Source organism: Cervus elaphus, chromosome 20 (genome assembly GCF_910594005.1).
Source record: "Cervus elaphus chromosome 20, mCerEla1.1, whole genome shotgun sequence".
Lineage (NCBI taxonomy): Eukaryota > Metazoa > Chordata > Mammalia > Artiodactyla > Cervidae > Cervus > Cervus elaphus.
Window position 1 is genome coordinate 97,786,621 of NC_057834.1, and position 68,953 is coordinate 97,855,573.

A 68,953-nucleotide genomic window follows, 5' to 3' on the forward strand; every position below is an offset into this window, starting at 1 on the left:
CAGTAAACCCTCCTACCCTGGATTGGACACTGAGGGGAGGCACATTAAGGAAAACTGACAACTTCTGTCCTAGGGGAATTCACAGTATAATAGAACAATCAGGACCAAGAAAGAAGCAAACAGAAAAAGACAACTTTTAAGTATCAGAAACTTTAAAAAGTAAATATACAAATATCATCTGTAAATTGACAAGACATAGATGCCAGAATGGTTTTAACATTCATTTCAAACCTAAATGTCTAAGAAGTGGGAATTCCCATCTTGAGACCTTTGTGTCTATGCACAGGTGTCATGATCTCAGTTGGTCCTAATTCTGGTCTAGAGGAATAGGTAATCCAATCTCCTTAAGACTCTGGGTTAATATCAAATTAGGTGCATGTTCTCAGTACTTAATGAATTATAAAATGTCTCTGCCCCCTCCTCCTCCTACTTCACCTCTTTTTCCAATGATAGTTATTCATTTATGAAAAATATTTTTGTAATTTTATAAAATATAAAATTTATTTACAATATCTACAACTGAATGCATTCTGTGTTAAGTAAAAGTATAGAGATAAAAATTTCAATTCTTTCCCTCATAGAGTTCACAATTTAATGACAGGAAACAAACAACTGCAGTACAGTGTGAAAAATGCTACCAGTCTAGGGAAAAGAGGACCAGAAAAAGACATGGGAGGCTTCCTGGAAGAGATATTACTCACAATGAAACTTGGAAGATGAATAGAAATCTGGACTATGTGTATGTAGAGGGTGGAATTCTTTGTTTAGTCCAGTTATCTAGGGTAGGAAAATACTCATTGATTTAAGGCCATCACCCTTGCTTTCAATAAATACCATATAGTTTCTAGGTCTTTACTGCTTTACAAAGCACTTCCTTCTTAGCTATAGACATCAATAGAAATAGAAAAGAGGTGACAGGATCTCAGCCTCCAAATACACAGGCATATACCTGCTGATTTCAGCCACTTTGGCAGGGTTTTACAAAATACAGATCATGCAAAGATATAGGTCCTAGAAATATAAATCATACAGATCTAGAAAATATATGGTATTTATTGAAAGCCTAAGTCAATGAGCACTTTCCTACCCTACATAACTGGACTAAGAAAAAATTCCTTTCTGAAAGACCACTGATTTTCATACTGTGTGTATTGGGCCCAGTGTTCTCAACAAGGGCCATAGAGTGGACACTGAGCAGGCAGATGCCCAAGTCCCCACTCCCTGATTGAACTACTCAATATTTCATGGGTTTATGCATCACAATTTTGCCTAAGGCTTTTCTTTAAAAGTGTTCTGCTGCTTAAAAAAATAAAATTTAAAACCATTGTCCAACTGCCCTATATATTGATTGACTCTATTTTTCAAGAATGTTATCTAGAATATCCTTAATCTCTAATAAAAGAAAATCAAAATGATGGGTTCTCTGGCCTTACGATCTTTCCTGAAAACCTCTTCTTCCTTTAGGTATACTCTCCCTATATCCAACCCCTCTGGATCCCCATTTCCATATCTTTTTGATTCATAATCAGTTCAGTTCAGTTGCTCAGTCATGTCCGACTCTTTGTGACCCCATGAATCGCAGCACGCCAGGCCTCCCTGTCCATCACCAACTCCCAGAGTCTACCCAAACCCATGTCATTTGAGTTGGTGATGCCATCCAACCATCTCATCCTCTGTCGTCCCCTTCTCCTCTTGCCCCCAATCCCTCCCAGCATCAGGGTCTTTTCCAATGAGTCAACTTTTCGCATGAGGTGGCCAAAGTATTGGAGTTTCAGCTTCAACATCAGTCCTTCCAATGAACACCCAATGAACATCTCCTTTAGGATGGACTGGGTGGATCTCCTTGCAGTCCAAGGGACTCTCAAGAGTCTTCTCCAACACCACAGTTCAGAAGCATCAATTCTTTGGCGCTCAGCTTTCTTCACCATCCAACTCTCACATTCATACATGACTACTGGAAAAACCATAGCCTTGACTAGATGGACCTTTGTTGGCAAAGTAATGCCTCTGCTTTTTAATATGCTATCTAGCTTGGTCATAACTTTCCTTCCAAGGAGTAAGCATCTTTTAATTTCAGGGCTGCAATCACTATCTTCAGTGATTTTGGAGCCCCCCAAAATAAAGTCTGACACTGTTTCTACTGTTTCCCCATCTATTTCCCAGGAAGTGATGGGACCAGATGCCATGATCTTAATTTTCTGAATGTTGAGCTTTAAGCCAAGTTTTTCACTCTCCTCTTTCACTTTCATCAAGGGGCTTTTTAGTTCCTCTTCACTTTCTGCCATAAGGGTGGTGTCGTCTGCATATCTGAGGTTATTGATATTTCTCCGTCATTACTAAATTCAGCGTGATCTATTTGCAGGGACAGAGATGCTATTCTTTCCTGTGAGCAAAGAAATCTATATTTATTACAAGAAATCTTCCAAAATAAAAAATCTGTGGCTTTGTACCATCTCCACCCTCCAGTCTCCAACTTTTAACTTTGTTTTACTTTGTATTCAATCCCAGGGTCTTCTAGGCTCATCTAGCCTTTTTTTGCCAGTACAGTTGCTGCTTCTACCACATCTTCTAGAATTCTGTCAGCCTGTAACTTTTGAGGCCAGCACATGTTCCCCATTTGCTCCTGTATTTGTTCTGGATGTAGGTTGTCCTCAAAAGACATTTCAATTGTAATCGCTACAGTCACGCAGCCAGTACATTCACGTGTGCACTTAGTGGCTCAGTCGTGTCCAGCCCTTCGTGACGCCATGAAAGCAGCCCGCCAGGCTCCTCTTTCCATGGGGATACTCCAGGCAAAAATACTGGAGTGGGTTTTCACGTCTTCCTCCAGGGGATCTTCCCAACTCAGGGATCCAACCCAGGTCTTCCGCATTGCAGGTGGATTCTAAGCTGTCTGAGCTACCAGGGAAGCTCAAGAATACTGGAGTGGGTAGCCTACCCCTTCTCCATGGGAACTTCCCAAACCAGGAATCAAACCAGGGTCTGCTGCAGTGCAGACAGATTCTTTACCAGCTGAGCTACCAGGGAAGACCTAGTACATTCATGGGCTCAGCTAAAACTGATGTGTACTCAATTACACGCTATCCTCCCAAACCCTTTTCTCTACTGTAAAATTACTCAGGGCTATGTACTTTAAACAGTAGCATGCACATACTTTTCTGCCACTCCTCTTTCTGCTGCTAGAAACAATTCCTCTATGCTCACCCCATTCCTTTCATGCATGCTCAGCTGGACTTTAAAAGTTTCAATCTGTTTCTTAATTTGCTTCTGCATTTTCTCTGAGCTTTTTTATTTTTTCAGCTAACAAAAATTGAACTCAAGCTCTCATAAGTAAAACAATCTATGCAACTGGGAAGCCCCAGGGATGCTAACCTCAGGCATAGCTGAGTTTAGGAGTTTTCAATTCATGCTGCTTCTCTCTTTACTCTTCCTTCCTTTCTCTCTCTCTCTCTTCCTCTTTCACTTTCAGCTCACCTTTCTCCTGTATTTGCCGATGCTCAGGCACAGTCTCTCCATATGTCAACAAATGTGCCTCTTAGCACCTGCGATTTTAGAAGCAAAGGAACTTTTTTTTCAGTAACGCTAGGATACCAATTGCCCTTGTCTGAGGCATATACACAAGCACAGAACAATCATGGGAAAAGAAGACTATTTATTGACCAGCCTAGACCCTCTCCAATCACCTTCAAATTCCTTTCTCACCTTTGGTCTCATCTCAGAGACAGAAAGGCCCCTGCAATTACAGCCAACCAGAATTTTATGGCCTAATATTGAGACAGTTCCCAAAAAAGAAGCAAATAAAATAAGAAACAGATATAAGAATTCACATTATTTGTTGAATTGAGTGTCTTCCTTCCTTTTTTAATCCTCTCACAGTTCCTTTTTTATTGCAAAATTTAAAACTTATTTAAGCTAAAACACTTCCACTCTGGGTTTCTGATATTTTCCCTCCAAAGCTTAAGCAGTAGCTTTAAGTCTCATACCAAATGCTGAGCCTTTTATCAGCTGATTATGCTTTCCCTCTGCCTGGAAGCAAACAGAGCTGAGACCCAAAATGTCCTGGGTGAAATTCTTTTCAAAATTTCCTGCTTCATCTTTGGGTTTGTAATAAATTTACTATTTTTTTTTCTCCACTCAGCCCACAGGAATACATCTTTGATATATCAACCTGTATATTTCTCTATTTCTTGTTTCTTCTAAATATATATATTAGGCATAGATGGATGGTTGATAAATGGAAGATGATAGATGGACAGACATATGTGCAAACAGATAAAGAGAACCAAATAGAACTGAAGCTATCTCATGAACCAGCAGGTGGCAATTCCAATCCATACCAGGAGTGAACCTAACCAGGCTCTAAAGCAGTACATTCCCACTCCTCCTGATGCTGGGAGGGATTGGGGGCAGGAGGAGAAGGGGATGACAGAGGGTGAGATGGGTGGATGGCATCACCGACTCAATGGACATGAGTTTGGGTAAACTCTGAGAGTTGGTAATGGACAGAGAGGCCTGGCGTGCTGCGATTCATGGGGTCGCAAAGAGTCGGACACAACTGAGCAACTGAACTGAACTGAACTGCAACACTCACCAAGATCCCTCCCACAGTGTTAGACACCCAGCCTCTAGCCAATGCTCTCTGAAGCTCTTTGAACAGATTTTCCCTGAATAGGAAAATGGAGAAATGATGCCTAATACCTTTCAAAGCCAGCTTGCCCCAAGTGGATTCTGATTCCCCAGGTGATCTTTTGCATATGTCTCCTGAATGAGCCCCAGAGAACAATTCCTTTTCCTATCTCCTGGCTCAGTGGTAAAGAATCTGCCTGCAGTGCAGAAGACCTGGGTTCGATCCCTGGGTGGGGAAGATCCCCTGGAGAAGGGAATGGCAACCCACTCCAGTATTCTTGCCTGGAAAATCCTATGAACAGAGGAGCCTGGTTGGTGGGCTACAGTCCATGAGATTGCAAAAGACTCAGACACGACTTAACGACTAAACAAATCAATGTCACATCCCATTAATTAGAGGACCTAATCAAGATCATCTCTCAAATTAGGAATATTTTTCTCTCCATGTAGGATATCACCCACCAGAAACTATTTTAAGTCTTAAAATTCCCAAATGAACTTGCCTCCCAAAATTCAGTTACTGATACATATCCTAATCCCATTTGATCATCTATGCAAATGATAGTCATAATTCTGAGAGATGAGACCAGCTTCATTATATTATATTCCCCTATGAACATAGAAAGACAAGAGAGGCACTCTTCTTTTCACCCATACCATCTCTTTCTTAAATCATCCCTTTATCTCTATTTTAATCTACTTCATTTTTAAAGGGCCAAGAGATTTAAAACAGTAGGTGATGCCACATGGGAATCACAGAAGAAAAATATAATAGAAATCCAAAAAGGAAGTGGTCAAAGTGAACACATCACCAAGAAAAAGGAGCCATTCAGGAAGTTTACCAAGGAACATTTTAGGAAAAATATCTTCCCCAGTTATGAAGTACTTTTCAGCAAGACCCACTGAGAAATCAAGAGGAACTTCCTTCGCCACCTTTGCTTTGCACATACAAACAAAACTACCTTACTTAAATCCCAACATATAATAGTTAAAAATATTGCATAGAGACCCTAAAGTAACAAGGTAGAAAGTTTAAACAGTTAATTCAAAGAAATGTGCTTTATGCTCTTCTCTAAAGAAAAAGTTATTTTTGTCCATAATGCAGTCATTAGCATGCCTGAAGAAGATAATTTTGAAGAGGTACAGCTCCATGTTCAAACATGATTAATGCTCAAGAAACAGTATAGAACGGAGATCAAATGGATATATTCAGTAACATCTTATTCAAGTCTCAGCTTCTAATGGGGAATCTTGGGTAAGTTACTTAAATTTCTCTGAGCTTCTGTCATCTCTCCAATAAAATGCAAACTTCTCTCCTAAGGTTCTAGGAGAACAAATTGAAATCTAACACAGAGTACCCACTAGGTAATAGATAATACATGGTAGACTTTTATTTTAAGTCTATTGTAGTTGAAGAATTGGAGAGTGGTAACCCTTCCTTTCCTGGCAGGAAAGCTATGACAAACCTAGACAGTGTGCTGAAAAGCAGAGACATTTCTCTGCTAAAAGTCTATATAGTCAAGGCTATGGTCTTCCCAGTGGTCAGGTATGGTTGTGAGCGGGACTGTAAAGAAGGCAGAGTGCCAAAGAATCAATGCCTTCAAACTGTGGTGCTGCAGAAGATTCCTTGGTGCTGCAGACAGTCCCTTGGACAGCAAGGAGATCAAACTAGCCAATCTTAAGGGAAATCAACCCTGAATACTCATTGGAAGGACTGATGCTGAAACTAAAGCTCCAATACTTTGGCCACCTGATGCGAAGAACTGACTCATTAGAAAAGACCCTGATGCTGGGAGAGGTTGAAGGCAGGAGGAGAAGGGGACGACAGAGGACAAGATGGCTGGATGGCATCACTAACTAATGGACATGACTTTGAGCAAGCTTCAGGAGATGGTGATGGACAGGGAAGCATGGCATGCTGCAGTCCATGGGGTCGCAAAGAATCGGACATGACTGAGCAACTGAACTGAACTGATCAATCAACAACTCTTTATTTTCCCTACCCCCAAACTGCAGTATTTCAACAAAAAGCACCTTTTAGTGTCAGCACTGTCTTTTCCCTAGATTACAAAATGACAACAATAAACAGATAATTGTCTCTAAGTCACTCTAGCACTGTACCTTCTTAGCATAACAATGACACCAAAAACATGCTTGGTCTTAAAACTTCTTCTCCAGGAAAATAATTAGAGCACCCAATTACTAAGAAATAATCACTGTACCTGCAAAGCAAATTCTCAGATATTTTAGCTTTTCATTTTCTACTTTTCAAGTTATGAAAACATAAAAATAAAAGGAAATAACTCCATGTTTCACGGTACTCACCAAAGATACTTAGAACATGCTCTTGATCATAAGAAAAGAAAAACTGAATCAGAGTAAAAAAAAAACCTAGGGTTGAATCCCACCCTTATATCTCATCAGCTTTTCAATCACATAAGCTCTCTAAACTTTCGTTTTCTCATCTATAAAATGAGAATAGTAAAATGGAACTTAGAGAGTAATATAAAAATTAAATTGAAAATTCCATCTCCAGTGTTTCCTGTAGTAGATTTAAAAAAAAAGTATAAAAAGCCTAAATACTCCTGAAATTATCTCTCTTTCCATAGTCATAGGAAAGAAAATTAAACCAGTTAGTCAGGGCATTCCCTAGTTGAACTCTAGTTTTCCAGTAGTTTTAGTGCCAGAACTGTTTTCTCAAGCAAAATTTTATGTAGAAGCATAAAATATTATGTTAAAATATGGTTAAAAGTATAACTGCTTTTTTTTAACCACCCACCCATCCATCCATTCACTTACTAAATATCATCAGTGTCAGGCACTGTGATAAACACTGGGAATACAAAAAATAAGTCATGGCTCCAGCTTTCAATTAAACTGACACCCAGCCAAAAATAAATAAATAGATAAATAAGAATTAGGGGCACATGAAATGGGATATTTGCTGCAGACCCAGCATAATGTAACTGCAAATCAACATCTCGAGTGAGACTGCTTAGAAACAAGGAACAAGTCTGAAACTTGAGTGCATGAGAACAGACAGAGAACAAGAAGTAATTACAACAGGAAGGCTCAACACTTAAACAAGGATTCCAGAGGTAGACACTGGAGAGATCTCATGTGAGGATCTGGAGAGGGGTTATAATTCAAGGAGCAGAGCTGCCTAAGGGTTGAGTAGGAGGAAGCAGTAAATGGCGTAGAGCCAGTTTGAAGGAGGAAATTATGGAAATGCAGAAAAATACAGTCAACAATATAATACTATGTGACATTTTAGAAGTATAAGGTTCAGTAAGGCCCTATATCGTAAGTGAATCATTCATGATTTACAGTGCATTTAGAGGAAAGAACTACATGAGTAAAATGGTCCCCACATTATTTCATGTAAAGATTGTGAAGAGGCAACTGGGCTTATTTGGCCTGGAGAAGAAAGGGTTAGAGGTACCACGATAGCAGACTTCAAATATCTAAATGGCTATGGAGGGGAAAGGAAATCCATTCTGAGCAACTCTAAAAGCTCCATTTCCAGAGCTTTCACTATGATCTCTAGTCCCTTCTGAGATATAAATAAATAAATCTAACTATAAACTGTATAATCCTGGCTGTCCACTTGAACTTTAAACACAGTAGCCTAAACCTGACTGTGTTACATGTCCCTCTAAAACTCCTAGACTCTGTTAATATAATCCATATTCTTTTTTATTGGCACCTGCATCTTAGCCACCAAGAAAGAAACTAGGAAATTTCTATAGTATGACCACATCAACTTAGTTACCAAATTCTCTTCATTCTACTTCCTTCACATCAAAGGGGTTTCTAAAAAACTATGACCACAGAGTACTTCCCTACTGAAAACTGTTGAGTGAATCTCAGTAGAAAGTAGAGGAGACCTCCCCAAGGCACACAGTATCAAGTATGTTCCTATGGACAAGGTTTGTGTGAGTGAGTAGGAGGGTCTCAGGTAGAAAAACTTGGAAAACAGTTTAATTAAAATCTCTCCTAATGATCACAATTAACATTAGCATACTAGAAACTGTGAAATATTTCAGTAAAGAAAACTGTCTTGAATCTGTACAATTAGTGTTCCTTAGTTTTTTTTCTTTAACCACCATATCTCATAATTTTCCATTACCATTAGTGTCCTATAAAATATATCTCAGTGAATGCTGGACTATAAAATGAAATGGATTACAAAGTTATTCATAAGAGGTTTTTAACTTTATCTACTACTGCATTTATCAATTAATCAGTTCAGAAAATATTTATTGAACAGCCACAGTATTATGTGCTAAGGATACAGTGGTGATCAACCAGACATGGTTGCTCTCCTCACTATTTACTTACAGTTTCCAAAAATTACAACATTTTTTATTTCTCCAGGCCTTTGCACATACCATGCCGACTACCTGGAATGCTCTTCATTTCATAAGCTCTTCCTCATTCTTCAGCTACTTATACCCTAAATTATTGCTCCTTGACCACAGAAAGTATCTTATTTATTCTATGCTTAGCAGTATACCTGATACATACTTCTATTCAAAAAATTATATTTTAACAAAGATATTAAAATTTTTTGAGAAATTATATTTTAAATTAAGACATACTTTTTAATAGTTGCTTCAAGTATAAGAAGACTAATAATTTATTACTTTAGGAAAATGTTTCTAAGTGTTTGTTTTTAATTTTATCTTCTGACTTCTTATCATACTTGTTTGGTATAAATAATAGGTACATCCGTCATGTTTATAATTGTACATGAAGTACTAATTTGCAAGAATTTTAAATTTGTTACAGGGAAACTGAAATAAAATAGCAATTAAAAAAGTGAAGTTAAATTTTAGATGATCTAATCTCAGAAAACCACAAATATACTTGTAAAATTGTTTTGCCCTATCATTAACCTCCACCACATCACAATGTTCACCTTTTAGTCTTTAATACAGTGGGCCTACCTGGTGGCTCAAATGGTAAAGAATCCGCCTGCAATGCAGGAGACCTGGGTTCAATCCCTGGGTTGGGAAGATCCCTGGAGAAGGGAATGGCTACCCACTCAAGTATTCTTACCTGGAAAATTCCACAACAGATGATGCTGGTGAGCTATGTCCATGGGGTCACAAAGAGTCAGACACAACTGAGTGACTAATGCTTTCACACTTTCACTTTGAAGCTAATTGGAACCAGCATGATTGGTCAATGGGTTGAAAAGTTGGAGTGACAAACTGTTTTTTCAACACTAACAACAGTGAATATGCTAGTTTTTTATAGACATTTATGCTAGGCCATTCAGGTATGACATAAATCAAATCCCTTGTGATTATATAGTGGAGAGGACAAGTAGATTCAAGGGATTAAATCTGGTAAACTTAGTGCCTGAAGAACTGTGGACAGAGGTTTGTAACACTCTACAGGAGGCAGTAACTGAAACCATCCCAAAGTAAAAGATATGCAAGAAGACAAAGTGGTTGTCTGAGGAGGATTTACAAATAGCTGAGAAAAGAAGAGATGCAAAAGGCAAGGGAGAAAGGGAAAGATATACACTGATGCAGAGTTCCAGAGAATAGCCAAAGAGAGAGAAGAAAGTCTTCTTAAGTGAACAATGCAAAGAAACAGAATGGGAAAGAATAGAGACCTCTTCAAGAAGACTGGAGATACCAATGGAACATGTCATGCAAGGATAGGGACAATAAAGGACAGAAACAGTAAGGACCTAATAGAAGCAGAAGAGATTAAGAAGAAAAGGCAAGAATACAAAGAAGAACTATTCAAGAAAGGTCTTAATGACCCAGATAACCACGATGGTGTTGTCACTCATCTAGAGTCAGACATCCTGGAGTGTGAAGTCAAGTGGGTCTTAGGCAGCATTACTAGGAACAAAGATAATGAAGGTGATGGAATTCCAGCTGAGCTATTTAAAATCCTAGAAGATGATACTGTTAAAGTGCTGTATTCAATATGTCAGCTAATACGGGAAACTCAGCAGTGGCCACAGAACTGGAAAAGGTCAGCTTTCATTCTAATCCCAAAGAAGGGCAATGCCAAAGAATGTTCAAATCATCATACAATTGCACTAATTTCACATGCCAGCAAAGTAATGCTCAAAATTCTTCAAGCTAGGCTTCAGCAGTACATGAACTGAGAACTTTCAGATGCACAAGTTGAATTTAGAAAAGGCAGAGGAACCAGAGATCAAATTGACAACATTCATGGGATCATAGAGAAAATAAGAGAATTCCAGAAAAGCATCTACTTCTGCTTCATTGACTACACTTAAGCCTTTGACTGTGTGGATCACAACAAACTGTGGAAAATTCTTAAAAATATGGGAATACCAGACCACACTCCTGCTCCTGAGAAACCGGTGTGTGAGTCAAGAAGCAAAAGTTTCAACCAGATATGGGACAATGGACTGGTTCAAAACTGGCAAAGGAGTACAACAAGGATGTATATTGTCACCCCACTTTTTAAATTCTATGCAGAATAAATCATGTGAAATGCCAGGCTGGATGAATCACAAGCTGGATCAAGATTGCCAGAGAAATATGAACAACCTCAGGTATGCACATGATACCACTTTTATGGTAGAAAGTGAAGAGGAAGTAAAGAGCCTCTTGATGAGGGTGAAAAGGAAGACTGAAAATCTGGCTTAAAACTGAACATTCAAAAAACTAAGACCATGATATACAGGCCCATCACTTCATGGAAATAGATGGGGGAAAAGCAGAAACAGTGACACATTTTATTTTCTTGGACTCAAAACCACTGCAGACAGTGATGGCAGCCTTGAAAATAAAAGATGCTTGCTCCTTGGAAGGAAAGGAAAGAATTGATGCTTTTGAATTGAGGTGTCAGAGAAGATTCTTGAGAGTCCCTTGGATTGCAAGGAGATCCAACCAGTCCATCCTAAAGGAAATCAGTCCTGAATATTCATTGGAAGGACTGATGTTGAAGCTGAAACTTCAATACTTTGGCCACCTAATGTGAAGAACTGACTCACTTGAAGAGACTCTGATGTTGGGAAAGATTGAAGGCAGGAGAAGGGGAAGACAGAGGATGATATGGTTGGATGGCATCACTGACTCAATGGACATGAGTTTGAGTAAACTACAGGAGTTGGTGATGGACAGGGAGGCCTAGCATGTGGCAGCAGTCCGTAGGGTCACAAAGAGTCGGATACAACTGAGTGATTGAACAACTGACTGATACCTGTTGTGTTAGTTGTTCAGTCTTGTCTGACTCTCTGTAATCCCAGGCCTCTCTGTAGCTCTCCAGGCCCCTCTGTCTATGGGATTTTCCAGGCAAGAATACTGAAAAGGGTTGCCATCTCCTTCTCCATGATACCTATTGTAGATATTCTAAGAAACAAGATTTTTTATACCCACAACCACTAAAAATATCAGTTCAAAATTGAAATGGATCAGCAATACAGCATTGCTTCTATATGACTAGTTTTAAGTTGTACTTTGGACCCCATTCCACCAAGTGTGAGCAATAGTGCTTTCAGATAACTTGAGGTCTCCCCACTCTCTCTCTAATGTTACATCCACATTCAGCGCATTTTGGTAGCATGAGCATGGCAACATAGGAAGGCTAGTGAAAAGGTGTATGTGATCCTTGAATGTCATAAAAAATGCACAACAGCATCCCATGAGACACTCCTGCCTAGTCCTCAGTCATCAACATACAAGCATTTCTGCAGCTCTCTTCCACATCAAGCTCACAGAGCTTCTTCAGGTTCTGCTTACTTTCTCTCAGTGCATTCCTGCCCTCTGCAAGTTTCTTCACTACTCTGGAAACACAAATGGCTTACCTAAGCACTCCCGTTAAACCACTAGGCAACTATTTCAACTATATACTGTACCCCCTGTCTTCCAGATAATGAGCATCATGAGATTGTGTGAGCTCCTTGCACTGCACCCAGAAATAAGGACTCTCTTGTCTGCTTTTGTCCAGCCCAATCTCAGATCTCAGTTCAGGGTTGAGGTGAATAGGGCACAGGACTACTTCAGAGTGATCCACCAGCATTTAAGCTCTATCATGCCACTCAATATAAGAAAACTTTTCTAGTCTCCAGGCAGGGGAAACACTGGCTCTCATTGATAACATGTTTTTTTATGTATGCCAATTTTATCAAGAGCCTGAATTTCAGACAAGTGTTTGAGTCTTTGGGTTTTTTACTTTGTGTTTTTCCTTTCCAAAGTAGAGAAAGCAGAATTCCTTACCTGTTTGGATTGGGTAAAGTTCTGTAGAATTTAAAAAAAAAAAATGGGGAAAAACTTTAATATTTCAAAACATTGTACACCATACAAGAAAAAATATGCTTTACTTTGTATATAAAATATATCTTGGTTCATTTACCACAAAACTTAAAAGTAGATGATAGTCTTTAATCAATGCTTTTTCTGTACCTAATAGAAAAGAACTGCACAACAAAAACTGAAGTTCAAAACATACTCTTAATGATGGAAGTGATATATACAATGTCATGATGTATTAACTTATTCTGCTGCTATTCTTATTGTCCTAGTCAATTATGGGGAAAGTTACATACGCATCCATGCATATTACACATACTACACATTTTAATTATTGAAAGTCTGATATGTGCCAAGTACTCTGCAAGGCACTAGCAATATAAAAATAAGTTGCAAAAAGACTACAAGCTTCTACTCTGTGATTTACAGGATTGAAGAGAGTATTTCTTCCATCATTATAATGAAAAAATTGTATTAACTTCAAATTTATGACATTTTTCCCAATCTAACAGAGAAAAATATTCAGAACAAACAAATGACCCCAAATCTGGAGATTCTGGCACATATTGGAAGATAGGAAATGTGAGTAGTCACTTAACTGGGGTAAATGCAATCAAACACCAATAAAAATAGTTTACCTAGAATAATTGGCAGGTAAATGAAAGCTATGTGTGAAACTAGGGAACAGTGTGATGTCCACAGAGACTGCAGAAACTGAGGGAGTCTCTACCCTTTTCCAAGTTTTCTCTTTATGAACACTATGGAGCACTCACAGAGTAGATCAGAAGGATCCCAAAGAAGCCTCCATAATGGTTCTAAACAAGGTGATGCAAACAGGAGCCATGCTGAAAGGGCAAGAAATTATATACAGATGGAACAAAAACCTTAGTTAGTGAGGAACAGGGCAGCAAGCATTGCCATCCTCACGACAGTAGTAAAAAATCATTGCAGCTGTAGGAAGGGACAGAGTGGGGGGAAAATCTACTTTTAAATAATGTGCAATAGAACTAAGAAGTCCTTACCTCCAAGAACTAACAACAGAGTACCTAAGAAAGAAACATAGTTTAAATATAAAATACTCCTCATAACTAGCTAATAAGCTATGAAGTGAAGTGAAAGTCGCTCAGTAGTGTCCGACTCTTTGTGACCCCATGGACTATACAGTTCATGGAATTCTCTAGGCCTGAATACTGGAGTGGGTAGCTTTTCCCTTCTCCAGGGGAACTTCCCAACCTAGGAATCAAACTGGGGTCTCCTGCATTGCAAGCAGATTCTTTACCAACTGAGCTATCAGGGAAGTCCATACCCAGCAAGCTTTGGGTAACCACAAAAAAATTCTGGGAGAGGGAAAGGAGAAAAGGAAGAGTAGAAAAGAAGCCCTTTCTGAGGTACAAATAAAGGAACAACCTACAGCTTAAGGTCTAACATACACTGCTTTTGTAAATCTACCCTAAACACAAAGATATCATTAAAGGATCTGAAGCCTGTGCTGCCATGTGGATAACCACAGATACAACAAACCTCGAACCCAGCCCAGTCTCTGATTAACTCAAATTTGCAAATCAAAGGCCTGACAGAAAAATGATGCATCCCTTTCCAGGCATAAAACCTATTTACCTCAATCTCTACTATCTTACATTCAGCTTTTAACCAAAAAGAGAGATGCACAAGGCAAGAAAAAACACTCCCAAAAGACAAAGCAGTCATCAGATTCAGATACTAATATAACAGATATTGAAATAACCTAAGATAATATGTTAAAGATTCTAATGGAAAAGGCTGACAAAATGTAAGATCAGATAGAAAATTTCACCAAAGAGTTAATGACTACAAGAAAAAAATCAAAGAAAAAATATTTAAAACGAAAAGACAGACAAAAAATGTCTTTGATCAATTTAACAGTAGACTCAACATAGATGGGGCTTCCCTTGTGGCTCAGTTGCAAGGCATCAAGAATCTGCCTGCAGTGTGGGAGACCTGGGTTCAATCACCGGCTTGGGATGACCCCCTGGAGAAGGGAATGGTTACCCACTCCAGTATTCTGGCCTGGAGAATTCCAAGGACTGTATAGTCCATGGGGTTGCAAAGGGTCATATATGACTGAGCATCTTTCACTTCACTTCAACATAGACGAAATAAAGAATTAGCGAATTTAAAGTGTGATCAACAGAACTTATCTGAACTGAAACACAAAAAGAAAAACAGGAGTAGAGGGAAAAGTCCAGAGCTGAGCATCCCAAAGATGTGGAACAATGTCTAACTTACAAATAGTAAGAATCTTAGAGGGAGAAGAGAGACTGGAGAGATAGTATAGGTCAAATATATATGTATATATTTGAAGAAATAATGTACTGGCAGACTGCACTTAAACAAGGATAATCATCACTGCTAACACATTTCAATACTGTGAAACCTCTATTATAATGCACTGAAAAGGGCATATTACCTCTGTAGTATCCTTCTGAATAATGTATAACCCCAATCTAGTCATGAGAAAATATCAAACAAACCCAAATTGACAGATATTCTGCAATCTATAGTATAGTATAGTATAGTATAGTATAGTATAGTATTTGGATTACGTTTTAAAAGAATACCCTTGTTTCCATATTGCCAATAGCCTAAATAGGGAAGGCAGCAAGAATAGAACCATAAAAAAATCAAATAGGAGGCAGTTTCAGTAACTTAGAAAAGAGATTCTGATAACCTACACTAGAATGTGCAGAGCAGTCAGATTATGGATATATTTTAAAGGCAGAGCCATTGGAATTTCTAGACAAATTGGACATGGAACATGAGAGAAAGGCAAATAAACCCGAAAGTTTTGACCTAGGCAACTAGAAAGACAAAGCTGACTAAGACGAAGACAATTATAGATGCAAGACATCTGGAGATGAAGATAAATTCTATTTTGAACATGTTAAAATCAAACACACAAAAATAAATAAATAAAATGAAACACATTTACTATTTCTATTAGATGTCCAAGTACATGTTTCATCAGAAACTGGATTTATAATCCTGGGGGTTTTAGGGAGTCTGATCTAGAAATACAGTTTGGAGAGATATCAGTACACAGTATCTGAAACATGCATCTGAATGTATTCATGGAGGGGAAAGAGTGGATCAGGTATTGGCATGCTTTTCCTGAAAAAGGCCATAGAAAAAAATGGTGTTAAGGCCATCTGCTTTCTGTCACAACTAGTCAGCTATCTATACTGCTCAAAAGTAGCCACAAATAAGACATAAACAAATGTTTTATGTTCCAAAACAACTTGATCAAAACAGGTACATACTGGATTTAAGCCATGGGTCTTAGTTTGCCAATTGCTGGTATAGGTAAACAAAAAAGAAGGCTCAAGGACTGAGCCCTAGGATGTACAAATTTAAGAGGTCAAGCAGAAAAAGAATAAGTACCTGGCACAGGAAATTGAAAAGAAGTAGCCAAGGAGATAAAAGAAAAACCAAGAAATAGTAGTGTTGTGAGCAAGAATAAAATAAAGTATTTGAAGAATGATTCAAGTCTACCAAATGCAGCTAATGGTTCAAGTAAAATGAATATTGAGAATTGTCAGCAATTTGAAGGTCACAGGGATCTCAGCAAAAACAGTTTTGGTAAAGTTAGTAGGAGCAAAATTTGACTGAAGTGGCTTAAGTACAGACGAAGAGTAAAGAATATAAGAATACTAAACTTTCACTGGGAGTTTTGCTGCAAAAGCAAGAAAAGGTGAAGTCAAGAGTTTCTTGTAAAAATGGGACAAGACTAGAATATGTTTATGTTGCTAGAAATGACCCAATAAACAGAAAGAAATCATTAGCTACAGAAGAAGGAGGACAGAATTGATGAAAACACATCCTTCTCATTTGGGAAAAAATAATGAAATATAGCCTACAAATAGAGATGCTATCCTTAGATAACAGTGAGACAGTTCACCCATAATAACAGGCAGTAGTAAAGAAATGGTGGCAGGTAGTTAGTCCTGATTGTGGGAGACTGTGAAACTCATGCTCTGAAAGTTAATAGCTGAGAGTGCAGATTGTTGAAGAAGTTTTAGAGAGTTGAGGAAATAGAAGAATGTAAGTATAGTTTAAAGAAGTGGGAAAGTGGATGGAAAAGTATTATGATTGCAGGCAGTGTTAAAAGGTCATAAATAAATTTCCAATGAAAGCAGTCAAGGCTTTTTTTTCCCTGTCTTGTTTATCTACAAAGGAGCAAACAAACCTAGTTAAAATTAACAAGTACTCGAATTTCACAAAAGTAAATGGCATAAAGAAGAGTTAATACCTATCCTCAAACTATTTCAAAAAATTGAAGAGAATGGATCACTCCAAAATTCATTCTCTGAGGCCACCATTATCCTGATATTAATACCAAAACCAGATAAAGATACTATATAAAGAAAGAAAATGACAGGCCAATATCTCTAAGGAATATGGAAATCCACAAAATATCAGCAAATTGAATTCAACAACATATAAAAAAATCATACACCATGATCAAGTAGGACTTATCTCAGGCTGGCAGGCAAGGATGGTTCAATACACACAAATCAATCAATGTAATACACAACATTAATAAAAGGAAGGAAAGATAAAAATCATATGATCATCTCAATAGATACAGAAAAGCATTTGACAAAGTTTAACATTAATCCATGACAAAAACTCTCCTCAAAGTTGGAATTGAGGGACATATCTCAAAATACTGTAGGACATTTATGACAAAACCCACAACTAACCACCAGATGATCCAGCAATTCCACTGCTGGTTATAGATCAAAAAATTGATTAATTAAAAATATTTATTCAAAAGATACATGTACCCCAATGTTCATAGCAGCATTACTTATAATAGCCAGGATATGGAAGCAACGTAGGTACACATCCATCAACAGACAAATAGATGAAGAAGATGTGGTGTGTGTTAGTGTATATACACTGAATATTAGTTATAAAAAATGAAATTCTTCCATTTCCAACAATGTGGATGAACCAAGAAGGTATTATGCTAAGTGAAATGTCAGACAGAGACAGATAAAGTATTTTATGTTATCACTTTTTTGTGGAATCTAAAAAATAAGATAAATATATATAAAAAAACAGAAACAGACTCACAGATACAGAGAACAAACTACTGGTTTCCAGTGGGAAGAGGGAAGGATGAAGGGCGAGCTAGAGGTATGGGATTAAGAGACACAAACTACTATGCCATAAAAGAAACAAGCAACAAGAATGTACTGTACAAAACAGGGAAATAGCCACTATTTTTAATAACGTTAAATGGAGTATGATCTATAAAAATATGATTATGTTATACACCTGAAACTAGTATAATATTGTAAATCAACTAAACTTCAAGAAAAAAAGAGGTAAATGGCAGAGTAATAAAAAGGCAAGAGAAATAACTATGTGCAGGAGAATGACTGTCATGAATGATGTCACTTTTCTTTTTATCAAAGACAGTAACATTATGAAAGGGTAAGGAACAGTGGAAGAGGTGGTAGGATCAAAGGACTGTAGGTCCCAGTGAGGCTGAAAGATTATCAGATTTGGAGAATTAGATGAAGTAACCCAGAAAGAAATGAGGTACTGACCACAGAGTAGGATGCATGAAATTGAGATTGTGTAGGTATATAATTGCAATTAATAATAAGGTCACTGCCTTTTTCCCAAGTTCAAGACCTTACTCCAGCACATCAAATGTATTCATTCAGTTCAGTTCAGTTGCTCAGTCATGTCCCACTCTTTGAGACCCCATGGACTGCAGCACGTCAGACTTCCCTGTCCATCACCAACTCCTGGAGGTTACTCAAACTCATGTCCATCAAGTCAGTGATGCCATCCAACCATCTCATCCTCTATTTCCCCCTTCTCCTCCTGCCTTCAATCTTTCCCAGCATCAGGGTCTTTTCAAATGAGTCAGTTCTTCACATCAGCTAGCCAAAGTATTGGAGTTTCAGCTTCAACATCAGTCCTTCAGATGAATATTCAGGACTGTTTTTCTTTTTTTTTTTTTTTACTTTATTTTTTTTTCCCATTTATTTTTATAAGTTGGAGGCTAATTACTTTACAATATTGTAGTGGTTTTTGCCATACACTGACATGAATCAGCCATATTCCCCATCCCGATCCCCTCTCCCACCTCCCTCCCTACCCCATCCCTCTGGGTCTTCCCAGTGTACCAGGCCCGAGCACTTGTCTCCTGCATCCAACCTGGGCTGGTGATCTGTTTCACCCTTGATAATATACATGTTTCGATGCTATTCCCTCAAAACATCCCACCCTCACCTTCTCCCACAGAGTCCCAGAGTCTGTTCTATACATCTGTGTCTCTTTTTCTGTTTTGCATATAGGGTTATCGTTACCATCTTTCTAAATTCCATACATATGTGTTAGTATACTGTATTGGTCTTTATCTTTCTGGCTTACTTCACTCTGTATAATGGGCTCCAGTTTCATCCATCTCATTAGAACTGGTTCAAATGAATTCTTTTTAATGGCTGAGTAATATTCCATTGTGTATATGTACCACAGCTTCCTTATCCATTCATCTGCTGATGGGCATCTAGGTTGCTTCCATGTCCTGGCTATTATAAACAGTGCTGCGATGAACATTGGGGTGCACGTGTCTCTTTCAGATCTGGTTTCCTCTGTGTGTATGCCCAGGAGTGGGATTGCTGGGTCATATGGCAGTTCTATTTCCAGTTTTTTAAGAAATCTCCACACTGTTCTCCATAGCGGCTGTACTAGTTTGCATTCCCAACAACAGTGTAAGAGGGTTCCCTTTTCTCCACACCCTCTCCAGCATTTATTGCTTGTAGACTTTTGGATAGCAGCCATCCTGACTGGCGTGTAATGGTACCTCATTGTGGTTTTGATTTGCATTTCTCTGATGATGAGGGATGTTGAGCATCTTTTCATGTGTTTGTTAGCCATCTGTATGTCTTCTTTGGAGAAATGTCTGTTTAGTTCCTTGGCCCATTTTTTGATTGGGTCATTTGTTTTTCTGGAATTGAGTTGCAGGAGTTGCTTGTATATTTTTGAGATTAATCCTTTGTCTGTTGCTTCGTTTGCTGTTTTCCTTTAGGATTGACTGGATGGACCTCCTGGCAGTCCAATGGATCCCAAGAATATTCTCCAACACCACAGTTCAAAAGTATCAATTCTTTGGCACTCAGCTTTCTTTATAGTCCAACTCTCACATCCATACATGACTACTGGAAAAATCATAGCTTTGACTAGACAGATCTTTAATATGCTGTCTAGGTTGGTCATAGCTTTTCTTCCAAGGAGCAAGCACTTTTAATTTCACTGCAGTCAAATCTGCAGTGATTCTGGAGTCCAAGAAAATAAAGTCTGTCACTGTTTTCACTGTTTCCCCATCTATTTGCCATGAAGCGATGGGGACCAGATGCCATGATTTTCGTTTTTTGAATGTTGAGTTTTAAGCCAGCTTTTTCACTCTCCTCTTTCACTTTCATCAAGAAGCTCTTTAGTTCCTCTTCACTCTCTGCCATAACGGTGGTGTCATCTGCCTATCTGATGTTATTGATATTTCTCCCAGTGATCTTGATTCCAGCTTCTGCTTCATCCAGTCTGGCATTTTGCATGACGCAATCTGTCTTTAAGTTAGATACGCAAGGTGACAATATACAGCCTTGATGTACTCCTTTTCCAATTTTGAACCAGCCCACTGTTCCATGCCCAGTTCTAACTTTTGCATCTTGACCTGCATACAGATTTCTCAGAAGACAGGTAAGGTGGTCTGGTATTTTCATCTCTTTAAGAATTTTTCAGTTTGTTGTGATCCACACAGTTAAAGGCTTTAATATAGTCAGTGAAGCAGTAGATGTTTTTCTGGAATTCTCTTGCTTTTTCAAAAGTCCAACGGATGTTAGCAATCTGATCTCTGGTTCCTCTGCCTTTTCTAAATCCAGCTTGAACATCTGGAAGTTCTCGGTTCAAGACCAGAAATTCATAAATACATAACTTTTTAGTGTTTTCTAGATTTTCGATTATATTTTTTAGAAGTGAAATTCACCCATTTAAATGACACAAAATACTGATGACCTACTTTATATCAACAAGCATGATAAACTGCAACAATGAGTAAGGCGGTAATTATTGTCTTCTCTTCTCTGAGGCAATCCAGAGCCTTCTTCAGAGGCAGATCTTTACAGTTCCCCCTCTTTTAACTCTGCATAAGCAAGGACACTATTCTGGGGATTTCTGGGTACCTCTAATCACTTCACAGCTTGTACAGGAGTATCTGATCATTAAGGCTTCTTGATGTTATCAAAGATAATATGTTTATCATTTACAAACAATGATAGTAAATTCTTCAGCAATGGTACATTGGCTACTTAGTGATTTAATGAGTCAGCTTACCTAAAGAAGAAATATATTTTAAAACTTAGAGGTAAATGCAATATTCAATGCAATAACTAAAGAAGTTAATTATGTATATTTATAAAACAACATTATATTTCATATATATATATACATATATATATAAACAAACATATAGGGCTTCCCAGGTGGTGCCAGTGGTAAAGATTCCACCTGCCAATGCAGGAGACATAAGATACAAGTACAATCCCTAGGTCAGGAAGATCCCTTAGAGGAGAGCATGGCAGATCACTCTAGTATTCTTGTCTGGAAAATCCCATGGACAGAGAAGCATGGCTGTCTACAGTTAATAGGGTCGGAAAGAGTTGGACACAACTGAAGCAACTGAACAACCACAACAACCTTCTTAGAATACACTGAAGTTTTTCTCTAAACTGACCAAACTTCAGAATAGTGTTTACGTCTCAGTAAAGTGTCTGGGATTTAGTTGGAGTTTAGTGAGTAATAAATGAATAAGTGAACACAAAGTGAGACTGTCATCTCCTAGAAACCACTGACCATATCCAACTTTTTTTTTTTTTTTCATTTTCCTTATGATATAAAATCGCTGTCAAGTCTTGTTTTTTCCTTTCCCTGGGACTATACTTACACAAGTTATTCTCTCTCACATTAGGTAACAGCCTTGCTTCATAAATACAATACTGACAGAACTGTACTATTTATAGCCCCTTGGCTTCAGAAGACATTTCCCCTCTCATTAATTTGTTTCCTTTTAGTCCCATACCTCACTCTTTATATGATGATGTGTAACAGGGACAAATCTTCCCTGGCTTTGCTCATGCTCAGAAGGAAGCTGAGAGCCTGGAAAGCTACACTTCATATACCAAGATGATGCCAGCCAAGTCCTGGCAAGAGAATGATTGAACATTCTCAGATTAATTTCATGGTTATTTGTTCCATCCCAGAATCACATCAGGCACAGGCTTCCAAGTTGAAATTGTATCACTTTGTCCTTGCTGCCCAGGTTAGGGCAATGAAAAATGAGCATATTCCCCACCCTCTAATGATAAATAATGACTTTTCCCTTCACAACTGAGATATATTTTACAGCATCATCACAGAACTCTAATTACCAAACAAAATGATAAGATATATCAGGATACGGGGAGCTTAGATTAAACTCACAAGAATAGGCATTTGCATCTTTGCCATCCTTCAGTGTCACTATAGTAATAGATAAGTGGCAACCAGAATGTGCATAAGAGCATTCCATTAAATATTATTTGAATTGTAAATAACTTAAAATTTTAAGCTACCCCAGTAAAAGACTGTAAGGGAAAGATGCAAACATGTTTGGAGGCCTGGCAAGCAGAGCTGAAGGGAAAAATAATAGAGGGACTAATTTAGCACTAATTTGGTAAAAATAATGCAGCTGTGGGCCCACAAAGACAGGAAGCAAAACATTCATTTTTAAAAATTTGACAGGGCAAATGTGGCTTTCACAAATTTTGATCTGTTATCATCCAGGTGGACTAATATGCTTTCTGCAACGGGGTTATTCTTGTAATCACTTCTTTTTTTTACACTAATAGTTCCTTAACCATAAGTGTGGCTTTCAGCATTCAGAGGTTTTCCTGGTTGTTTTTTCTTTATTTTAGGTTTATATGACTCATTGAACTAGGTACTGAATCAAGACACTGGTTCTAAATTCTTGTTTATTGAGTTTGGCCTAGTCATTCAAGCATCCATAAAAGAGACACAGCAATAATAAGTTGTTGGAGACAACAGGGGAAAAAACATTTAGAAAGAAGGTTGAAGACATGCCATACAGAATAGGATTTAACATTCACTGAGTCAGAGTCACTACCAAGAACCAGATACCAACTAAGTACTGAGGAGTTATATAAAACTTACTGTACCCAATAACTATTCTGCCTGGTTGATAAGAAAAATTAACTAACTTACCAAAAGTCAGACAGTAGGAAAGAGGTAGTACCCAAATACAAACCTATGCAAACTCTTGGCCTTATTATTCTCATTATATCATATAGTCTTATTTGTCATGGTGAAAGCCATTATAGATGATAATAAAAAATGCAGAAATTACAGGCAGATTCAGGTTGGATATTATACACCCAGTACCCCTTAAAATGCCTGGCAAATCAATATCGGAAGGATGAAAGGAAGGAAAGAAGGACAAGGGAAGAAGAGACAGAGGAAAAGAATCATCCTTCCACATTAACTATTTTAGTAAGATCATTAAGTATAAATGAAGTGAAAGTGGTTCAGTCATGTCTGACTCTTTGTGACCCCACGGACGATACAGTCTATGGAATTCTCCAGGCCAGTAAACTGGAGTGGGTAGCCTTTCCCTTCTCCAGGGGATCTTCTGAACCCAGGGATCAAACCAAGGTCTCCCACATTTCAGGCAGATTCTGTACCAGCTGAGCCACAAGGGAAGTCCATTGTATATTACATATAAATAGTTAAAGATATCTTTAAGAAGTAAAATACATGTAAATATAAAATGAGCATGTGTGCCAAAGATTTTATTTAACACATCAAATGAGGGGACAAATAAAGATGTTACAAATGGCACAAAAGGGAACTGAAGGAACCACACATATGCAGACCATAAAGAAGGCTGAAATGAATTTGCTAACAGATGTAAAACATGCTAACGCCCACAGAGCAATAATGAACTGAATTTCCAGTGGGACATAATTTCCATTTCTGTGGACAAGAATCATTTACTATTTGCAATCAGTTCAGTTGCTCAGCCGTGTCCGACTCTTTACAATCCCATGGACTGCAGCAAGCCAGGCTTCCCTATCCATCACCAACTCCCAGAGCTTACTCAAACTCATGTGCATCGAGTTGGTGATGCCATCCAACCATATCCTCTGTCAGCCCCTTCTCCTCCTGCCTCCAATCATTCCCGGCATCAGGGTCTTTTCCAGTGAGTCAGTTCTTCACATCAGGTGGCCAAAGTATTGGAATTTCTGCTTCAGCATCAGTCCTTCGGATGAATATTCAGGACTGATTTCCTTTAGGATGGATTGGTTGGATCTCCTTGTTCAAGGGACTCTCAAGAGTCTTCTCCTACACCACAGTTCAAAAGTGTCAATTCTTCGGTGCTCAGCTTTCTTCATGGTCCAACTCTCACATCCATATGTGACTACTGGAAAAACCATAGCTTTGATTAGATGGACCTTTGTTGGCAAAATAATGCCTCTGCTTCTTAATATGCCGTCTAGGTTGGTCATAACTTTTCTTCCAAGGAGCAAGTGTCTTTTAATTTCATGACTGCAGTCAAAATCTGCAGTGATTTTGGAGCCCCCCAAAATAAAGTCTGTCACTGTTTCCACTATTCTCCCATCTATTTGCCATGAAATGATGGGGACCGGATGCCATGATTTTTATTTTTTGAATGTTGAGTTTTAAGCCAACTTTTTCACTCTCCTCTTTCACTTTCATTAAGAGGCTTTTTAGTTCTTCGCTTTCTACCATAAGGGTGGTGTCATCTGCATATCTGAGGTTATTGATATTTCTCCCAGAAATCTTCATTCCAGCTTGTGCTTCATCCAGTCCAGAATTTCTCAAGATGTACTCTGCATATAAGTTAAATAAGCAGGGTGACAATATATAGCCTTGATGTACTCCTTTCCCAATTTGCAACCAGTCTATTCCATGTCTAGTTCTGTTGCTTCTTGACCTGCATACAGATTTCTCAGGAGGCAGGTCAGGTGGTGTGGTATTCCCACCTCTTGAAGAATTTTCCACAGCTTGCTGTGATCCACACAGTCAAAGGTTTTGGCATAGTCAATAAAGCAGAAGCAGATGTTTTTCTGGAACTCTTTTCTATGATTTAGCAGATGTTGGCAATTTGATCTCTGGTTCCTCTGCCTTTTCTAAATCCAGCTTGAACAACTTGAAAATTCACAGTTCACGTACTGTTGAAGCCTGGCTTGGAGAATTTTAAGCATTACTTTACTAGCGTGTGAGATGAATGCAACTGTACGATAGTTTGAGCACTCTTTGGGATTCCCTTTCTTTGGGATTGGTATGAAAACTGACCTTTTCCAGTCCTGTGGCCACTGCTGAGTTTTCCAAATTTGCTGGCATATTGAGTGCAGCACTTTCACAGCATCATCTTTCAGGATTTGAAATAGCTCAACTGGATTTCCATCACCTCCACTAGTTTTGTTCATAGTGATGCTTCTTAAGGCCCACTTGACTTCACATTCCAGGATGTCTGGCTCTAGGTGAGTGATCACACCATCATGATTATCTGTATCAGGAAGATCTTTTTTGTACAGTTCTTCTGTGTATTGTTGCCACCTCTTCTTAATATCTTCTGCTTCTGTTCAGTCCATACCATTTCCGTCCTTTATTGTGACCATCTTCCCATGAAATGTTCCCTTGGTACTTCTAATTTTCTTAGAGAGAGTTCTAGTCTTTTTTTGTGTTATGCAACACTAAAAGTTATAAAATAGCTTAAAGACAATGAAAGGCAGAGATAATTCAGAAGGATACACAAGACAGGAGACCCCAAAATCTTTTTTTTCCCATTTTAGTCTTTCACAAATTTTCCTGACAAACTACATATAATATATATATACATATACACACACAGACATACACACACACACACACACATAAATCATTGGCCACCTATGTAACAAAAGTGCTTAATGCTACTGTATAAATCCCTTCATAAGGGTAGAAGAGCTTCAATATACCACAAAATAGAATACTTTTCTAAAATCTGAACATGCAGAATTAAGCAGCAAAGAATCATAATGCCAGAGCTGGAACCAGAAGTCTGCCAGCTGTCGTTGCTGGACAGCTATTCTCTCATCTTGTGCATTTTCCCACTGCCAAGGCGAGCTAATAATAGCTCATGTACGCCTCCAGGTTTGCTGGTTGGAGTCTATCGTCCTTAACTCGCTTGTTTTGTTAGGTCTACCTCTTTTTTTTTTCTTACCATCTCTCTTTTTTCCTGCAGAGCTTATATGCTATACAGGTCTATATTTCTAAAACCAGATCTCAGAACAAACGTGAGTCACAGAAATGTGTTTTACAACTAACTTTCAGGAATGTATGTCATCCATAGGTTTAATTATAAGAGCATTATTACCTTAGAGTCTGATGCTAATGCCTAAGATTTAGTACAAAAGGATTCTTAACGTTTACTGCCACTGGCTTATAAGTGGTTACCATATAATTTCCTTTGTGAGTGGTGCATTAATCTCCCTATTCACAGATATTTCCCATTCATCAGTGAATACTATATGTTTTGTATATGAACACTATGTGTTGGTTGTTGTTCAGTCACTAAGCTGTGTCCAACTCTGTGACCCCATGGACTGCAGCACACCAGCCTTCCCTGTCCTTCACCATCCCCCAGAATTTGATCAAAGTCATGTCCACTAAGTTGATGATGCCATCCAACCATCTTATCCTCTGTCGCCCCTTTCTCCTCCTGCCCTTAATCTTTCCCAGCATCAGGGTTTTTTTCCAGTAAGTCGGCTCTTTGCATCAGGTGGCCAAAGTTTTGGAGTGGTATATTGTATCATTCAAAACTACTTAGCAATTTATTGTTTAACTATGATTAATAAACATCAGAAAAATATCTCCCCTGGGTTAGGGAAATATTTGATAGAGAACCTGGTTAGATCTGAATTGGCATTCACCTACTTAGTTTTATGTTTGTGCTGTGATGGTCTAGTCCTGCCTCCTACTTCAGATGTGGGAATAGTGTAGGTGTAGAGTATCTCAGAATGGTGAAAAGAATGTCTGTTCATCTGCACCTTACAATACAGTCTAGAAAGAGGCAAACCATGGCCAGTGCATGTCAGCCCAATAATGAAAGTTATGTACGTAATTTAGGGGCTTTTATAGCAGCTGTTAGAGTGCTGCCTATCTAGGATTCTGCTTTGATGACTTTGAAAAGGCACTACCAAACTTTGTGCCAGAAATCACATTAGACTATTGGCAGAATAAAGATTATTCTGTCCTAGAAAATAATAGGAGCACAATACAAAGATGCTCTTGTCTCTATTTCACCACAGTGCTCTCCTCAATACAACAGAAGACTCTAGCTTTTGTTGTTGTTGAAGTGTATTCAGATATTTGGGAGAAAGATACAAGAGTGTTTTAATTATTAATGGTAAATGAAAACAATGGTCCTTTGAAAACTGAACACCTGGATGATAGGGAATAACAGCTACTGTAATATTATTTTATTACCATACAATTTATATCCAGATATGTCCAAAAGGAATTTAAGATGACTGAAAAGTCATTTGGCTAGCATTATATTGAATTAAAATATGACAGAGTCTTCCTTTAAAGAATGTATTTGGAAGAGAGTCATAAACTAGGTAGGTAAAGTACCAAGGGAAGGCAGAGAAGGAAGAGATTACTTTTACACAGAGACAATCCTGGAGGACTTCACACAATTAATCTGAATCTTGAAGGATGAATCCAAAGACAAAAAGGAAGAAAGGCTTTCCTGGATTATTTTCAAGTGAAGGATATATTGAGGAAATTACAAGTAGTTAGTTGTATTAAGAACCAAGGATATCTGACGGCAGAATGCAGAGTTGGAATGCAAAGGGGATTGCAAAGCTCCATATCCAAAGAGCATGATTATAAAGGGCACTGAATTCCATGTTAGTTATTTTATAGCTAACCTATCGGTAACAGAGAGACATCGAGATAAGAAAAGCAGTAGAGTATCTATAAGTAACAGAAGTAGTAGTATACTGAAGTATGGTAAAGAAATGACTTCAAGAAGGGAGTAGATAATGGTATCAAAGGCCAGAGAGTGATCAAGATGGGGACTGTTGTATTATACTGCTCAACATCTAAAGCCCTCTCTTAATTTGAGGGAAAATCCTTCTTCGTGTGAAAGGTAAAGGGCCATGTGTCCACTAGAGAAGGTAAAGAGCAGCCAGGATTTCTTAAGATAAATGACTCAGGTTCAGATAACTGGATATTCCACTCAGGACTTCCAGTCTCAAGTGAGGATGCAAATGAATAGAGGGCTCGGAATGTACACTCAGTGACTGTGTGTCACTCAGCATTTCAGTGGCTGTGGAAGAGTCCAGTGTTCCCAAGCACTTCGCTGAAGTATGACTTGGCCATACTTTCTGCCATATCTGATCAAAACTTTCTTCCCTCTCCCTAGATCAAAATTATATATACTAACAGAAAGATAATTACAAATAGCATGCATTTGAAAAATATATGATTCATATTTGATTTCTAGTTTAGAAAACACAGAATTTACAATCATAAAAGTCTATGTAGCTATCAAGAACAGGTGATTTCAGGACTCAAGTAAGAATTTAAAGTCAAGATCAGAAATATCATCCTCTGAAATTATCACCAAGAAGCGTGAATACAAAGTAGAAGTGACTAACCATCTGTCAAAGTAGCATGTCTCATGAGGTTTTGATTCATCTATCCCTGACACAGTGACCCTCAGGGGTTGACAGCACAAAACTTACTAAAATAGTATAGCGTGGGCTATGACCACTGTAGACTCTTCTGCCAGGTGCACTTCTTATGGGAATTATAATAATGAAGCACCTCAGGCTTATATCTCACTCTCTTTTGAGATCAGTTACTCCAGTGGACTTCAAAGAGCATAATCAGTCCCTTGCTGAAATGATAAGACAGTTCTAAATCTATAAAGCTGAGGAATGCATTTAGGATGCCTGGTAACCCCATTGCCATTCAGATCCCTGCAAACTCAGTCTGAATCTTTCCACAAACCTCTACTACTCTCTTACCTTCAAAAGGCTACAGAGTCCCTGGATTGCTGGGTGTGGAGAAAACTGTCCCCTGTGAAAATAGCTAAGGTCCTGCTGAGACAGATATGCTTTCTCACAAACTATCACCTCATTTGACAAGGTGACAAAGGAATTTATTTCCTCCACTAAATCTGCTGATTGCAAAATTTAATGTTAATGGAAGCTGTACTTCTGAGAACAGAGCAACCAAAAATCATAATTGAATATTTCAGTAAACCCATGACAGTCATAAGGAAAATAAATAATTTCTGGCATGTTAAACCCAGATCTCTCAGAGTACAAAATGTAGCTTGCTATATTTCTTCAATATTTTTTGGATCAGTGGACAGATTGTGACTGACTCCAGTATGCAGCAAACTACATTTCATAATTTTATCCTGTGACTCATTCTCTCAACAAGATGGTTGCCTCCAGACAAATGAAATGGTTTTGAATTCAAGCAAACAGAAGCTTCACAGCTTCCAAGCAACACCACATTCTGCTGAGCATAAAGCAAACAAATTCCTTTTCTAGGAGTCCGCCAACGAACAGAGGCTGCCTTGAAGGGCATCCTTGGAGGCACTTGAGAAACTGCATGGCCATCTGTTCTGGATGATGCAGAAGAAATTACTGCATGCAAATAAAGGGTCACACTAGACAACTTCCACATTGGCTTCTAATCCTAAATCTGCTATAAAAGACTATGTAGATTACAATCAATGTAAGTGCCATTTAAAATTTCTCTTCTTCAAGATAAATATCTATATCAACTTAGAAGGAAATAAATTATACTTGTCAACCCAATTAAAAGGGGAAGTAATTTGAAAGACAATGCCTAAAACGAGATTCACTTAAGAAGGGAGATAACGAGAATGTTCCTGACATCCAAAGATCTGTTTCCTAGGGAAGAAATGGCAATTCTCCTCAGGAAACACTGGCATTGATGTTTCCTGCTCTTTAAAAATAACATAAATGTGTAGGAGTCTTTTTTCTTTATAAAACTAATGTTTTATTGTTAGATCTCCTTGGAGAAATATAATTTTTTATGATTTTAACTGGCATCTGAATCTATTTTTGGGGCTTAACAAGAGAAGCAACACTACCATCGTGTGGCAAAAGAGATTAAATTTATTTTTTAAAAAGGAAAAGTGCCAGTCAAAGATGAAATTAAAATCCCCAAATAGAAGTTCTAACCCAATGCATATTCATTCCTCTATCATTTGCATAGCATTTGTCTTTTCATTTAAAAATCTGCAACTTATCCAATTTTTTGAAATTAAGGCAAAATTAATATGAAAAGGGAAACTGAGTTAGAATGTCAACAGCAGCTTCCTGTTTCTTTATGCATTATCAGTAAAACAAAATATTTGAAGGCCCGTAAAAGTATCACTGACTTTACTGCAATAATACAGTCATATCAAACAAAGAGCTCTAGAAAGATAAGCAAAGAACAAAGTTTGAACTACCTTGGCAAAACACTGGGGAAGAGTTCCAAGGTCTAAGAGAAGTTAGCATGTTATAACATATTTATGTTGTAATGTCAGAGAAACTACTAGCTGATTATGTTCCACAGGAGAGCCCAGAGGACACTCCCTTCACCAAAGCAATAAGGAGTGTCCCCAAAGGTGGGATGCCAGCGTCAGTGAGAAGCTCAGTGGTAGCTGTTCTCTGTAGACTAGGTTTGAGATTGTAACTATGCTATTGAGTTTGGCTGGGAATGACACTCTACATGGTTAAGGTTCAAGATGTCACTGTATTAGTAAATGATGTTAGTATATACAGTGCTGAGTCCTGCATAGCTAGCATCAAAAGGTAGAGTGAAGTCTCCCACTAACACTGTATAATCTCCTTAAGAAAATGGGCTTTCTGACCTACTGCACAGCCCAGGGAACTATATTCAATATCCTGTGATAAACCATAATGGAAAAGAGTATTAAAAACATATGTAACTGTATATATATTTATAACTGAATCATTGTGCTGTACAGCAGAAATTAACACATTGTAAATAAACTCTACTTAAATAAAACAAATTTTTAAAAATGAAAAAAGAACAAAACCTAACTAAAGCTAGATATTTTATATTACCTTATATTTGAAGTACTTTTTTATCAATGATCCCTGTTGATCCTGGGGCTTCTGTGGTAGTTCATCAGTGAAGAATCCACCTGCAATGCACAAGATGCAGGTTCAATCCCTGGGGTCGGGAAGATCCCCTGGAGGAGGGCATAGCAACCCACTCCAGCATTCTTACCTGGAGAAGTCCACGGACAGAGAAGCCTGGAGGGCTTCCAAAGGGAGAAGTCCAAAGGGTTGCAGAGTCACACATGACTGAAGCAACTGAGCAAGCACACATGTACGCACACACTAGTTGATCCTAACACCACCACCACCGTTATTAATTTCCTCATTTTATTTTTGAGGAAACTAAGACCCAAAGATAAAAGTTCTCCTCTAATTAGTCCACTGAGCCAGAAGGTGAGATCAGCTCACTTGTTTGTCAAGATTCTCTTGACAAACTAAGGAAAAATTGGCCCTTTTCTTCTGCAACTCTGTTTATAGTTGGCAACTAACTTGTTAAGGCTCTTACTGCATTGTATTGTAATCATGTACTTTCACCCTCACTTGGAAGCAGAATCCGTAAACTTGGTGCTATTCATTCAGAAAATATTATCAAACTCTATCTGCTCAGAATGAATGCTCTGGAGTGGCATTTCAAGTACAGCCTTCTCTGCAGAGCGGTTTTCAACGTGTGAATCCTGAGGCAGCAGCAGCATCACCTGGGAACACGTTAGATATGTAAATATTGGGACCCTCTCGAGATTCTTTAAGTCAGGTAATCTGGGGATGGGGCCCAGAAACCTGGTTTAAAAAGCCCTCTAGGTGATTCCAACGCACCCTCAAGCTTGAGAGCCACTGCTGTCCAGATCACAAAGGGGTTACAGCTGTGCGCAGCCTCGAGCTGCCTGCAGGATGGAGGCTCTCTTTTTGCCAGCTTCTAGGAGCATAGACCACCCCACCCCAGTACTCTTGCCTGGAAAATCCCACAGACGGAGGAGCCTGGTAGGCTGCAGTCCATGGGGTCGCAAAGAGTCAGACATGACTGAGCGACTTCACTTTCACTTTTCACTTTTATGCATTGGAGAAGGAAATGGCAACCCACTCCAGTGTTCTTGCCTGGAGAATCCCAGGGATGGGGTCGCACAGAGTCGGACACGACTGAAGTGACTTAGCAGTTAGCAGGAGCATAGACAGCTGAGAGTTCTCAGCTGAGTCCTTCTCAGAGCACCACCCACAGAGAAAGAGTGTTCCCTTACCCAAGGTCACACTTAAACAGCACCTCTTCCAGGGAGACTTCCTGAAAAGTATGTTCTCCATATGTCTTGAGGGTCTCTGCTCTGAGCTCCCATAGCACTTATGGCACTTGGCAATAAAGAATTTTTAATGAATATTACCAGTCACAATATAGTTGTCTATTGAAGTGTGTTAATGATCTTCCTCTCTGGGCTGCAAGTTCCTTGAAGGCAGGAACAATACCTCCTTTATACACTACTATTCAGTTCTCAGCACACGATCACACTGATGGTGTGTGTTCAGTCGCTATGTCATGTCTGACTCTTTTTGCAACCCCATGGACTGAAGCCTGCCAAGGCTCCTCTGTTCATGGGACTTCCCAGGCAAGAATACTGGACCAGGTTGCCATTTCCCTCTCCAGGGAATCTTCAAAACCCAGGGATTAAACCCATGCCCCTTACACTGGGAGGCTGATTCTTTACCATTGTGCCACCTGGGACATCTGGGTCTTCAAATACTTTTAAACAACGGACAAACATGCACAGATTCAGATTACAAACTCAGTTTGCACGATGTGCCTAATTTGATCTAAAATATCAGCAGCCAAGATATATATATAATATATATATATTATGTATGTATATATAATATTTCTTTATTATTCTCATACTTTTCAGAGTTGTTGTTTTATTTTTACTGGAAGTTTCCTAAGATTTCTGAATTATCCTCATTCCTTCATAAAAATCCATGTTGCAGAATTTGGTTGGGACATAAGACCTGGTAGGTTATGCATAAATAACTCAAAACTGCCATGCTCATTAGATTGAGGCTGCTTCTAATGTGAAGACTTACTTATCACAAAATGAATTTTTAAATTTTCTGTCATTTCATTTTAACTTTTGAAATTTGGTATCTTTCCCAAAATGATGTGTTCTTCTAATTTTGCATAGCTTTCAGTTCCTCATTGTCCTATTGTTATGATTATCAATAGAAAATATGCATTGTATTTTTAATAACTGAATTTAATGTTAGTGTTTTATAATTACCAGAGACATTTAGAGGACTTAGCTTTACAGTACATAAGGATTTGAGTTTGTGTCCTGACTAGCTCACTTGTCACTTTGGAATACCATATTGAAGTTTCTTTACAAAATTGAGTCTTCAACCCATGAATATGGTATATCTTTTTATACATTTAGTATATACAAATAGTGTACAAATAGTATTTGTAATACAAATAGTGTATTTCAATAAAGTATTCTGTTTTTCTCCAGAGTAATCTTAAACCTTTCTGTTATATTAAAAAAACATTGGGTTGGCTATTACAAATGATATCTTCTTAAACTACACTTTCTACATTAGTTTTTATGGTGTATAAAATTAAAATTGACTGTGATATCAATATTATATATTACAGCCTTGAAAAACTCTCATTAATTTTAATACTTTATCTGTAGGTTCCTTTTGGTTTTTCAAGTAGATGATTACATTGGCTGAAAATAATTGTTTTCTATGTGTTCCAAGCATTATTCTTTTAACTGACTTATTGAAAAGGTTAGTAACTAGAAAACTATTGAATTAAAGAGATGGTAACAGGAATCTGAATCTTGTTTCTGATTTTTGAGGATATACTCTTAGAAGTGAGGTTTGATGTGAATTTTTTTAAGCTTATCTTTAATTGGAGGATAATTGTTTTACAAAGTTGTGTGAGTTTCTGCCATACACCAACATGAATCAGCCATAAATATACATGTGTCCCCTCCTCTTGACTCTCCCTCCCACTCCCCCATCTCAGCCCTCTAGGCTGTCACAGAGCACCAGGCTGAACTCGCTGCATCACACAGCAAACCCCACTGGCGTTTATTTTCCGTACAGTATGTACGTGGTCATGTTCCTCTCAGTTTGTTCTACCTCTCTTTCCCTGACTATGTCCACAAGTCCGTTCTCCATGTCTGCACCTCTACTGCGGCCCTACAAACATGTTCATCATACCATTCTTCTAGATTCCATACATATGCGTTAATATACGATTATCATTTTTCTCTGACTTATTTCACTCTGTATAACAGGCTCTAGACTCACTGGCCTCACTAGAACTGACTCAAATTCATTCCTTTTTATGGCTAACAGTCCTTATGTACCACAACTTCTTTATCCATTCATCTGTCAATGGACATCTAGGTTGCTTCCATGTTCAGGCTATTATAAATAGTACTGCAATGAACACTGGGGGTACACGTGTCATTCCAAGTTATGTTTTTCTCAGGGTATATGCCCAGTTGTGTGACTGCTGGGTCATATGGTAGTTTTATTCCTAGTTTTCAAAGAAATCTCCATACTGTTCTCCATAGTGGCTGATCAATTTACATCCCCACCAACAGGGCAAGAATGTTCACTTTTTCCACATCCCCTCAAACATTCATTGTTTGTAGATTTCTTTGATGATGGCCATTCTGACCAGTGTGAAGTGATACTTCATTGTAGTTTTGATTTTCATTTCCCTAATAAAAAGCAATGTTGAGATTTGAATTTTTGTAGATGTCTTTATCAGCCTAGGAAGTTCTCTTCTATACTCTGCTTTTTAAGAGTTTTCTAAATATCGAATTAGTGTTACAGTATTCAATTATATACCTTAAGATGATTGTATCATTCTTGTCCCTTAAAGTATTAGAGTTGTTCAGTTCAGTTCAGTCACTCAGTCATGTCCTGCTCTTTGAAACCCCATGGCCAGGCTTCCCTATCCATCACAAACTCCTGGAACTTGCTAAAACTCATGCCCATCAAGTCGGTGATGCCATCCAACCATCTCATCCTCTGTCGTCCCCTTCTTCTCCTGCCTTCAACATTGCCCAGTACCAAGGTCTTTTCCAATGAGTCAGTTCTTTGCATAAGGTGGCCAAAGTATTGGAGCTTCAGCTTCAACATCAGCCCTTCCAATGAATATTCAGGACTGATTTCCTTTAGGATTGACTGATTTGATCTACTTGCAGGCCAACGGCCTCTCAAGAGTCTTCTCCAACACCACAGATAGAAAGCATAATTCTTTGGCACTCAACTTTCTTTATGGTCTAACTCTCACATCCATACATGACTTCTTGAAAAATCACAGCTTTGACTAGATGGATTTTTGTCAGCAAAGTAATGTCTCTGCTTTTTAATATGCTGTCTATAATTAGAGTGTAACATATTGATTTTTTTCTAAATTGGAACCAATGCTTTATTCCCAGAATAAATCTAATTTCATAATAATGCATTAGCTTTTAATGAATTATATTCACTAATATTTATGTTTATGTGTTTCTGTGTGAAATAATAGGTCTATAATTTTTTTTCTCATTTTGCTTTGTTATCAAGGCCTTATAAAAGGAGTTAAAAAGTGTCAATATTTTCCAGTAGAATGGTATATTTGTCAATTCTCTTGTAGTAACTGTCTTCATGTATATTTAAAATGAGATATTAGATGCATGCAAGTTTAGAATTTAATATTTTCATAATGGTAAATTTTTATCAAGGCATATTGTTTATTTTTCCCTACTAAGACTGTCATAAACTCCATCTTGTCTGATATTTAAGTAGTAGCCAGTTTATATGAAAGCTTTTTGGTGTGGCATCAACACAGAATACATATGAAATTCCAAAGTAAAGAGTACTCAAGTGTAGATTTTCATATGATGGGTCTGACAACAGGTTCATGTATTTTAAAAATCTTACTCACAATAAAGGTCAAATATGTCAAAAGTAACCAATAGGTGGGATTTAATGAGGACAATTTTGAAGTTATTCATTTTACTGCTAAGAGTCAACCCTCCCACTATCACCATGGGCAGAAACAGAAAAACAATGTTAAAAACAATTTTCCACATATCTTTCACATTCCTACATATCTAGGCATTCATAGTCCATTTTTTTCCAGGATTATTTTTTCATGAATGTTTGCAAGGGTTTCTGGCAGGATAGAAATAGTGACTCACTCTGGAGCATTATTCATTATTTACGTTAATGTATAATAAAAATAAAGGCATCTCTTCTCTGGGAGATACTGCAAGGTAATAAAGAGCTGTCTCCCTGTTCTTCCCCAGAGAGATGTGTTTATAGTCCAGAGTAATAAAGGCAACCTCCAGCAAGGAGAATGGATATCAGTCCCTTATAAGTCCCTTAGCAGTCCCTTATAAGATTGGAGGTATTCTAAGACCAGTACTCCTCAGCTTTGACATAGATGCACTATGGGTAGAGAATTCTCCTAGATCTACTTTCAGATCACTTTCTGAGACTTGGGGTGGGGGAGAGAAACTGATGTGAACATGGAGCTCGTGCTGCCTAAGTGAAGTGAAGTCGCTCAGTCGTTTCCGACTCTTTGCAACCCCGTGGACTATAGCCTGCCAGGCTTCTCCATCCATGGGATTCTCCAGGCAAGAATACTGGAGTGGGTTGCCATTTCCTTCTCCAGGGGATCTTCTGGACCCAGGGATCGAACCCAGGTCTCCCGCATTGCAGGCAGATGCTTTACCCTCTGAGCCACTACTGTGCTGTAAATAATAAATTCTAAATCTATGAGGACTTATTGTCTCCTGATCAGCCAAAACTACTAAAGACAAGCTGGCAAGTCTCTATGCTTCTGTTTCAGAACTGCTTGAGAGGAACTTCATGGCTGATAAAGGAGCCTGCAGAAGCTTCAGTAACCTGTCTCTTACAAAGGTACTTGAATCCAGGAATCAGAAGTGAAATTCATGGTTAGAATGTCTGTATGGCATCATTTTTTAAAGGCCCCTAGCAAGAGAGCTTATTCCTAGGATAAAATGACCCTAAGAGAAAGGAAATGTGGAAAGTACTGTCAGGGGCACATTTAAAAGGGCATTATCTGAAGAAGCACTGCCCACTAAGAAAGCTATAGTTAATGGACAAAACAAGCAAGTTTCCAGAGAAACCATGAGAGGGTCCCACAAGAGAAACACTCTGGTCTTAATATCAGTCAAGCCTAAAGAACCAACTTATGAAAAAATCAAATAAAAATTGTAAACTCCATAAATCCTGATCAATAGAAACAGTATATTGAGTTAAACTAGCATTTAGTTCACATTTGCTTACTATAACTTTTCCTAATCTTTTTTTTAACTCATTTGAAATTTTTTGTCTTTTACCTAATTGAATCCATTTACATTTATTGTTGTGTAATTTTTTATGTTTCCATGTGAGAAATATTTCTTCTTTCTTACATTCCTTTGAATTGACTGGTTTCTTCAATATTGAATTTTTACTTATTCTACTTTTCCTGTTTTGAAGTTAATCACTCCACTGTATTCATTTTAATAGGAAATTTAGAAATTTTAACATCAAAATCTAGAATTTAAAGAGAAAGCATATAAGTTTAAAACCTTAACTAAAGTCATTATCTTCTGACTTCCATTCTATTGTCCAGAAGTTTAGTCTTTTTTAAATATTCTGTGATTTTACCTTTTTATAACCTTAGACATTAGTACATTTACTCACATTTATCATTTTCTTCTCTCACCATTTCAAACCTCCTTTTCATTATTTTTCTTATAACTGAGATATGTCTTTTAAAGGCACTTTAATGAGAGCCTGATAATAGTCAGTCTTCTCTCTTGCAAGTGTGTGCTTTTTCTGTATAACTGAAAATTTCATTATGACAATTATTTTCTCTACAATTTTTAAAGATTTTATTCCACTGCCTTGCGGCTTCCCTTGCTGCAACTGAGAAGTAAGTTGTCAAGCCAGCAACCGTTCCTTTGTAAGTAATCAATCAATCATTTTCTCTTTTGCTGCTTTAAAGATTTTTCTTTTGTTTTAAAAAATGAGGACTCTGATTAGATATAATTAGACTTTCTTAATTTACTCACCATATTTCTTGATTTCTCATTGTGTGTGTGTGCTCAGTCACTCAGTCGTGTTCACTGTCCATGGGATTATCCCAGCAAGAATAACTGGAGTGGCATATACATGGAATTAAAAAAGACACTAATGATGATCCTATATGCAAGGCAGCAAAAGAGACACAGACATAAAGAACAAACTTTTGGACTATGTAGGAGAAGATGAGGGTGGGATGATTTGAGAGGATAGCATGGAAACATGTAGATGATCATATGTAAAACAGATGACCAGTGCAAGTTCGATGCATGAAGCAGGGCACTCAAAAGCCAGTGCTCTGGGACAATCCAGAGGGATGGAGTGAGGAGGCAGGTGGGAGGGGGTTTCAGGATGGGGGGATACATGCACCCGTGGGTGATTCATGTTGACATATGTCAAAAACCACAACACTGTGAAGTAATTATCCTTCAATTCAAGTAAATTAATTAATTTAAAAAAAAAAAAGAATACTGGAGTGGGTTCCAGGGGATCTTCCCAACCCAAGGATGGAATCTGTATCTCTTGTGTCTGCTGCATTGGCAGGTGAATTCTTTACCACGGTGCCACCTGGGAAGGCCTAATTTCTCTTTACTATTTACCAATTCTTAGTCGCTTTTTGTTTCCCAGTCTTTAATTTCTTCAGATCTGTCTTCTAGTCTTCTAAGCTATTAACTTATACACTGCATTTCTAATACCAAATATCAAATTCTCTATTAAAAGAAGTTTTCTGTACTTTTTAAAAAATATGACTGATAATTTTTACAGTTTCTTGTTTTGTAAGTTCAGAAATATTTGTTTCATTTATAGTTGAAGACTATTTGGGCAGATATGTAAGTCTAGAATCACAATATTCCAGTAATGCATGTTATGGTGAGATCCGTGGCCAGATTGATATAACTGTCCTTGAATAACAACCTCTTTGCTTATATGCACAAAATATTTTCTTTATCATTCATACACACTGTGTGGAAAAATACATAGACTTTTTCACTAAAAATGTGTAAGACAGTAAGAGAAAATTATATCAACACATTATGGGGGTTATGATTTACGTAGAAGTAAATGGCTATAGTCCAAACGGTCGCAAGAGTCAGACATGACTTAGCGACTAGAGAAAAAGAAAGAGAGAAATATATGACAAAAACCGCAAAAGATCAGAGGCGGAATGGAAGCATACTGTTGTAAAGTTTTTACACTATTTATAAAGTTGCTTAATATTAATAGAAGGAGAACTGTGATAAATTAAAGAGGTATATTTTAAACTCTAGAGCAACTAAAGAAAATGTATAACTAATAAGGTACAAAATAGTTTATTAAAATACACAATCTAAATAAAGACAGAAATGAGGAAAGAGAACAAACAGCAGATCCCACAAGTAGGAATAAAAAACAGAAAGAAGACTTAAATCCAAACATATAAAAAATTACATTAAATATAAAGAGTCTAAACATGCCAATTAGAATGCAGGGAATTTTCTGTGACAATTTCTCTTGGGATATGGTATGAGTTTTTAAATTTATTGATTCAAATCTTTTCATTTTAAAACATTTCTTGAACTATATTTTGCAGTCTTTTAAGTTTTGTTCTTCAGTCAAAACAATTATGAGTAACTGGAATCTCCTTTGTCTCTCTTCCATGCATGTAAATATCTCTTCAATCCTATACTATTTTGCTATGGTTGCTGTAACACATTATCAAAAACTAAGTGGTTTAAAACAACACACACTTGTTCTCTTACAGTTCAAGAGGTCAGAAATCTGAAATGTGTTTCACTAGGCCAAAAAAGTGGGTATAGTTGTGCTCCCACTGGAAATTCTAAGAGACAGTCTGTTTTCTTGTCTTTTCCAGTTTCTAGACCTGTATTTCTTGCATTCTTTGGGCCATAGTCTCGTCTTCCATCTTCAAACTCAACAATATAGCATCTTTAAATCCATCTCCACTTTGTTGTTACATCACCTTTTCCTTTTCTGTCTCTGTAGGCACATCTCTCTCTGTCTTCCTCCTAGAAGAGCGTTTGTGACTACATTTAGGGAGCATCAGTACTCTTGCCTGGAAAATCCCATGGACGGAGGAGCCTGGTAGGCTGCAGTCCATGGAGTCGCTAAGAGTCGGGCACGGCTGAGCAACTTCACTTTCACTTTTCATTTCATGCACTGGAGAAGGAAATGGCAACCCACTCCAGTATTCTTCCCTGGAGAATCCCAGGGACAGGGGAACCTGGTGGGCTGCCATCTATGGAATCACACAGAGTCAGACACGACTGAAGCGACTTAGCAGCAGCAGGATAATTTCCCCATCTCAAGATACCTAATGACATTTGCCAAGTTACTTTTGTCATATAAGTAACATTCACAGGCTCCAGGGATGAGGAACTGAGTATCTTTGGGGCTGTTACTCAATTTACCATAAATTTAATACTTGTTAATTTCCAATTTATTTTCATGCTTCTCCCACTCTTACTGTTTTTTCAACAGTAAAAACAGTTGAATTTGTTATAATTCACATGTGATCTTCATTTCAGGGATCATTTTATTTCTTCTTAAGATCTGTGCTCATGGATTTTTTTAAAAATTGCTATATAATATTTGAAGCCTTCAAAAAACAATATGATGACTTTGAAATGTTTGAAAACTCTTCATTCCTCATCCAATCAAAAGTCAGAGCCTAATTTCCCTTCCTTTTGAGTTCGTATTGGACTTGCTGACTCACTTCTAACAAATAGAATGTGGAAGAAGGGATAAAAGGTAGCGCTCAAGGTTAGGTCCTAAAAAGTATTGCTGCTTTTGCCTTGGTGGTCTTTGAATTACTCAGCATGAGGGGAACCAACCATTATGTTGTTAGGACAGTCAAGCAACCTTTAAGGAAGATCACATTGGGGGAAATTGAGGTCTCCAATGAAAAACCAGCAACAATTTTCCAGCCATTTTAATGCGTTACCTTGAAACTTGATTTTCTAGCTCCATATAAGATTTTAAATGCCTATATCCCTAGCTGACAACTTGACTGCAACTTCATGAGAAACTTCAAGCTAGCTAAGCTGTTCATGAATACCCAACTCACAGAAACTGTGAGGATAATAAATATTATTTATATTACTAAGTTTCAAAATAATTTGTCATGCAGCAAAAGATAATTAATACATTTAACATAAATTAGTAAATAGAATAAAATGGACTTCCATGAAGTAACCACCAAATTAAAACCAGAATATTGCCAAAGTCTTACATCAGAGGTATGGTGATCCTGTCTCTTCCAGTCTGCTTTGTCTCCTGATTATTTTCTTAAAATACAGCATATCTGTATGATTCCTTTTTTAACTCTATTCATGTGATTCCCCTCTCTGCTAGTTTGAATCCAAGAAAGGTTATGCTGTCAGTCCAACCATCTCACTCCTCTTATTTAAAAGGGATTGTTAATGTTTCTCTTCAGATTATAATGCCAATTTTGGAAAATAGTAACCTAATTTTTTCTTTTTTTTTAAATTTCCTTGCTCTTCAAAAGCCCAATTTTCAGAGCTCTTATATAAGAAACATGCACCAAGGAATATGTATGTTAGTTTCTCAATTGTTTTTAATAGTCCTAAAATTTCATCCATATATTAAGGAAAAGCTTTAAACATAGCAATCCTGGACCATGACATTCTCTAGCTTCCCTTTGTTCCATTTAATTGCAGACCTATGCTTACTATTGCATGCCCTTTCAAGGAAGGCCATCATAAAGAACAGTAAGTGGAGAAACACTGTTGTACTTCTTTTAAAGTTGCTTTCAATTTAACTTTCTATTAGGCTACTTATGTTCCTGCTGCTGCTGCTGCTAAGTCACTTCAGTCATGTCCAACTCTGTGCAACCCCATGGACGGCAGCCCACAAGGCTCCCCCGTCTCTGGGATTCTCCAGGCAAGAACACTGGAGTGGGTTGCCATTTCCTTCTCCAATGCATGAAAGTGAAAAGTGAAAGTGAAGTCGCTCAGTCATGTCCGACTCTTCGTGACCCCATGGACTGCAGCCTACGAGGCTCCTCCATCCACAGGATTTTCCAGGCAAGAGTACTGGAGTGGGGCACCATCGCCTTCTCTGACTTATGTTCCTACTTACCCCCCAAAAAGCTTTATTGATCAATCTATATTAGGATTCAAGGCCAAGGAGGGCAAAATGGTTTAATGATGAAACAGTATATAATTGCTAACTGGTAAATGAGAATTTTTTGGTTCAGAGTTTATAACAATGGGATCCATGTGCATATATTTGGTGTATTACTTTAACACCAAGCAGAAAGGATGGTTTAATATTAGATATAATAGGAAAAAAAGATGGAAGAATTGAGTCTTCACAGGAGAGAAATTAAATAAAACATTCCTTCTATAAACTAGTTTTCCAGAATAGTGTTACTCACAATGATGCATACCCTTTTCTCAGGTGACACTTTTTATAGTAAGAACAATATGAAACTTCAGTTCTAAATCTATGTAACATACTTCTTGGTCCTCTTTATCCCTTTCGAGATTCTCAAATAAAATGCATAACAGCAGTCCTGACATTTAGGTATCATCTACACAACACTTTAGGTAAGTCTTTCCATTTAATGTCTTTTCATCTTGTGCCCTATTTTGGAGGAGAGAGGATAGGAGAAGAAAAAAAGATACTTCAAAGGTACAACACTGAGAAGAACCAGTGTCTTAGTGGTAATATTTCCAAGTTGCAAACAGCTACTTTATGTTAGCGAAAGTGAAAGTCACTCAGTCTTATCCCATTCTTTGCAACCCCGTGGAATTCTCCAGGCCAGAATACTTGAGTGGGTAGCTGTTCCCTTCTCCAAGGGATCTTCCCAACCCAGGGATCAAACCCAGGTGTCCCACATTGCAGGTGGATTCTCTACCAGCTGAGCCAACAGGGAAGCCCAAGAATACTGGAGTGGGTAATCTGTCCCTTCTCCATTGGATTTTCCTGACCGAGGAAGCAAACCAGGGTCTCCTGAATTGCAAGCAGATTCTTTATCAGCTGAGCTACCAGGGAAGCCCTAGTAATGGCCCCAAAATACTTTTTTATTGTTGAATTTTCTTTAATTTATACATTTATTTTCTAGTTTTATATATTTTATATTTTCTATAAAGAGTACATACTTTCACTTCCATTTAAATATTAAGTTGGTACAAAAGTAATTGCAGACTTGCAATTGCTAAAATTTGTCATTTGATATTAGAATGCATTCTTAAATAAATGTTGTTACGTTATACATCATTTTAATGTGCATTTCTCACTTTATGTTTTTTGCTAATGACTTCTTATTTGCTGTTTCTTTTATATTCATTTTACACTGGGGAAATAATGTTAGACAAAAAGAAAATTCAAGGGATTTTCTTATTCAAGTTCAAAATGGGTCATAAAACAACAGAGATAACTAGCAACATCAACAATGCATTTAGCTCAGGAATTGCTAACAAACGTACAGTGCAGTGGTGGTTCAAAAAGTTTTGCAAAGGAGAAGAGAGCCTTGAAGATGAGGAGAACAGTGGCTGGCCATCGGAAGTTGAAAAAGACAACTGAGAGAATCATCAAAGCTGATCCTCCCACAACTACATGAGAAATTGTCAAAGAACTCAATGTGGACCATTCTATAGTCATTCGGCTTTTAAAGCAAACTAGAAAGATAGCTCAGATGGTAAAGCATCTGCCTACAATGCGGGAGACCCGGGTTCGATCCCTGGGTCAGGAAGATCCCATGGAAAAGGAAATGGCAACCCACTCCAGCAGTCTTGCCTGGAAAATCCGATGGACTAAGGATCCTGGTAGGCTACAGTCCATGGGGTCGCAAAGAGTCAGACATGACTGAGCGACTTCACTTCACTTCACTTCAGAAAGATGAAAATGCCCAAAAGTGGGTGCCTCATGAGCTGACCACAAATTTTTAAAAATCATTGTTTTGAAGTGTCTTCTCTTATTCTACACAACAACAATGAACCATTTGTCTATCAGATTGTGATGTGCGATGAAAAGTCAACCAGTGACAACCAGCTCAGTAGCTGAATTGAGAAGAATCTCTAAAGCACTTCCCAAAGCCAAACTTGCACCAAAAAAGGTCATGGTCACTCTTTGGTGGTCTGGTCTGCTGCCTGTAGGATCCACTACAATTTTCTGAGCCCTGGTGAAACCATTACATCTGAGAAGTATGCTCAGCAAATCGATGAGTTGCACTGAAAAACTGAAACACCTGTAGCTGACACTGATCAACAGAATGGGTCCAATTCTTTTCCATGATACTGCCCAACCACACGTTGCACAACCAATGCTTCAAAAGTTAAATAAATTAGGCTATAAACTTTTGCTTCATCCGCTATATTCACCTGACCTCTCATCAACCAACTACAACTTCTTCAAGCATCTCAACAACTTTTTGCAGAGAAAATGCTCCTACAACCAGCAAGGGGCAGAAAATGCTTTCCAAAAGTTCGTGAAGCATGAATTTTTACACTACAGGAATAAACAAACTTATGTTGCGTTGACAAAAATGTGTTGATTGTAATGGTTCCTATTTTGATTACTAAAGATGTGCTTGAGCCTAGGTATAATGATTTGAAATTCATGGTCCAAAACCATATTTACTTTTGTACCAACCTAAATAACATTACAAGGCAGGTAATTTAAATCTACCTTATGAATCTATGGAGAAGGGAAAGGCTACCCACTCCAGTATTCTGGCCTGGAGAATTCCATGGACTGTATAGTTCATGGGGTCACAAAAAGTCAGACACGACTGAGGGACTTTCACTTTCACTATGAATCTATGAGTATGTTTTTTCTTTCCTCTAAAATATTGATATTGATCACTACTTTTTTCTTTTTGCCCTAGCTGCTAAGAAATTCAGAACTAAACTTTGTTATCAATTTCTACTCCATCACAAATAGTTTTCTATACAGTATTCTTCATTCCTTATTTATGTCTCCATTTCTTTGTCTTTGGAAAAATTTTCTGACCTCATCATATTTGCTTTTTATAAGATTCCTGTAATAAATTTAACACGTATACAAAATAAAAGTAATCAATAATGTAAATACTAAAGTCCTATGCAAAAGTGCTAGTCTCTATTTATAAAACAGTACAGTCAATTTAACTTTTGGCAATGATGAAACTGTTCTATATTGTAGCCACTGTCTAATATAGTAGCCACTAACCACAAGTGCCTACTGAGCAGTTCAAATGTGGCTGTGTAACTCAGGAACTGAATTTTTAATTGTACATTATTTTAATTAATTCAAATTTAAACAGCCATATATACCCAGTGTCTACAACACTGGACCACATAACTATAACTTACATTTATGTATTTATTCCCATAAGATATAAATTTCAAGTGGAATATTATATATTTTAAATGCCTCAAGCACACCAAGACAAGTTTACAAAAGTTTAAACAAAAAGTAAGATAATATATCCTTTGCATTGAACAGAATGGATATGTCTCCCCACCAAATTAATATGCTGAAATCCTAGCCCCCAACATGATGGCATTAGGAGAGAGGTGATTAGGTGAAGAAGGTTGAGTACGCATAAATGGGATTAGTGACCTTACAAAAGAGAACTTAAAGAGCTCCCTTGCCTCCTTTGCTATATGAAAACAGCAAAAAGACAGCTGTCTATAAGCATGGAAGCAGGCTCTTATGAGACACTGAATCTGCCAGTGCCATGATCTTGGATCTCCCAGTCTCCAGAACTGTGAGAGATTCTTATTTCAGCCACCCAGCTTCTGGTAGTCTTTTACAGCAGCCTGAACTAAGACATTCTTGTTCTATAAAAGAACAAGAAACCATGAAACACTTTTGAATTATTTTTACACCTAATGCAAATCAACAACAAAGGTCTGTCTAGTCAAAGCTATGGTTTTTCCAGTAGTCATGTATGGATGTGACAGTTAGACTATAAATAAAGTTGAGCACCGACGAACTGACGCTTTTGAACTGTGGTGTTGGAGAAGGGTCTTGAGAGTCCCTTGGACTGCAAGGACATCCAACCAGTCCATCCTAAAGGAAATAAGTCCTGAATATTCAATGGAAGGACTGAGGTTGAAGATGAAACTCCAATACTTTGGCTACCTGATGCAAAGAACCAATTCATTGGAAAAGATCCTGATGCTGGGAAAGATTGAAGGCAGGAGAAGGGGACGATAGAGGATGAGATGGTTGGATGGCATCACCAACACGATGGACATGAGTTTGAGTAGGCTGCAGGAGTTGGTGATGGACAGGGATGCCTGGCGTGCTGCAGTCCATGGGGTCACAAAGAGTAGGACACGACTGAGCAACTGAACTGAACTGAACTGAATGCAAATCAACACACCACCATGAGGTCTTCATCATCTATAAAGTCCAGATATAATGTGATTGCCACTATATCTCACAAAGGTATGTTAAGAGTTGATAACAATATTTTATTGCTATGTCAGAGACTTAGGAGAAGTTATATTCATAACACTTTTATTGATTATGACCTCCCTTTTATGGTTTGAGTTAATGAGTTATTTAACTCTCATAATATTAAATAATTTAAATAAAACTTTGGAGATGGCTAAATTAAATGGTTTGATAGCATAATGTTTAGAGTTAAGCAATTGAATAGAACTGTAGGGAGCATCTGTAATCAAGCTAGATTTAAGGAACATCTGATGCAAATTTATGGAATAATAGCCTTGATGATAAGCTAATTTGAGAAAAGTCAGTCCAGCTGTATATTCATTAGAAAGAAAGAAAATGCTCTCCCTAAAAACATAAAGCAACATACAAGAGGCAATCTAGTAAAATATCCATTAGCTTAAGGGTATGTATAATTTCAATAGCAGTCTTAGTTCTGTCATTGACTAAGCAAGTTCATTTCAGTTCCTTCCTTTATACTCTAGTGCCTCAGAAAAATAGAGGGGAACAATAATGGCACACTTGTCTTGCATATTTCATGAATACATTGTGATTATAAGTATATGGATATGGATGAGGGAACAAGGTATACACAATGTCTTAGGCAATGTATTACTTCTGTTTATTAGGACAAGAACTTCAGAACTTTTCAAACAACACAGTGCAAAAAAACAATATGTTATCATTAAAGACAGTTATAAGCAGTCCAAACTTATTTGCACTTACTGACTCTTTTAAGAACCTGGAACATTCTTCTAACACCTGAGCAATTTCATTAAATGTTTTCAGAATGAAGTTTTTAAAATGTTTACAAATCCACGTTGAGGTGTACAGTATTCCTCACTCTGTTCTATGGAAGATCACAATGTGATATATCACAAAGAAGATAGGTCTTAGGCACTCAATAAACCTGAGTTTTAAACTAAACAAATAGTTTAAGTTACTCAGTAATATTACCTCTTTATGTCTGTTTCCTCATTTACAGAATGGGTATTATAAAACCCATGAGTACAAGTGCTCGGGCCTGGTGCACTGGGAAGACCCAGAGGAATCGGGTGGAGAGGGAGGTGGGAGGGGGGATCGGGATTGGGAATACATGTAAATCCATGGCTGATTCATATCAACGTATGACAAACCCACTGGAAAAAAAAAATAATAAAAAAAAAAAAAAACCCATGAGTATGTTTTAGAAAATTAAGTGACAAAAGAAAAAAGAAGAAAATTAAGTGAAAAATTTATGTAACATCTGGGATAAGATACATGATTCTAGTCTTTATATTCTGAAGTTATTTGTTCTTCCTTCCATTGATGTGCATGTTTCACCCTCTTTCTACAATCCCATCTTATGATTTAATCACAAAAGGATGACTGAAAATTCATAGAGTTTGAAGAGAGAACATTAAATCACTTTCAAGTTCCTTTCTGGATTATAATCATGGGTTGGAAAACTACAGCTCAGGCCAAACTCAGTCTTCAGCCTGTTTTTACATGGCCCGTGAGCTAAGAATAGGTTACAAAGAAGAAGGAAGAAGACAAGCAGCAAAAGAATGAGAAGGAAGAAGGGAGGAAAATGGAAAGGAGGAAGAGAAGAATATATGACAGACTACATGTGGCCCCAAACACCTAAAATATTTCCTCTCTGGCCCTTAAATGAAAAGCCATTTCCTTCTCCAGGACATCTTCCTGATCCAGGGATTGAACGCGGATCTCCTGCCTTGCAGGCAGATTACTTACCACCTGGGTCACCAGGGAAGCCCTAAATGAAGACATTTGGCAGTTTATGGACTATATGTTGAAGTCTTTATGATTGAAGGCACCCTTTGATTTTGTAATGTTGAGAATTCAGCAGAATTAGTTGTAAGGAAATGATAAAAAATGTAGGCCAAGAGGCGAAGGGGACAACAGAGGATGAGATGGTTGGATGGCATCACTGACTCAATGGACATGAGTTTGAGCAAACTCAGGGAGATAGTGAATGACATGGAAACCTGACATGCTGCAGTTCATGGAGTTGCAAAGAGTAAGACATGATTTAGCAAGTGAAAAACAACAATAAAGACTTTGTTTATTAACAATAAAGAAACAAAAGGAAGATTAAAGGCATAACAAATCTGTGATTGTTTTTTGATATTAGTAAAAATAATTGTTAGTTACATAGAATCTGAGTTAAAATTAAATTCATTTGAAATGTTGCTTAAACTTACAGTTTTGCAACCAAAAAGGTTCACTGCATCATACATTATTTGAATATTACAGTAGTGAAAGTTAAAAATTCTTAATTAAAATGCCTGAACTACAACATTAGCATTATTGAGCTATTATTTCAGAGCTTTGTAGGAAGTACAATTTATATCTTAAGAAAGCAATAAAAATTCCAATATGGAAGTGAAACTCTCAACCACCTTTCACTCCAGCAAAAACTTAAATTTCTTGCCAAAGCCAATTTATTTTCATATATCCAGGCATATGGAAATGAGCGCAGGACTCAAAGTACAAAAGAATCAAACTATGGACAAAAAATTTAATAAAAATTAGAAATGAAAGCCACTGATATTAGTGGCCTTCAATCTTGAATCCTGCTGTTCACAGTGATAATATGAACCCCTGTCCCAACCATCACAAGTTGGGACTCAAGTGTGAGTCCCCTTCAGCCCTGTTTGTCCCATATGATTCCGTCAATGTGGCCAAAACTGACTGAAATTGACTCAATCAAATCTTTCTCCTCAAATTGGGTTGCTGGCTCATTAATCAATCTGTTAACTCCTTGAGCTGTTGTGGAGCTAAGAAAGTGTCATCTCTTCATAGACTAGTGTTTTTCCCTCTCTATAACTCAGGACTCAAGGAATCATTAATAAGTATCTCCAGTCATATGTATAGAGAAGCAGAAAAAAAAAATCTTTAAACAAGGAAAAACTCAGAACATTTACAGAGTAAATCCAAGACAGACCATGCCATCATAGATCCAGAAGGACTTTGTGTTATTGCCTTGTGTCCTGATGGCTCTTGTGTTTCTGTTTCCCATCGCTCATAAGACCCAGCTGACGCACCTGTTGTGTAATATTATGGACCCATAAGTAGTACAGAAAAATTTGCTCTATACACCTGTTGTGTAATATTATGGACCCATGAGTAGTACAGAAAAATTTGCTCTATATACCACTTCCTAGAATTTCTAACTAGTAAGCCTAAGAATTTGTATTTCTAAAACATTCACAAGTGATTCTGATATATGGAAAGGGAATCATACTTCAAGAATTACTACCCTAAAGTCATACATAAAATAGTCATGAGTTGCAGTGATGGGATGGGGTGGCTGAGTTATGGGATGGAATGATTACATACATAGTTCAAGAAACTGGGGGAAAAGACTATGGTCTTCAATTTGAGGTGATTTCCCTGTGATATGAATTGTCCAACCATCCCCTTATAGGCTAGGGTTTCTACCCTCTCTATGATAACTTAGGACTCAAGGAATTATTAATAAGTGTCTCAAGCCATTTATTCTACTGCCACAATACAGTCAGCCTTATGGAAGAAGCACCACTTCCAAGAACTATGGGTATGAGGGGAACAAGATGATGGTCCCTGTTATTCTCAACAACCTTCCATCATCTGTGCCACCTAAACTCAAGGACTCTAACAATGTCTCTCCCAGGGTGGAATACTTCCTCTGCAGTCCTTTCAGTCCAAAAGAATCAATTTGCATCACATCACCCTAGGTTTTCAAAAACAAAGGTTCTGTTTGATATCCTATAATGGCAAGAGGCTAAGTTTCTAGAGGAGGAGGGAAAATCTCTCAATATAGAATGCAAGTAGTTATTACAGCTTTAGGTAACTGGGCTATCCAGACAGCTCAGTGGTAAAGAATCTGCCTGCCAATGCAAGAGATTCAGGCTTGATCCACTGGAGAAGGAAATGGAAACCCACTCCAGTATCCTTGCCTGGAGAATCCCACGGAAAGAGGAGCCTGTCAGACTACAGTTCATAGAGTCGCAGATAGTCAGACACAACTGAGCAAGCACACATGCCAGCATGCTTGCATGCAGGTACTAGACTGGAAATACAATAAATCTGTACAGAGCAGCTTCATTAAGTACAGGGTCATGAAAGCATGTCCTCTAAGACCATAAACAAGATGATCTTATTTCTTTTTCATCAGAGAAGAAAAAGAAATAAGAGGAATACAAATGGGAAAGAAAGAAGCAAAACTGCCAGTGTCTGCAGATGACATGACACTACTCACAGAAAATCCTAAAGACTCCACCAGAAAATTATTATAGCTCATCAATGAATTCAGTAAATGTGCAGGATACAAAATTAATGCGTGGAAATCTGCTGCATTTCTATATACTAACAACAAAGTATCAGAAAGGGAAATTAATCAACTTAAGGTTATAAAAACTGCTTTTGTCCTTCTGAATTCTTAGCATCTAGACCCTATAATATTTGTACTAGATGAAATGGAAGCATAGCAAGATTACACACTTGCTATACATGGACTCCTAGTACACTATTATCCTTTACCAGTGAGGAAATGATTTCCCTGGTAACATGTCTTATAAGGCCCATTCCACATAGACACCTGAAATAGCCAATGAAAAGGTTGAATATGCAAGCCTTTTTTTTTTTTTTTTTAGCAATCTCTATAAATTCCTAGCAATATTTTGAACAGGACTTCTTAAATGATTATATTTTTTTCCCTCTTCTAAACATTGTTCAAATGTATTGGAACAGCACCAAATGATATTTTTTGTGTTTTTTAAAAAGATATGTAGTGATTTGCCTCTATCAAGTGATAAAGCAAATGTAACTCAAGATGGTTCATGGTTGGTCTCCCAGGTAAATCTACTTGAAAAATCCAGTAATACTGCCAAAATTTGTAAGGAATTACAAAACACATAATTTAGTACTTTGCATCAAATTTTATTCATATTTCTCTGATGGACTGAATTTAGATTAAATATTCTCTTGAGTTCTTTGCTTGGAAATCATTTTCAAAAAAGAAAATTTTAAAAACTAGGAAAATAATCTGGCATTTTAAAGTGAGTATAAAACTTTTACAAAATCACTTAAGTGCCAAAAGGACCATTTTAATGTGATTTGGGAAAGAATGAACAAAAATAAAAATATTTTTTGAACTGTGCCTTTTAATAACCCTAAGTACATCTGAGATCATTTCACAGTCATTATATTGCAGCAGAACTCTCTGTAGAAAAGAGAGTAAAGTACAGTGAAGTTTTAAATTTATTCCCAAAGTTCTCATAAAGTAATTATTTAATAAATAGAAAGTGAAACCAAAGCATAAAGTACAGAAATCTACACAATAAATACAATGGTAACAGAGGGACCAATTTAAGAACTTCAGGTGTTTACAGTATAAAGATGACATTAGCAATTTCTTTGGGTGCCAATTTCCAGGACTGTGTTTTTTATCTGTTGTGTGGTATAGAGTTTAGGATCATATTTTCTTAGTATTATGTTTGGCTTTTCATTCATTCAACAAATATTTATTTTGCAGATACTGTGTTAGACCCTGAAGATACAAAATCAAAACAGGAGAATAATGATCCCAGATCTCTGATACTGACAATTTTTAATTGAGTGTGACAGAGGTCCATAAGAGATTTTGCCCGGTTTTCTAGAAATTGCTACAAAGACTCAAAATTATAGGCAAAAGATGCAAAGCTCTAGCATTCTAAGCTCAGTGGTTACTAGCAGTTGGGGCCAGACACATCTTCAAGGGTTAATGAGAGGCAAGAATCCAAGCATCTTCTCTTCCATATTTATTACCCATCATCTCTGATAGTCAAAATACATGAAGACTGGTGGTGATAAAGTGAATTGCCTTATCAGAAGCAGTGTCCAAGACAAAAGACTATTTTCTTCCTTTCTCAACACAAGCCTATAGGAATGGTTGTCCTTCCAAAATCCACTGGAAATTGAGAGCTTTGAGAGAATTACTTATTCAATAGCAGGATTTCTACAAGAAATGGAGAAAAATATTTTGTTCCCCAACTGTACACTGTGTAACCAGCAGATTCACTCATCTGCCCCTGGATCACCATAGGGGGAAAAAAAAAGAACAGGGCTAAAAACGGAGGGAAAAGTTAATCCTCACATACTGTTAAGGTAGAGTCAAGAGACTATTTTAGAAAGTTGCTGGGTTTGAGCTATCTTGGGAGAACTTCTCCCAAGAGGACTCTCAGCAGGAAGGTGCTGTGGGATAAGCTAAAAGTGAAAGAAGAGAGTGAAAAAGTAGGCTTAAAACTCAACATTCAGAAAACTAAGATCATGGCATCCAGTCACTTCATAGCATCACTTCATAGCAAATAGATGGGGAAACAGTGAGAGACATTTTTTTTTTTCGGATCCAAAATCACTGCAGATGGTGACTGCAGCCATGAAATTAAAAGATGCTTCCTCTTTGGAAGAAAAGCTATGACCAACCTAGACAGCATATTAAAAAGCAGAGACATTACTTTGCCGACAAAGGTCCATCTAGTCAAAGCTATGGTCTCTTCAGTACTCATGTATGAATGTGAGAGTTGGACTCTAAAGAAAGCTGAGTGCTGAAGAATTGATGCTTTTGAACTGCGGTGTTGGAGAAGACTCTTGAGAGTCCCTTGAACTGCAAGATCAAACCAGTCAATCCTAGAGGAAATCATTCCTGAATATTCATTGGAAGGACTGATGCTGAAGCTGCCGTTCCAATACTTTGGCCACCTGATGCGAAGAGCTGACTCACTGGAAAAGACCCTGATTCTGCGCAAGACTGAAGGCAGGAGGAGAAGGGGATGATAGAGGATAAGATGGTTGGATGGCATCACCGACTCGATGGACATGAGTGTGAGCAAGCTCCAGGAGTTGGTGATGGACAGGGAAGCCTGGCGTGTGGCAGTCCATGGGGTCGCAAAGAGTTGGACACAACTGAGTGGCTTAACTGAGCTGAAGGGTAAAGAACCTGGAAAATACCAAGTCAGAGCTAGATCTCCCATATCAGGGAGTCAGCAGGGAATCTAAACAGGACCCTCCTGGGTCCCATGACAGAAGTGATCAATGTGAGCCAAACACCTCATCAATTAACAAGTAACCGAATGGCGTTCACCCCTAGTTCAATAAGGAGAAGTTTGCCTTTTCCCTCTCCTTCCTCTCCACCAGAACCTAAAAAAGAAACTAGCACCTAGAAGGAGGAGGCAGATGGAGAAACTCTGTTCTGCTGAAGACACAGATAAACCTAGCTCTCCTCTAAAGAAAAAAGGCTGAATTGAGTTTGAGATCAGTCTTAAAATATACAAGACTGTATGGTAAATGCAGAAACAAGACTGTTCTGGTAACTGAAAAGTACCTGGAATGTGAAAGAGTCTAGTCACCATTATATTAGGCAAAGTGAATGACCTTGCTCTCCCCAGAGTTAGGCCCAAGTCTTAAGTAAAGGTATCAGCAATGAAAATTGAGTTAGCAGATATTTTGTTAAAAGTTAGATGTGGGGCAGAGGCAGGCCTGAATCCCAGAAAAGACATCTGAACTGAAGGCACAGAGCTGTAAGCTCTTAGCACTGAAAAATACTATCACCAAAAATTACTATCACCAACAAGCAATATGAACAAAAATATATTAAATATAATAGTAGCTTTAACAATAATAATTAACTTTTATTGACCTCTTACTACCTGCCAGGCATTATACTAAGAGTTCCATATGAGTTATATAATTTAATCCTTAGAACATCCTAATGTACCTAGGGTATCACTTTTATACCTGTTTACATAGAAGTAAAATGAAATTTTAGAGAATTTGAGAAGCTTTCCTTAGTTTCCCAGCTAGTAAACAACAGAACAAGCATCTAAACAAAAGTAGTTCTGATTCCAATGTCCACTTGCTTAACTGAATTCATTAAAATGCTTTCTGAACATTTCTAACAGTATGAAAGTAGATATTATTTAGAGATACATGAAGCAAGAAGGAAAGGAAATTCTGAAAACACTTAAAGTAAAAAAACAAGACAATGAATAAAAATGAAAGGTTAATTTAGATATTTTGTAAGATGAGAACAGTGAGATGACTGCGGAAATATAAGTTTTTTTTCTTCCCAATCAGTGTTGAGAGCCAATTTAGGATGGAGAATATGAATTTATAACAGCATAAGACTGTGGGGGTTGCTGTGTCTTCACAGATAAAATGCTTGTTTTCTTTAAGAACTAACACTTCACCTACTAGCCCCATTCTCTATTCCTTGAGAGCAGCATAGAATAAAGTACATGAATATACTATTATATATGCATACCTATATGGAAAGGCTACAACTAGTGGGTGAGTATGCATACCTTTTTGAAAACAGAAGTCTATTTTGTGGATCACATTCTTTTAACATAATCCATTTCATGGATTACAGAATATTCTATAGTTTCAGTTAAGATGAAGGAAACTGAACTAAGAAATGTTGAGGTTCACTTCATACCTAAATATCCAAAGCTACTGCATTCAGCAAACCTCGTTTTATATAGGCATACCTCATTTAACTGACACTGCTCAGGAATATGGTGTGCAATATAAACCAATTTTCCAGATACCTAAAGCTTACCCAAGATAGCATCAAACTCATACTATTTTAGTGAATCTAATAGAAGCCTTCTAAAATATATACTTCCAGTCCTTCTTATAGAAGGTATGTAATATAAAATTTATAATTTTCTTGATGGTATACAATTATTCTTATACAAATCAGTATATGTGCCACACTACAATATAGCAACGCCCTGAGGAGCTTATCCAGGTTGCTTTCCCCTAGACTAAGACCACTTCAGAGTTAGCATCAGTTCAGTTCAGTCCCTCAGTCATGTTCGACTCTTTGTAATACCATGGACTGCAGCATACCAGGCTTCCCTGTCCATCACAACTTCCCGGAGCTTGCTCAAACTCATGCCCATTGAGTCGGTGATGCCATCCAACCATCTCATCCTCTGTTGTCCCCTTCTCCTCCTGCTTTAAATCTTTCCCAGCATCAGGGTCTTTTCAAATGAGTCAGTTCTTTGCATCAGATGGCCAAAGTATTGGAGCATCAGCTTCAGCATCAGTCCTTCAGATGAATATTCATGACTGATTTCCTTTAGGATGGACTCGTTGGATCTTCTGACTGTCCAAGGGACTCTCAAGAGTCTTCTCCAACACCGCAGTTCAAAAGCATCAATTCTTCAGTGCTCAGCTTTCTTTATAATCCAACTCTCACATCCATATATGACTACTGGAAAACCATAGCTTTGACTAGTTGGAGCTTTGTTGGTAAAGTAATGTCTCTACTTTCTAATATGCTGTCTAGGTTGGTCATAAGTTTTCTTCCAAGGAACAACCATCTTTTAATTTCATGGCTACTGTAAAACATCTGCAGTGATTTTGGAGTCCAAAAAAAATAATGTCTGACACTGTTTCCACTGTTTCCCCATCTATTTCCCATGAAGTGAAGGGCCTGGATGCCATGATCTTAGTTTTCTGAATGTTGAGTTTTAAGCCAGCTTTTTCACTCTCCTCTTTCACTTTCATCAAGAGGCTCTTTACTTCTTATTCACTTACTGCCATAAGGGTGGTGTCATCTCCGTATCTGAGGTTATTGATATTTCTCCTGGAAATCTTGATTCCAGTTTGTGCTTCATTCAGTCCAGCATTTCTCACGATGTACTCTGCATATAATTTAAATAAGCAGGGTGACAATATACAGCTTGAAGTACTCCTTTCCCGATTTGGAACCAGTCTGTTGTTTCATGTCCAATTCTAACTGCTCCTTCCTGACCTGCATACAGATTTCTCAGGAGGCAGGTCAGGTGGTCTGGTATTCCCATCTCTTGAAGAATTTTCCACAGTTTTCTGTGATCCACACAGTCAAAGGCTTTGGAATAGTCAATAAAGCAGAAGTAGATGTTTTTCTGGAACTCTTTTGCTTTTTCAATGATCCAACAGATGCTGGCAATTTGATCTCTGGTTTTTCTGACTTTTCTAAATCCAGCTTGAACATCTGAATGTTCACAACTCATATACTGTTGAAGCTTGGCTTGGAGAATTTTAAGCATTACTTTACTAGCGTGTGAAATGAGTGCAATTGTGTGGCAGTTTGAGCATTCTTTGACATTGCCTTTCTTTGGGATTGGAATGAAAACTGACCTTTTCCAGTCCCGTGGCCACTGCTGAGTTTTCCATATTTGCTGGCATATTGAGTCCAGCACTTTAACAGCATCATCTTTCAGGATTTGAAATAGTTCAACTGGAATTCCATCACCTTCACTAGCTTTGTTTGTAGCGATGCTTCCTAAGGCCCTCTTGACTTTGCATCCCAGGATGTCTGACTCTAGGTGAGTGATCTCACCATCGTGATTATCTGGGTCAGGAAGATCTTTTTTGTACAGTTCTTCTGTGTATTGTTGCCACCTCTTCTTAATATCTTCTGCTTCTGTTAGGTCCATACCATTTCTGTCCTTTATTGTGCCCACCTCTACATGAAAGATGACATCAAAAACACAGAGTAAAGAGTTGGACTGTTCCCAGCTCTGTGACCTGAGGCAAATTTACTAACATTTCAATGACTTAGTTTCCTCATTGGTAAAAATGGACCATAAAAACACCTTCTTTGTGTGGTTACTGTGAAAGTCAGTATATTCAAAATTCTGAGAAGAGTGCCCGAATGTTAGTAAGAACTGCATAATTGATGATGATGGTGATGATGTTCTCAGGTGGTCCTCATAGCAATCCTGAAATTTAATAATTCCTTATTTTGGAGATGATGAAACTAAGATTTAGATATCTTAATTAACTTTATAAAATAACATCACTAATAAGGAAGTGCTCACTCCAGGCACAAGGATGTAACCACTAAACTCATTCACCCACTATGTGCACATTCCCAACACATGCTGCTCACGCTATGGGTAGTGACCTGAGAGCTGGGCAGGGCACAACCCATACAGAAACTCTACCCTCTAGACTCTTTTCCAAGCAACACTTTTTGAAGACTAAACAAAAGTATGAAGGTATCCAACACAATTTTTTGCACATAGCCTTTTAATAAATGTTTGTAACCGCAACATGCTCCACTGTTTTTAGCCCTTTCAGCTGCATCCAATCTAGTACACTCTAAACCTAAACAGAAGTGAGATAACTTGCTAATTCAATCATTAATTCTAAGTCACTTTCTGGCCTGAAAAACATCTATTTCTGCTTTATTGACTATGCTAAAGCCTTTGACTGTGTGGATCACAATAAACTGTGGAAAATTCTTAAAGAGATGGGAATACCAGACCACCCGACCTGTCTCTTGAGAAATCTGTATGCAGGTCAGGAAGCAACAGTTAGAACTGGACATGGAACAACAGACTGGTTCCAGATAGGAAAAGGAGTACGTCAAGGCTGTATATTGTCACCCTGCTTTTTTAACTTATATGCAGAGTACATCGTGAGAAACGCTTGGCTGGAGGAAGCACAGGAATCAAGATTGCCGGGAGAAATATCAATAACTTCAGATATGCAGATGACACCACCCTTATGGCAGAAAGTGAAGAAGAATTAAAGAGCCTCTTGATGAAAGTGAAAGAGGAGAGTGAAAAAGTTGTCTTAAAGCTCAACATTTAGAAAACTAAGATCATGGCATCTGGTCCCATCACTTCATGGCAAATAGATGGGGAAACAGTGGAAACAGTGGCTGTCTTTATTTTTCTGGGCTCCAAAATCACTGAAGATGGTGATTGCAGCCATGGAATTAAAAGATGCTTACTCCTTGGAAGGAAAGTTATGACCAACCTAGACAGCATGTTAAAAAGCAGAGACATTACTTTGCTAACAAAGGTCTGTCTAGTCAAGGCTATGGTTTTTCCAGTGGTCATGTATGGATGTGAGAGTCGGACTGTGAAGAAAGATGAGTGCCGAAAAATTGATGCTTTTGAACTGTGGTGTTGGAGAAGACTCTTGAGAGTCCCTTGGACTGCAAGGAGTTCCAAACAATCCATCCTAAAGGAGATCAGTCCTGGGTATCACTGGAAGGACTAATGTTGAAGCTGAAACTCCAATACTTTGGTCACCTGATGCAAAGAGCTGACTCATTTGAAAAGACCCTGATGCTGGGAAAGACTAAGGGCAGAAGGAGAAGGGGATGACAGAGGATGAGATGGTTGGATGGCATCACCAACTCAATGGACATGGGTTTGGATGGACTCTGGGAGTTGGTGATGGACAGGGAGGCCTGGTATGCTGCGGTTCACAGGGTCCCAAAGAGTCGGACATGACTGAGCGACTGAATTGAACTGAACTTCTGGCCTGAAAATTAGACTCATCTCCTACAAGAAGTTGTTTATGGACTTTTTGACAGACATTTTATTCCAGGTATTTTAGGCGATTTCTAAAATGGCCCCCCAATGATCTCTACCCCCTATCTTTGGCTATTCTCTTCCTTCGAGTATGGACTCAACCTAGTGACTCACTTCTAACAAACAGAACACACAACAGTGATAATGTCACTTCCAAGATTAAATTACAAAAACCCTGACTGCTATCTTGTTGGCACTCTTGTCCTCTCACCTGCTTACTCTGATAAAGCCAGATCACATGTCATGCTGTGGGCTCCCTATGGAGTGGCCCTCCTCGTAAGAAAGTAAAGGTGGCCTCCAAGTTAACAACAGCAAAGAACTTCCATACATGACTAGTGGAAAAACCATAGATTTGACTAGATGGACCTTTGTGGGCAAAGTGATGTGTCTGCTTTTCAATACACTGCCGAGGTTTATCACAGCTATTTTTCCAAGGAGCAAGTGTCTTTTAATTTCATGGCTGCAGTCACTGCCCACGTTGATTTTGGAGCCCAAGAAAATGAAACCTAATGCTGTTTCCACATTTATCCCATCTATTTGCCATGAAGTGATAGGACAGGATGCCATGATCTTTATTTTTTTAATGTTTACTTTTAAGCCAGCTTTTTCACTCTGCTCTTTCACCTTCATCAAGAGGCTCTTTAGTTTCTCTTTACTTTCTGCCATTAAAGTGGTATCATCTGCGTATCTAATGTTGATATTTCTCCCAGCAATCTTGATTCCAGCTTGTGCTTCATCCAGTCCAGCATTTCTCATGATGTGCTCTGCATATAAGTTAAATAAGCAGGGTAACAATATACAGCCTTGAAGTATTTCTTTCCCAATTTGGAACCAGTCCGTTGTTCCATGTCCAGTTCTAACTGTTGCTTCTTGTGCTGCATCAGGTTTCTCAGGAGGCAGGTAATGTGGTCTGGTATTTCTATCTCATTAAGAATATCCCACAGTTTGCTGTTATCCACACAGGCAAAGATGTTATCATAGTCAATGAAGGAAAGGTATATGTTTTTTTGGAATTAATTTGATTTTTCTATGATCAAGCATATGTTGGCAATTTGCTCTCTGGTTCCTCTGCCTTTTCCAAAGCCAGTTTGTACATCTGCCAGTTCTCGGTTCACATACTACTGAAGCCTAGCTTGAAAGATTTTGAGCATAATCTTGCTGGCATGTGAGATGAGTGCAACCGCACAGTAGTTTGAATATTGTTTGGCATTGCCTTTCTTTGGAATTGGAATGAATTTGTTGCACAGCAATATAAAAGTAATATAAGTGTCTGACAAAAGTTGCCACATGGTTTTGTCATTATCTGGCTCCTTTTTCGCCTATCCTACTAGTCTGTGAGCTTCTTGAGAGCTAAAATTTTATCTTTTTCCTTTACTTCCAAAAGCAGGAGCCTTGCTATCTATTAAAATATCCGGAGCAAAGTCAAAAGACAACGATGAAGGAAAAGCCCAAGAGAAGCAAAAATGTTGGAAGGTAGAAGAGGGAGGGAGGAAGAGGAAGCTGTGGCAGAGTTTCAAATCCTACAGATAAAAAAATCAGAATGATGATAATGTTTGAAATGTTACAGTACTCTGCTGAGCACATAAGTCATTCTTAACCAGCTCATGAGTAGTAGCTTGTCAAAGGTAATAACCACAAGGAAGAATTAGTGGTGAGCCAATCTCCCTCCATCCTGAGAAAGCTAGAGCTAATGCTGACAACTCAACACCTCTCTAACATTTCCTGGCCTCAGTAATGAGAACTAGGACAAGAATAGCACTCCCAGTTCCATTTCCAAGGCAAACATGGCAAAAGGAGTGGGGGACAAAACTTTGACATATCACTTACACTACTAATCAAAAGAAAAAGCTGTCTATGAAGTCTCATGAGCAGAACTTTTACAGGTTGAAAGGTTATTATTACTTTAATGTACTTGACCTGCCCAAGTTGACCTGATCCTTGATGAAAATTCATTTTTCCAAACTTCTAGGGACTAATTCAGAAATATCATAATCAGTTTTTCTTTAATAACTACTCACTTTTAACTATTTTCTTAGTTTATTGTCCTAGTACTTTTAAACTTTTAACAGTCAGTAAAAATATCAGAATACACTGGATTCTATTTGTTACTTAAATAATGAGGAAGACAATAAGAAAGAGACTAAATCCTATGGAAATAAAACAGATCAGAACAAAGGGGGTTTGGGTCCAAGTCTCAGATATTCAGTAACAAAATGTGTCCTTTTGTTAAATGTGACACTTTCAGAATCATATTTTTCAGGATGCACAATAGCATTATTTCCAGGAAGCTGACTTTGTTAATGGGGAATCAAAACCTCCTGGTTTCAGGAAAAGTCCCTGCAAGAAACAAAGCCTCATGAAAAAATGAAATGGAAAAAAATGTCTCCACTCTGGTCCTATGAAGCCCAGGTCTCTCTACCCAACTTTACCTAACACTTGATTAGAGCTAGGCCATGGTACAACCTTCCAAATACACAAGTCCACCCTGCCTAGAATTCCAGGTCAACTGAGAGCACATCATGCTGGACACTTTTCAATGCCATTCTCAGATGCCCAGTGAGGTGGCAGGAGCTCTACCATTTTATACAAAACTCTTTTCCCTGTATCTGGGCAGTCCCTCTACATCAGACATATGTAAAATGACCTACAAGTATTCTGCAGCTTAAGCAAAATTTAGCTGTTTGATACATCATCTCTACTCTTTCTTATGGTTTACTCCCACTCGGTTGTCCCAGATTCACTTTCCCCTGTCTTTTGGTGACTGGTGTGGTGGGAGGAAAGCTGAAGGGGAGATATGGACACATAGCCCACAAACTTCACAAGAAATCCTACCTCAACAGGAACATTACAGAGATGCTAAATCACTAAGCTGTTAGCATTGCAGTCCCTCAACTATAATCATAGTCTCCAATCGTTGATCTACTTCTTTGGCATAAAGGCATCTACCACTGTTTTCCAAGTTACCCAGCCTTCCAATGCAGGCACTCTTATCCCAGGGTACATTAGTCATTTATTACTATTATTGCAGCTTCAACAGAGTATGTATTCAAGACTCCCCCAAACCATGCTATATTTCATAAGGCAGGAAGCTATTCCTGGGGAAGACATATTCAAGATAAGCTTAAGTCTCTCTTCTGTGCACCAACACCGCACTGTGCACGCCCTTATTAAAGCACCTATCGTGGCATGGTATTGAAATTATCCTTGTTTTCGAAAAGTGTAAACTCTTTGAAAGGCAGGTACTGAATCTTCACAGACTCTAAATTTTTAGAGCTATGCATTTTTTATTGAACTAAGTAAATGCAATGTACTGAAAAGTTGTACATCTCTGGGTCATCCTTGCTCTATTTTATACAATCAAAATAGAAAATGCCCTTAAAACCTTGTAATGAAAATTTTAAGCAATTTTCAAACATGAAACATGCTCCAGGACATTGAATTTATAAATGTTAAAATCACTTCTTATTCTTCAATTTTGCCATCATTAAGATCTTCAAAAATGTGTACATTTCTTAATATAAATATATACTGTGATATTAATTATTTGGCTTAACTCAGTGTTGCATTACTCAACTACCATAATGAGAATTCTCTCACCAAAACTGAAAAAATAATTCTCCCCATTTATAAAACAAATGATAGTAATATAAAATTGGATTATAAAATATTGTGAGTGCTTGAATAAGCAGTGATTAGGAACCAGAAATGTATCAAATTATCTATATTAATTATGATTTAAAGAGGCAATAAAGTCTTGAAACTAAGCAACTGAGTAATAACAGTCTAGAAATTGCTTTAAGTGAAAAGCTAGTTGTCTCATTTTTTTGTCTTAGGCTATTAATCATAGGGTATTCTTACTTATTGTTTTATATTAATAGAAGATATCATAGTAATAAAAACAACAAAAATTCAGCTCTATATAGTGACTTGACTCAGTCCATAGCATTTAAAAAGGCAGAGACATTACTTTGCCAAAAAAGGTCCATCTAATCAAAGCTATGGTTTTTCCAGTAGTCACATATGGATGTGACAGTTGGACTATAAAGAAAGCTGAGAACTGAAGAATTGATGCTTTTCAACTGTGATGTTGGAGAAGGCTCTTGAGAGTCCCTTGGGCTGCAAGGAGATCAAACCAGTCAATCCTAAAGAAAATCAGTCGTAAATATTCATTGGTAGGACTGAAGTTGAAGCTGAAACTCCAATACTTTGGCCATCTGATGCGAAGAAATGACTCATTAGAAAAGACTGTGATGCTGGGAAAGATTGAAGGCGGGAGGAGAAGGGGATGACAGAGGACGACATGGTTTATGGCATCACCAACTCGACAGACATGAGTTTGAGTAAGCTCCAGGAGTTGGTGCAGTCCATGGGGTTGCAAAGAGTTGGATACAACTGAGCAACTGAACTGAACTGAAGCACTCCACTTGGTAGAAGCCCACATAGTCGTACATTTTGTAATATCCAGGTTCTCTATCAGAGTATCTTGGTCCCAGGTGCCGCCACTCTCCCCTTGGTCTGGCGTTCACTTGAAAATAACCTGGAAATAAATGATTTTGACCTCTCAAAGCCTTTCTGTCCATGAAGACAGAAATATTAATTGCCACCATTACCTTTAAGCCATGATCTTCCTCTCCTGAAGGCTTTGAATTCTATATTTTCCTTTCATTTTATTCAATCATTCATCTTGTCCAGCCAAATAAGATTTTTTGTTTTTATCTCACTATGCTGTAGGAAAATATCAAGATACTAACTGGAAGGAATAAACTCAGAAATGAAACTCCCAGTGATAAGAGGAGAAAAGAAAGCAAAAGATACCTGAGAATAAGGTATCAGACATTAAATGAACATATACTATCCTTGAAAGCAGTGATTTTTTTTGGAAAACTGAGTATAAAATAGGTAGAGAATCTAACAAAAATGGGACTGACGTTTCACAAGAACGTTTCTTATTGCCCATCATAAAGGACAAAAAAGAATGGAAGGGCTCTAGAAACAAAACTGCAAGACAAGCAAATAGATCCATGGATCCACTGTCAGCTGAGAAAACAGTAAAGGAAAGCTGCTAAAAGATTTCATCAAGAATTATTATAAAAAACTTGATTTAGGAGGCTGTACACATATAAACTTATTTATTAGTAACTGGTAGTTATAACATTTCTTTAAGATCAATCACTGTTTTATTCATTTGTATCTGATCATGATTATATATTAATCAGGTCTGTGTCATCAGTTAGCATAGGAAAAAAGTATGTAAACTTTTCTGGGCACTCATTCTTTAAGAGATACAAAATAACATTGAATTAGAATAATAAAAGCGTCACTATTTACAAGCTACAGGTGTCAGGAGATCTCAGGCTAAGTTAGTCACAAGTCAAAGAGAGCTTTAATCATCTCTTTACTTGGCTGATTTGTTCTTGGTCTTGAGTGTTATCCTAGGCCTTCTTTGAGTTAGATGTTCTTCTATACTCCTAAGCGATATACTTCTATCACAACACAAGTTAAACTTTATATTATTGGCTTCTATTTCCTGCTAGATTTTAAATAAGTCTGACTCAAACTATGTTTTACTGACTAATTTAGCAATATCTAGCAAAGTTCCAGAACACAGTAAGCAGTCACTAAAGCAATATATGAAAGCTTCAACAGGAAAGATTACTCATGAAAGAGTCAAAAACACGTAGTCTGAAAAACGTTTGTCATTTCCCAATAGGTACTTCTGGAGAATCTTAGAATTATTAATGTTAACACTAAGGCTATGATTGAAAGCATCATGGTCCCTAGGAAATAAATGCCTAACTAAAAGTACAGGATTTTAGGAAGCAGGCATCCAACCTAATTAATCTCATGATGATGACAAGAGAAGGCAGATAAACTAGAGTCATTCTTGCCCATCCTGATTCTCAGAGTCCAATAGCTCATTTTACAGTGTTCATGACACCAAGGTTCCTGGTTTTAGAATTTCTTGTAAGGACTAAATTTCAGTTTAGTCTAAAGTCTCTGATATGCAGTTAGGTTGGAACAATATTAAATGTTCACAAGCTTTAAAGTACCAACTATAACACAATGCCCTTACATTTGCTTGTAACCGCAACTTCAATTCAGCTCAGTTGTTCAGTCATGTCCGACTCTTTGCAACCCCATGGACTGTAGCATGCCAGGCTTCCCTGTCCATCACCAACTCCCAGAGCTTACTCAAACTCAAGTCCATTGAGTCAGTGATGCCATCCAACCATCTCATCCTCTGTCATCCCCTTCTCCTTCTGCCTTCAATCTTTCCCAGCATCAAGGACTTTTCAAATGATTCAGTTCTTCACATCAGGTGGCCAAAGTATTGGAATGTCAGCTTCAGCATCAGTCCTTCCAATGAATATTCAGGAATGATTTCCTTTAGGATGGACTGATTGGATCTCCTTGCTGTCCACAGGACTCTCAAGAGTCTTCTCCAACACCACAGTTCAAAAGCATCAATTCTTCGGTGCTCAGCTCTCTTTATAGTTCAACTCTCACATCCATACATGACTACTGGAAAAACCATAGCCTTGACTAGACAGACCTTTGTTGGCAAAGTAATGTCTCTGCTTTTCAATATGCTGTCTAGGTTGGTCATAACTTTCCTTCCAAGGAGTAAGCATCTTTTAATTCCATGGCTGCAATCACCATCTGCAGTGATTTTGGAGCCCAGAAAAATAAAGACAGCCACTGTTTCCCCATCTATTTGCCATGAAGTGATGGGACCAGATGCCATGATCTTAGTTTTCTAAATGTTGAGCTTTAAGACAACTTTTTCACTCTCCTCTTTCACTTTCATCAAGAGGCTCTTTAATTCTTCTTCACTTTCTGCCATAAGGGTGGTGTCATCTGCATATCTGAAGTTATTGATATTTCTCCCAGCAATCTTGATTCCAGCTTGTGCTTCCTCCAGCCAAGTGTTTCTCATGATGTACTCTGCATATAAGTTAAAAAAGCAGGGTGACAATATACAGCCTTGACGTACTCCTTTTCCTATTTGGAACCAGTCTGTTGTTCCATGTCCAGTTCTAACTGTTGCTTCCTGACCTGCATACAGGTTTCTCAAGAGGCAGGTCAGGTGGTCTGGTATTCGCATCTCTTTCAGAATTTCCACAGTTTATTGTGATCCACACAGTCAGAGGCTTTGGCATAGTCAATAAAGCAGAAATAAGATATTTTTCTGGAACTCTCTTGCTTTTTTGATGATCCAGCAGATGTTGGCAATTTGATCTATACATATATATGTTTGAAGAAATAATGGTTGAAAACTACACAAATGTAGAGAAAAATGCACAAATCTGCAAGTTCAAGAAATTCAGTAAACTCAAACAAAGCTATGCCCACATTCACCATAACTGAACTGATGAAAACTATAGACAAAGAAAATACCGTGAAAGCAGCCAGAGAGAAATAATGCATTACTTATAGGGAAACACTTATTCAAGTTAACAGCTATCTCATGGAGGCCAGAAGGAAATGGAACATTTTAAAAATGCTAAAAGAAAATAATTTTTAAACCAGAATTTCATATACATAGAAGATATCTTTTAGGGATGAAAGTAAAATAGACATAGTCTCAGATGAAGATAACTAAACTATGAGAATTTCTTGCAAGTAATTTGTTCCAAAGAATTGTTAAAGGAACCTCTTCAGAGAGAAGAGAAATACCCACAAGATGCCTGCAGCATTGAGAATGAAGAAAGAGCAAGAGAAATGGTAAATATAAGAGCAAATATAATAGACTATTTCTATTCTCTGTAGTTCTTTAAAATATGTTTGATATTTGAAAGCAAGAATTATAACACTGAGTTTTACATGTGTATATATACAATACATAACATAATTACATTATTATAAGGTGAGATTAAAAACCATATAGTGGAAAATTAAGTGGGTGGATGAAGGATCATCTGTAGGAAGCCTATATAGGAAGAATCTAAATGTAAAAATTCCAACTGCAATGTGACTGTCTATAGGAAAATGAACGTGAAAGTCAGAAGCAAGGTTAATCAAGAATAGATGTGAGTAGTATAATATGAAATCCTCACACAATCTTTAAGCATCCTCATGATCCTAACCCATCATGAGGATTGCTTACCTCTCCAGATTCATCTCACTCTTCAATTCCTTGCACTACATACCCTAGTCAGGTAAAAACTATTCCCTGCTGGCTCAAACGGTAAAGAATCTGCCTGTAATGCGGGAGAGACTGGGTCTGATCCCTGTGTCTGGAAGATCCCTGGAAAAGGGCATGGGAATTATGCCTGGAGAATTCCATGAACAGAGGAACCTGGTGGGCTGCAGTCTGTGGGCTTGCAGAGAGTCACATGTGACTGAGCAACTAACACAAACAGTCCATACTAACAAACCTCCATGACTGTATAAGTTACTCCTCAAGAGACTTCCTCTTTCCGTTTCTTCACCTGGACAACTTCAACTGACTTGTCAAGATTAGCTCAGGTGTTACAGCCCACACAGGACCTCCCGAAGTCAGGTTTTATGACTTTTCTATGCAGTCCACATACATATTATATGCATATGTATTTTATTGGAGATTTTGTTGTTGCTGTTGTTCAGTCACTCAGTCGTGTCCGACTCTTTATGATCCCATGGACTGCACACACCAGGCTGCCCTGTCCTTCACTCATTGCTCAAACTCATGTCCATTCAGTTGATGATGCCATCCAACCATCTCATCCTCTGTCGTCCCCTTTCCCTCCTGCCCTCAATCTTCCCCAGCATCAGGGTCTTTTCCCTTTAAGACAATTCAGGGCTACCCCCTTAGTTGGCAGTAGTACAGCTCCCTGTACTTATTGGCCATACACCAAAAGGGTGGATGCCCTAAGAAAAATCTAGGGGCTTCCCTGGTGGCTCAGATGGTAAAGGATCTGCCTGCAATGCAGGAGGCTGGATTCAATCCCTGGGTTGGGAAGATCCTCTGGAGGAGCACATGGCAACCCACTCCAGTATTCTTGCCTGGAGAATCCCCATGGACAGAGGAGCCCAGCAGGTTACAGACCATGGGATCACAAAGAGTCAGACATGACTGAGCGACTAAGCACACACATAAGGAAGGTGGCTAAGGGAAAGGGATGTTGTATAATCAATCAGTAAATGTCCACTATAGTAGGAGATAATGTTCCTTGTTCAACAAATTTCCTGCAAAGAAGAGTCATTTACAGTCTTCATGAGTCTTTTCTGACCAAAAACATCACAAACTGCCCCTCCTTCATGAATTCCTTTCTACCAATGTTTTTGTCATACCCTGGGTTTACCAGATCTCCCATGTATGTAATATAGTTAAGAAGCAGTCCATCAAAGGATTTTTTGTTTCTGATTTTGGAATTCATACATAAATGTATACATCATTACATTCATATCTTAAACTAGTATAGTTGTACAGCTAAAGACCAATTGATTATTCATGAATTACTTTTCACTGAAAAACACAAAAAATACATTAAACAAAGGGGAATCCAGACATTTGATGGTTGTATATTATATTAGCATTTTCCACATATACTAACTAAAATTCATTAATGATTATTACTCCCTGGAGGATAGTAAAAGTACTGACTAAGCAGAGTTAAAAGAGAACAAAGAATTAGCACTAAAGTTCAAAGAAAAATACAAGTCTATAAAATGACATATGATATGAAGACCAGAACTTCCTCCTTCCTTAATATTACCTCTCCACAGGAAGACACATAGGATGAAGCAGAAAAAAGCAGATAGAATAAAAGAAGACATAAGAGAAAAGTACTTTATGTGAATGGCTGTAAGGAAAAAACCAAAGTTCTACATTAATAGCAGAATATAAGTTATAAAACTATATTAGCTATTATCATACATGACACACACACACACAATCATGCATTAGAATTATTAAAAAAGCAGAAACCCAAGGTGGGGGGGGCAGACCTAAACACTGCAGTATTCAAGTATAGTAAAATCCTAACCAAAATAAAATTGAAAATTACTTTAAAATTTTTCCTATAATTTTAATACA

At 37.8% G+C, this 68,953-nt stretch overlaps 1 long non-coding RNA gene across 1 annotated transcript; it reads right to left on the minus strand.

Annotated features, from left to right (window-relative positions):
- Positions 1 to 23,577: 23,577 nt before the first annotated feature.
- LOC122677959 lies at positions 23,578 to 43,202 on the minus strand. Its single transcript, XR_006335966.1, has 3 exons — positions 43,096 to 43,202; positions 30,898 to 30,900; positions 23,578 to 23,590 (listed from the first exon to the last, which is right to left on the minus strand). It is a non-coding gene; the product is annotated as an uncharacterized LOC122677959 (long non-coding RNA).
- Positions 43,203 to 68,953: the final 25,751 nt, after the last annotated feature.